A 54,607-nucleotide genomic window follows, 5' to 3' on the forward strand; every position below is an offset into this window, starting at 1 on the left:
ATAAAACTAATAAATATGAAAAAAGAGATCTTATATTAGAACCAAAACCAACTCAAAAATTGGGTCATATATTAAGGACCAGAGGAGTAGTTCTTTTTGGCCAAATTTTAGAAAATATTAGTAACATTAATATTAATATTAAGTTAATATAATTTTTAATCTCTTAAATTTGTTCTCATTTTATTTTTTATCCTTCAAATTTCAAATTATAAGTTTTAGTTTTTTTAAAGTGTAAAATAATTAAGTTTTTATTAAATTATAATTACTAATGTTTTAAATAAAAAGAAATTTTAGGGATTAAAACTTCTGACTTAAAATTTGAGAAACTAAAATTAAAATGAGAACAAATTTATATCATCAAAAATTATATTAACTTTTAATATTATTCCAGAGATCTATGAAGCAAGCAGTAAGTTTTTTCCCCGAAAAAAAAAAAAAGTAACTCCAAAGTAAGTATTCCATCAATGCCACTTGAATTTGATAAATAGGGGGAGAATTGATGCACCAAACCCACTTGATGCCCTTGTCAGACAGGCGTCCTAAACGGCTAAACCACCTTAGCCAACCACGCCTCCATCCTTCAGGGCCTCAACCATGAGGCGGTTGTGGCCGCGGAGTCCTCTGTCCTGGGCCCCGCTCTTCCGCCTCCTCAAAGCATTATAAATACCCTGCTTTTTCGCATATCTACTTTTTCTTCTATGCCTTCCAATTTCAAATATTTTTGCCTTCTTTGTATCTGTGGCAGTTCCTCCACGCAATCTTTGCGGAGACCAACCCCAGAGGGGAAAAAACTCTCAAACCCTCTTCGTAAATACCCGCCTTTAATTCTACTAAATGTTTTTGTTTTGTTTGTCGTTTGCAATATATGCTATCGGATCCTGATTATGCTTGATCGGGCTCTCAATTGGTGTTTCTGATTTTTTTTCCCTTGCCGTGCTGTTTTCTTTTCGATTTTCATATTATTTGGACTTTTAAGGGTTTGGGTAGGGTTTCTTTCATTGTTTTTGGCGATCGGGTGTTGATCTGGAGTTGGGAACCTCGTGTGCCAATTCCTAGGATCTTGATGAGTTTTAGAACTCTCCTTATCATCTGTCTCTGGTGGCTTCGTCTACGCTTCATCATCGTCTCTGAATTGTTTCACACCTTGGTTAATGTTTTTCGATCGGACGGTGAACAGTTGCTAATTTCTTTATGTCCTGCTTTTGTTGTTGAAAGGTGCTATGTTCTCGGTGCTTAGTCTTATTCAGCTCCTGCGATTAAGCACATCGATATGAATGTATCAGTTGATGATGTATCCATATAAATTTGACATTGGCATGACGTCTTGCTTGCTTTCTCTAGCTAAAGTTGTTGTCTTCCTTATGATCGACTTGGTCTTGGACACAGTGTTCTGCTTTGTATTCTGTATTTGGCCAATCAGGGAAAAAAATGAAAACCTTATGTATTGTTGTTCAACATTTTGCTTTATATAACTCAAATAGTCACAACAGATAATACTTCATATTAAGAGAATTTCAAAGGCTCGCTGAGACTGGTTTTTTTAATTTGCAAAGCAAAAATCTTGCTAGATGTTAGAGTTCTGTAAGAGGACACTTGATTAGACAAGATACGAAGAGGTCCTGCAACTTTTACTAACCCTACCTGCTGTGGTCATTGCCCATTCCTGTAATCTTGTTCGGGGCCACTTGAAACTATTCGTAATTATTTTCTTGATTATGCCAATCTAGTTTGCAAACAGTATAATAACTTAGGCGCCATGCCAAATAAGCTAATGAGATTATTTGGTGACCCTATATACTACAACATCTATGAGATCTGCAGAGCAAAATAGCGACTCAGCTTGCAAGTTTCATTGATCTAATGATAATATACATATAGGTGAGTCTAGGGTTAAATTGTTGTAATCAAATCTGATCTTCTATTCTAATGTAATCTTAAAATTAAATAGGATCAGATCCTTATCTCCAAATGTGAATAATAATCAAATATAATACAATCAGAAATCAGAAACTAACAAAATAAAACATGCTAAACTAGTTTATTTGCCGGGCCGATTAAGCTGACGCCTTCTAACAATCTATTTATGCTTTGATTTTTCAAGGGTAGGAGGAGGTTTATCTCATTTGATTTTTTAAAAATAGCAAAGTATTCTACAGGCACAGTCGAAGAGAAATGTTAAGGAAAACAGTTTAATTGTGCCCTCATATTTGATTATTCTTTTTTCTTATATTGCTTCCTTGAGATTTGTTAGATTGATATCTTGTTTTGCTAAAACTTTTTTTCTTCCTTTTTGGTGTCAAACCTGCAGATTTTGGGGCTAGTTGGTGATTCTGTTGTGCAGAAGTGTTCGTTAATTATATATTTGCCAAAGATTTTAGCATAGATTACTGCATTATTAGTTTACCTGCATTGGAGCATTGCATAAGTGTAGATTCTTTTGTGTGAAGTCAAGTAAGATACTGAAAATACAATTTGAGACTCGGAAGCCTTCAGTAGGGAATAACTAAAGCTTGTTCTCTTGGTAAGTTATGTACATAGTTTAATTTTACTAATTGTCATTTGTGTTGGAACTTGGAAGCAGTGAATTTTATGAATTAAATATTATCCTGCATTTGTTTATTTACTCCCTTCATTCTTTAGCACTAAAAAGGACGTCTATATTGATGTTCTCGGTTCCGTTATTCCGATTGAACATGGGGTTTGATATGGTTTTGAATCTAAGTAGGCCAATTATTCTTGTCTGTTATAATTTACAAGGAATAAATACAGTTCCTTCTCCTTCTTTGTCAAGTTATAGTTTTGAACCCTGTATTTGCTCATTGCAGATAATAGCTTTTATTTTTTTCCCCATTATCTAAGGTTTGGTTACTAGATTGGTTTTTTGGGGGGGGGGGATTCGTCAGCTTAGTTGGCTAGTGTAGTTTTTATTTATTTATTTATTTATTTCCTGTTAAATGAAGATTAATGGTGGATTTTGTGTTAAGATGTCCGGGGAGTGGAAAAGGTAAGTTAATATACTTTGCGTTTTGACTGATAATTGAATTAATAGAGTTGAAAACATTGGCACTGCAAGATTAACATGTAAGAACCTTATATCATTGCTTACCTCAAGTGTGATGATATTGGCTCTACAAGGCCAACATATGAAAATCATAGATGAGTTGTATTGGTTGGTGAAGGTGGCCCCTAATATCTGGGTTGATGCATTCACTTACCCACACATTCAACCCCAAAATATCCTTAGGACCAACATGTGTGATGAAATTGAACCGGTTATTTCCAGTTTTGTTTTGTTGCTCTCCTAACCATACTTCTTTTGCCTGTTTGTGTAACTATATGTTTTTTTAAATGCTTATCTCCTGTTTTATATTAATTTTATTTATTATAATTATTAATTTGTATGTCAGAATGTGTCATATTTTACTGGCATGTTATCACGTTCTGAAAAATGGAAGTAATTTTTGGTGGGTTACATGCATCATCTGTTATTCTGATTAGTTTAATATTGCTAGTAGTTATTACTGTGCGTGGAAGATGACTGCTGTTAAGCGAAGATTGTATAGTGATTCAGATATCCATGCTCTTCACAAAGAATTGGATGAAGTTTCATGTCCTATTTGCATGGATCATCCACATAATGCTGTTCTCCTTCACTGCAGCTCTTACGAAAAGGGCTGCAGATCTTACATCTGTGATACAAGTTATAGGCATTCAAATTGCTTGGACCGGTTTAAAAAAATGCAGGCCAATTCTAAGGACAGTTCAAATTTATCCAGTTCTTTAGTAAACACAAACAACTCTGGTAATAGTTCTGATATTAATCTCAATATGCAACCTGACTTGAATGATGGTAATGAAAATCACCAAAATGAAATCAATACTGTATTATCTGTTGGATTGCTTCAAGGATCAAGACAGGGTGATGTTCAAGATCCAACTAGACATTTCAACTCGCCTAATGAAGGCATTTTAGAAACTCTTGATTCTGAGACCTTGCAGGACAGGGCTGAGCTTGAGGAGTTAGATGTGGATAATTCATCCGAGTCAAAATTGAGTTTGAAATGTCCCTTATGTCGAGGAACAGTGCTGGGTTGGGGGTGGTGGTTGAAGAGGCTAGAAATTATCTCAATTTGAAGAAGAGAAGCTGCTCTAGGGAGTCTTGCTCATTTGTTGGTAATTATCTTGAATTGCGTCGACATGCTAGGAGGGTTCACCCGACCACCCGTCCCTCTGATGTTGATCCCTCAAGGGTAAGAGCCTGGCGACATCTTGAACGACAGAGAGAATATGGTGATATTGTCAGTGCTGTTCGGTCAGCCATGCCTGGTGCTGTGGTTGTGGGTGATTATGTCGTTGAAAATGGAGATGGTAGGTTCTCAGATGATAGGGAAGGTAGCATGGGCGATTCGAACGGGGGCCATGGTGGACAACCCTCTTCTTGTTTCAGATGATTGGTTCAATTGAAAATGCACGGGAGCCAAGGCCTCGTTCTAGAGCATGGACAAGGCATCGTCGACCAGCAGGAGGTTCATCTGACAGACGCTATCTGTGGGGTGAGAATTTGTTGGGTCTTCGTGACAACCATGATGCTGATGAAGATATGCGCATATTTAGTGATGCAGGTGAAGATGCATCTCCTGTACCAAGAAGAAGGCGACGCTTGACCCGGACAAGGTCCAATGGGGATCGTTTATGAGGTTTGCTGATGGCCATCATTGTTTCTGGTAAATTAACGATTCAATTTCTCAGGAGAAGCATTTATTAGCAGAATATGTTTCCAACTTTCCGTTAGCTTACCCAGTTGGCTTTTTCTCTGTAAATTGTTTAAATAGCATGCAGGACATTATTCAAGCGTTGGCTTTGATCTCACGGAGCGTGATGATGATGCTTTATGGAATGAAAACTAGGGAGATCGATGAGCCAGTTTCTCGTAGTCCTGGTATCTACGATTTTCATAAAGGTCCCTTCTGCCATCCAAGCACTTAGCTTAAGGGATATCAAAGTTATTGGTAAATCGTGTGTTTGTTAAGTAGGCATAGTTGGATTGGCCCCGGGGGGAAAGAAAAGGTAGTCATATTGGCATAATCTATCAATTAACTTAATACTTTAGATGTATATTTGTCAATCTTTCTATTGATTGAACCATTGTTTCCAAGCATGTGAATAGTGTTGATCCCGTTTTTGAGTTATTTGTGATTTGTGATTTGTGATGCTACAATTATAGAATCATGTCACTTTGAATTTATGGATGTGTGAGTATGACTCTTTGGGTCAGATGTGTGAGTTGACTCTTTGGGTCAGATGTGTGAGTTTGACTCTTTGGGTCAGGTGACCTGAAACAATTGAGATTTATGCTTGAGACGCATGGAATCTTATTTTATTTTGATATGCATTTTGATTGATATGAAATATCTTTAGTGAAAAAGTCTAAACTGAATAAAAAGTGAGACTGAAAAGAAGACTCTAGATTTAAAAAGAATATTTCTGTAGTTTCATAAAACAAAATAGAGTCAATGTATTTTTCCTTATAAATGGATGACTTCAAAATCAGCAATTCTAAAGTTAATACATTTTGGATTGTAAAGAAATAAAATTAAGTAGGCTGGGGTAAGAATTAACTCCCTCTGTTTTAAATAACTGTCATTTTAAATTTTGCACAAGGATTAAAGAATTTTTTTTTTTTTGGTATACAGGATTAAAGAAGTTAATAAATAGCCTGAATTTCGATTTTTGACAAATATGTAATGGTATTTCACTAAAAAATTTATTTACTAAAAACACTTCATCATTAACAAGCATTTTTAATTTGTTGTAAGGTAAAATTAAAGCTCTTTTGTTTTGGCCATCGGAAAATGAAGTTATATGAAGTAAATGAATAGGTGGAGAAATGTTTTGAAAAAGTAAAATAAATTACATATTGTGACTTTTCATACTCCGGCTTTGGATATTAGTGTTATTCAAAAAATATCTTAAATTGTTGAATACGCAAAAAAAAAAATAGTTTTGGGGTATTGTTTTTAATTCTTATAGATGAGGCAAAATTGTTTTTTTGTTGATTTATATATGAAGGAAAGTTAATTCAAGAGTTTGACTTCTTCCCTCCCCTATCTAAAAGAAGTTAATTATCATTGTTAGCAAAGAATATTCATAATTCATAAATTCAACCTAAAGAGTTGTAGCATTAATTAATGAAACATAATTTTATTATAAAACGTGTATGCAAAAAAAGATAATTACTACTAGCTTGTGATCTTTAATATAAGAGTTAATTAATTTATTTGAGTAAATTAAGAAAACTAGTTAAGTTAATTGTTTATAATAAATATATTGTGTTTTAAAATATACTTGCTAATCAAGTATATTATTGGTTAAAATTACTATTATTATAAGGATTATCTTAAAAAATAGATAAATATGAGAAATAAACTATATTAGAATTTTATATTTAAAACTAAAATAATAATCAAACGAGTTTTTATATTAAAGATTAGATGTAATATTAAATAATACTCCTCCGGTCCTTATTATAAGATCCAATTTGACTTTTTATTTGGTCCTAATTATAAGACCCAATCCATTTTGTTTCTTATATTTATGCATTTTTTTCCAAGATAATCCTTCTAATAATGATAGTTTTAGCCAATATACTTAATTAGTAAGGATATTTTAAGAATGACAATACTTATTTATTATAAATAACCAACTTAACTTACTTCTTTAATCTCCTCAAATAAGTCAATTGGGTCTTATAATTAGGACCGGAGGAGTAATAAAGATAATTTTGTCAACATTTCGCCGCAGGCATACCAAACGCCCCAACGGTTCTCTGTTGGTTGTCGCCTTGTGGGGATGAAAAGCAAAAGGTTGGAAAAATTTTAGAATCATAAATTTTATGGTTGGTATAAAAATACAAATTTCCCGACTATTATAGAATTTTTTTTTGGCTAACAAATATTAAAGAATTAAATATAGTTCCTTCCAGAATATGATACCCAACAAAAAAGAAATATTTTTGAATGATAAAACAGGCATTCCTTCTTTCTTTCTTTTTTTCTTTTCTTGTCTTGTTATGTATCTTCTATGGGAAAGAATCTTATTTAAAATACCATTGGACCCTAAATGTAAATCCTTTTTTTAACGGGATTTGAATTTTTCATTTTCTACATTGTTAAGGATTAATCCTTCTACTAAACTTAGCCGTTAATTTTTTTCCATGAATCCGCATATACCCTAATATAATCCGCTAGATTTTTGAAGAAAAAGACTGGGCAGTCTGTGAAGAAGCCACATCACGATCCGAACAAAGCAGTGATGCACAAAGTGACACATCAGAGGCTTCCTATCCATCATACTCAATCGAAGAAGAAGCCAAGAGAATATTACGAGGGAACCTCAAAAGCACGAAAGTGAATGTGTGTGTATTCTCAATCGCCATTTTTAAGTGCTTGTGCGTCACTCAGCCCCATGTGACAGCGACGCCTCCCTAATTTGTATCCACAGTACCTCATTTGCTTCCTGAAATATCTTCTGCGGCGTCCCCCACATGCTCAACTGCTACATTCCATTAATTAACATCTGCATGTATTATAGCATGACACTTGTGCCTGCCATCCTCCTCCTCCAAATGCATCTTTCAGACAAATTTAATTTCCCTTCTCTCTTGCTTCTTAATCAGCAAGATTGAGCTTCATGGTCCATGCATGTGCTTGCACTTTCTGTTCGAAGTTTTCCATGGCACTTGTGCCATTATCATGTATATAGTATTAGAATACATATGAATGCTTAACTGTGGCCGAATGAGCTTCAGCTTGAATTTCAAGTTGTGGCCTCTGAATCTATATATATTTTAGTCTCTAGTTCAAAGTTTGACCTAACCTGACTCACAAATATGTATAATTTGGATCACACCAGTAGCGTATTATTAAGACATTTTTCTGTCAACTAAATGACACTGTGTAATTATGAAATACTAAACCAGTTAGCATTGGCAATCATAAAATGTTTGTTTGTTTCATCAACTTAGGATAGTACTTAATTGAACTATCTAATTATAAGACTTTGTTTGTAATCTTCAAACGATGTCTTATAAATAAGACTCAGGGTAGTATTTCATTAAATTATATATGAAGATGCCTTTGCTTAAACTAAATGAATACTCTCCCAATGGAATCACCGGCTAAAAGTTTGAGAAACAGTTTTTCTCAGGGTAATGTGCATCAAATTTTGAAACCCCTAGCATAACCTGGGTGATGTAGATCTCCATTTGATGGGCTGGGGTCCAAACACACCACAGGCATACAAGTTTATGGCAAGGAACAAGGCCACGAAGGCTAAACACATGCGTTTCTTAAGTAAATCAAAGTCTTCCCATCTGAACAGTTCCCATTGGGCTCTCCTATATAATATATTCCTCCCATGTTACTTCCGAATCATAAGCCAACCAATTCCCCGCTCACTGCCTGGTTGTCTCCCATTCTTCCTTAGACTCATCGCACTTTTATTTTGTCTTATTCTCGCCAAAGTCCTCACAGACTAGACAGGAATCCTAGGCTTCCAGACAGCACACACATAGATCTGTAGTGCTGTTCATTTGACTGATAAAGTCATCACACAGACCCACTTCCCCAAAATACTATATAAGTGAACATGCAGGTATTGCTCTTGTCATGTGAAGATAAGATAGTAGGATCTGTAGAAACTAGAAAGAAAAGCATTATTGTCATCAAACCTGATAGAGATAGTTCCTTTTTGGTGCTGAATGGCAGATCCTTCAACGGCTCTTCAAATTGGCACATGAGAAAGAAAGAGAGATCATCTTTAGTCCTGCAGCCTCCAAAAGGGAAACCGTCGGAGGTAAAGGTATATTCTTACTGTCGTAGAGTTAAAATTCTTAGGAGGTGCTTGGTGTTGGTTGCACTTTTATCTGACATTCCACTATCATGGTATTACATATTGAACATGCCTTATTAAATCTAGTATCGTTCTGTCAAAAAGAGAATACAAATGGTAATTTATCGAAGTCAACCAGGTTAAAGAGGCGTAATAGCGTACGTGCTAAACAAAGACGTTTTGGACGTGAAATGACATCTAAACTATGGTTTTCTAAATACTGAGCCTGCTTTTATTTCCGCATTTTCGATCTGAACTTAACATATGGTGTTCTTTCAGATCTGAACGCTCGATGGAAAAATATACTTCTACAGAAGCATCGAAGGGCATACAGACGAACAAGTGGTAGAGGAAGAAAGCATGGCTGGAACAAGAATGTAAGGATATTTGCATTCATATGTACGAAGGACATGCTAACTCTTGCCTCTGCAGCACTATTAAGTCAAAGAGAGTAGGAGACTATAACAGAAGACAACATTTTTTGCATTCTACGAAGATGAAGAGAGAAGAAATAGAAAGAGGAATAGAAAACAGTAACAAGGTAGATTCAGTTGCTCACGTGGGAAACAAGGTTTTGCCTATAGCTGAAGAAAGAAGTGAAGGCACCTCAGAAAATCCGGATCAGAACAGAGGCGATAGGAAGAAGACCATTTCAAGGATGAAAGAGCTACTTAGATGGGCTGCGGCTGTAAAAACAGAGAAAGGACGAAAACTTAGTGGAAGGAAGGTAAGTGTTTTAACTTCTGCAATGATCCATTACTATATATTTAACAGTGGACTTGAGAGTTGCTCTAGATCGCATTCTCAATGACACAAAATGATCACGGGTGAGAAGAAATTTCATACATGTGCACTTCATTGTTGCAACCTTTTCATTTATGATGTCCTTGATGCATACGGGGTAGAATAATGATGTTTCAACTACCAAATTAATGAAACAAAATAAAGGAAAGAGAGAAAGCCACGATGGTGCATGAGACTGTTGAATTGCAATAAGAGACTGACCAAGGGAACAAAATGGCCATTGAATTCTTATCAGGCACTGAGGTTCAGAAGAGGAGGAACCCTTAAAGCAGTTCAGGACGATGGAGAAGTAAGCAATGAGTCACCCAAGATCAGTTTCGGATGGGAATTGGAAAGCTGCTCCACCACTTCCTCTGCCTTCTCAGCTATCTCAGTAGCTTCCACGTCAAAAACTGAGCAATCCATACCTTCATCGATTTCTAACCCGCATGAAGAAGTTGATTCTATCATTTATAGAAGGAAAGGCAACTGGATCACAACAGATTCTGAATGTAAGCCTAGCTTGTGCCCCTCTATATGGTTTCATCTCAGAAAACATTTTTTTGAGTATTTACTGAAATCAATTTTCAATCTTGAAAACCACAAAATACCTCTCGAGTATTAAAGATGTCATGAAAAGTAATCAACCTGGGGAGTTTTTTTTTTTGGGGGGGGGGGGGTGTGGTTTTCCAATTTATAAGTGGAAAGGTACATTGGTAAATAGTTAACGGGCTAGTTTATACTTTTTCTTAATTTTGTTTTCTAATCTTGATATATATTTTAGTATCTGAAACTCAAACTGGCCACGCGTTTCAACAAACACCTTGCTGAAACTATTCACTCTGTATTTTTCGAGCAGTTGTGGTGCTTGAACTATGAAGAAGAAGCGGGGAAGGAAGGTGTTCCATGCAAGGCTAGCGGTGAAAGTGCTAAAGAGAGATCAACTTCATCTAATTAATTACGTTGAATAGAGATCACCAAAAAGAAAAAGGTCAATGGGTTTTGTTCGTTTCCAGTTTCCCTGATCAGAAAGAGATTAAGGGAGATTCTTGCAACCGCTAGAAAATAGAGAGAAGACGAGAGATGTAGTATCATTGCCTCTTATGGTCCAAATACAGTAGGCATGGGGTCAAATGTATCTTCCCATGTGCAGGAAATGGCAAAGCTCATTAGGAGTTCGATCAAGCACATTAATAAATTGTTGACTGATCTAGAAGAAGCCACGTGCATATGTTGTCCTTTTTGGTGAAACTGGAACATAATGCTTTTGTTATGTTGAATAACTAAATGATATAATTTGATTTAATAACTTTTTTAAAAAAATAATGGCATGAAGTAGTCAAAATACATGTATATATAATAGTTTGGGAAAATTGCATTAAGATCCCACCACAGAGAAATAAATACAAAAAAGCCTTTTAAAATCATTAAATTAATCTGAAGTTTTAAGAAATTCATTGTAATCTGTAAGAGATTTCACTTGTTTAATTACTAAACTGCCCTTGTCTTTTTTTTTCAAATTATCATTTTTTTAGCAGTATGCGTTGATAACTGAAAAGGCAGTTGTTAATAACTTATTGTGCAACAATTAACAACTATTACAGTAAATATTAATAACATATTTTCTCAACACACCACAGGATTTCAAATTAAATATGCTTATGTGATATACTGACAAAATGTGTTATTAATACCTATCACGGTATATCGCGATAGTTATTAATTATTATACATTAAGTTGTTAACAATTATCCTTTTAATTATCAATGCATGTTTGAAAAGAAAGATGAAGGTGGTTGAATAAGTGGAATTTCTTATAATAAAGTCCATTAAAATTTCAGATTAATTTAATAATTTTAAGAGTATTTTATTTTTATTGAGTGAAACCTTAATGTAATTTTTCCTAATAGTTTTGGTTGTGATTTAAGAAAGGGATACAAGACATGCCAAGGGCAGCATGCCATAACCACTTAATGCTACTTATAGATATATAATTGCTAATATATGAGGGATGTAAAAAGCCCTCATTCGATACCAAAATTAATAGATATGGATTTTTATTTGGATTACTATTATTCTTAAGGATTAATATAATTTTTGGTTTCTTAAATTTGTTATTATTTTTATTTTAGTCTATCAAATTTTAAATTATAGGTTTTGATCCCTTTAAAAGATAAAATAGGCTAAGTATTTATTGAATTATAGAGGTTAATGTTTTAAATTTAAAAAAAATCTCAAGGTACCAAACCTATGATTTTTAATTCAAGAAACCAAAACTAAAATGAAAACAAACTTGAGAGACCAAAAATTAGGGAAAAAAAATTGGTCAAATTGCTTATATCTATTATGTCAAGTTCTCTAATTACATGTGGACATGTATTCTTTTCTGTTTCATATAAATTTATAATTAAATGTTATTAAATTAAATGCTAATATTTCAAAAATAAAACATATGATTATATATGATTGGAGAATTTGACATAACAAATATAAATAATTTGATGTAAGTATTGTCTCAAAACTTATATTAACCCTATTCTTAATAACTATTGTCGTCAATGGTTAGCTCATTTTCAATTATTATCGAAACTAAATAAAGATAGCTCTTTTAAAATATTTTTTATGCACAAAGTTCAAGTAATTTCTCCTAGTGAACTAAGTCAATATTAGTTAATTTGTTGTCAATTTTTTTCTGAAGTTAGAGATTAATTGGGGGAAAAAAATACGCCTACCTGTTCTCTCTCTTCATATATGACTTTAATGAGATGAGATGAGATGGGAAGTAAGTATGAAAAGAAATGCTTTGGCCAAAGATGAAGAAAAATGATGTTTGGAGTACATGTCAAATGAAGGAAAAAAATATTGTGCGATGTTTGGTACCACAAAAGGAATGAAAACAATTTAAAAGCGGACATGGAAATTTTATCTTATAAAAAAATGGGAGAATAAAAAAAATTAAAACTATTAAATGACAATTCTGGTATGGTAACAAACAATGCTTTAATAGGCGACAACACTAGACTTACAAATAACAACACATTTTGTAGAAATTCTTTATTTGAGATTTAGTGATTTCAAATTTTTTATATGATTCTCCCAAGAAATGCATGTTTAAATATTTAAAAAAAATATAATTTTCTTAACATTAATTTTTTATGGGTCAGTATAATGCTTAGTTTTTAAATTTGTTCTCATTTTGATTTTGGTCTCCCAAATTTCAAACAATAGCTTTTGGTTTCTCAAGGGATAAAATAGTTCAGGTTTTTGTTGAATTATAAAAACCATTATTTTAAATAAAATAAAAATTAAGGGATCAAAATCTATAATTTAAAATTTAAATAACCAAAACTAAAATGAGAGTAAATTTGAGGCACTTAAAAATTGTATTAACCCTTAACATAGGTTTGTCATTTTACATTGATTGCATTTTTAACCAACATAAAAAAATGTCAAATTTATTATGCAAATATATAAATAATTTTTTTAGTAGTGTTGGAAAAAAAATTAATACTCCTCTGATTTTATTTATAAGGTAAAGAGAGAAAATTTTTTTTCGTCCTATTTATAAGTTATTTTATTAAATTTTGGATATGAATATACTATTTTGTCATTCCTTTATTATAATGTAGTTAATTATTTTTTGAATGGTATATATATCAAATAAAGGTAAAGTTGAAAAGTAATTATATTTTAATGAAGGGTTAATGTAATTCAAGATTTTTCTTAATCTATATAAAATATACCGAAAATGTCTTATAAATAAGACCAAAAAATATTGTATATTTCCTCTCATCTTTATTATAAAAGACTGTTAACTAATTCATACGCACTAATAAAAAACAGTTAAATGCATTAAACTTATTTTAAAATTTAAGCAAGTTTTAATATTACCCTAATTAACTACATAAAATTCTAGCATCATATTGATATTTACTCTCTCACTGCCATTATTAAATATGAGCATATATGAAAAAAAAAACATATATATATAATGCTCATTAAAACTATTAAAACTATCACGGTATCTTATAAAAAGAATTAATTTTTTTTTCCAAAAGGGATCTTATAATAAGAATAAAAGGGTTTTTTTTTTTGGGGGGGTTAGCAGGAGGAAGTAGGTAGACTGTGTGATGTATGGATGAATATTCCACTTACTTGAATAAGGCGTATTTGACGTTGGCAACTGCCTGTCCCTGCCATAACATCTATTTAACGGACGTCCGTTTCTTTTTTCCACTTTGTAAATGTTACAAACTATGTTATTTAATGATTGTGATCTTTTATCCAAAAAAAAACTAATTTGAATAGATTAAAAAATAGTTAGATTATTTATTTATAAAAAATATGTGTTATTTTTGCTAAAATACCTATTTGAATTATTTTGATTGAAACTACCATTTGATACAAACTTTTTTAATATATGCAATCAGTAAGGTTAGTTTTGAAAAATAAAAGAGACAAAATACACTGATATTTTATATTTAAGTCTAAATTTAACTCATACTAACTCGTACATTAAGAATACATATGCATGTTTTTATGTCTAATTAAATATATTATGTTTGTCAGGCTCAATTTGATCACAATTAAATTATTAACTCTTAAATTAATGTCTAAAATAGTTTAATGATTGATTTGATTTTCAATAGAAAAAAATTATTAAAAAATACCTGTTGAATTTTAAAATGACACAAAGGTAATTGTCAAAATATCATAAAAATAGTCAAAATAATTATAAGAATATTCAATATTATTCCTCTTTTTTTAAATTTAACCGATTTTTTTTTTGTTATTCTTCCTCTTTGATACAATAAAAAATGAAAAGGTTTGAATTTTAGATTGAGAAAATAACGCACGGATGCCTTGTGAAAAAATTATTCATAAAAAAGGTCTTTTTTTGACCAGCAATATTCATAAAAAAAAGGTTCTAATAATACGAGGGATGTCAAAAAATCCTTACCCTGATAGTTCCCAAGAATAAAAGAGGATGGAAATAGAAAAACATTTTCCATTATTTGTTTGGTATCACTTTTGGTTCCAAAATCATTTTTCTTTGAAACAAAACTGAAAATTGCTAGCTCATAAAAAAAAATTGAAAATTGTCATACCACTTAATTTATGAGAGAGTTGTAATTAAGTCTCCAAGAGGGATTTAATTACATTAAGGTTGGTTGATAACTAAAGAGTATATAATGACAAGTTCTAGTGTAAGAAATGATATATGTTTTCCCTCTTTACTTGTTATTTAGATTTTAGGGTAATTACATTTTTTTTTGGGATCTAATTACAATTCTCTCTTAATTTATCCTCATAAAAACATGTAGATCCAAAATTGCCCTTGCTCCGAACCAAATGCAAATTCACTGTGCTTGTTTGGATCAATTATTGAGGCTCTAAAAGCTCTTTATTTTTTTGATAAGCCTGTTTGGAAAATTAGAAGGTGTTTGGCAAAGCTTATAAGTCATCTAATTTAAGTCCAAAAAACTGGATTGAAACAGACTTTTACGTAAGCTGATATTTGTAGCTCATAGGAGTCAAATCGGGCTTACTGTTGGAATTGTATATGTACGTGGGGTCCACCATCCAGTTCTGACCTTTCCCCTTCGTTCATTTCCCCCACCAGCCAATTGTTATTTGGGTACCATTAGGATAACTGTTGTTCTTTTTCTTCTTTTTTTAATTTGATTTTGTTTAATTAATTAAAAATTTAAAATTAAGCAGTAAATTAAAATATAAACTGTTTAAATATAATAATCCAAAGAGTTCAGGTTATGAAAAATAGTAGTGAGAAGTTACTCTTCTTCGATATGAATAAATTTTTTTCATTTTTTTATTTTATTTGTTGAAAATTAAAATGCTTTAAATTATGAAAAATGTATGATATTCGTATTCTATAATAAGTAAAATTCTTATAAGTTCATTTACAAATTTTATTTAACAAAATTTTATTTTAAAAAAATTTCCTTTTTGAGGTACCTCACATATAAAAGTTGTCTCAAGTTAAAAAAAATTATATAAAATTTCTCTTGGTAAAAAAAAATTTTATTTTAAAAAATATATATTACTTGGTTGATGCGAGATATTCAACACCAAATGGATATGTAGGTCCAATACCAAATTAATTTTAATTCATTATATTATGTCAAATTATTTTTTAATCATGTTTCATTACTTATTAAAACGCATACCCATTTTAATAATTTTACAAAGAATTTATTTTTACTCAATTATAATTCAAATAATTTTTTACAATCTCACTTTTATAAACTAATTTTTCTGAATTTCAATCTAAATACAGTTTAATTTATCTAATTTGTTTTTATCTAACTTCACTTTTCTATAATTAGGGGTGGAAACAGGCCAGGCCAGGCCAGGCTTTACCCTTAACAGGCCAGGCCTGTATTGAAGCCTGTTGGCCTGAGCCTGGCCTGTGGCCTGTGACAGGCCTTATATTCAGCCTAAGCCTGGCCTGTGTAAAAGCCTGGCCTGGCCTGAAGCCTATTAAGAAGCCTGTATTTTTTTTAAAATATTTTAAACATATTTAAATCAACTCAACATTATAATAACTCAATCCAAATTATATAAAATACAAACATAAAATTATCTAAAATATTTAAGTGAAAATATTTAATATTCAAATGGTAGTATATTATTTTGTTGTTCATCTTTCAAATTATATTATTTAAGTGAAAAATATTTAATAACTTGAGGAGAAGATGTAGTTAAAATGGTCACAATACAAGGAATAAACAGAAATCAAATTCATAGAGGGGTTATTTCTATTGTCAACTGTTGGTGATGTACGTTAGAAAAACTAAGTAGTTTTGTATAGGTAAATAAAAGTCAAAAATGGCAAACACGAAATCATCATCGGGCAGTAGGATTTGAATGAATAACAAAGTGTATATTATAGAAATCATCATCCAAGGTATATTGAAGAGTAATCCAAACATGGTTTTATTCAGGATAAAAATGTGGTATTAGGCATATTAAAATATTAATCAAAACATGGTATTATTTAAAAAAATTTAATTATAAATTTATAATTATAATATTTTAAAAAATATATAACAGGCCCAGGCCGCCTAACAGGCTTATTAAAGAGCCTGAGCCTGGCCTTTTAAGAGAAACAGGCCTTTAAAAAGGCCTAAGCCTGTTTTAATTTGAAAATAGGCCAGGCCAGGCCAGGCCACTTATAGGCCAGACCACAGGCCCCTGACAGGCCGCCTGGCCTATTTCCACCCTTGTCTATAATCCAAATGACCCACTATCAAACCCGATCCGCCCGAGCCATCCGGGTCAGCTTCTGTGAGAGAACGTCAGCTCGACCTGCGCTAGACGGAGCGAATTAGTGAAGGGAGCGACAGAGCAACATCCATAGGCGGCTACACCGTCCCGACGACAAAGCGGCAAACGTTCACGGCAAGGTGAATTCTTCGCGTCCCTTTTTGTTCTGCGCCCTGAACTACTCGGCCTTTTCACTGTTTGTATTGAGGTTTTCTTTCCTCAAAGCGAACCTGGGCTGAGATTGCTAGTGAAATGAGGAAAAATTAATTTTTGGTTTGTAAAGGCTTAGTTTCCCGAATCACAAATTACAGTCACCCCTTTCAACTTTTACAAACCTTCTTGATCGTCCCCTTAGATTTTATTCCAAAATCTCGACTTTATGATTGTGCCTCTTGATCATCTACTCACATTCACCCCTTTCATGTCGTCCTCATTCCAAAATCTCTACTTACGTGCCTTGTTTTCAATTTCGTCAACTTTTACATGACTATCCTTCTGAAATTTAAATCACTTCTCATTTTTATTGTGCTGATGGTATTATAATTATGGAATACATTATTAAGCTTACAGATTATAACAAGTCAGAATATTCAGTACTTGCCTTTTTTCCCCCCTTTATTTGCCTGAATTAATTCGACAGGTCTTCTTTGAAATTATTGTGAAGATAAAATTGCCGTTTTTTTTTTTTTTTTTAGCCTTTCTCCCTTGTTCTTTCGCCACCACTGGTGTCTGCGCTGATCCCAGCTATCGGACTACTAGTGGCGGCACTGGGGCCGACCGCCAAATCGCCATCTGCGAAGCTAAAGCTTTCATCGGAGCTTCCATAAGATGTTCCAACTCTTGCTTGATTTTATCATCTAGGAAGTATGCTGGGGGCCGTTTTTCTTCTTCTTTTTTTTTTGGCCCCGCCCCCCGGGGGGGGGGGATTGAGGAGTTGTAATTTACAACTCTTCCCGCAGTTTTTGGTTATCTTACAAGTTTCTTTTTTTTTTTTGGGGGGGGGGGGTCACAGCAAGAGTTGCAAGTTCTGGAGGGGAAGTTGAGTTATACAACCTGTGCTTTCGTTTTTTCCCCTTTGGTTCATGATTCATTTTCTCTTGACTGCTATTTATTTTATTCATTTGCTTGGCGATTGCTTTGCTGTTTTGGGGTGCATCTCTGAGTTTGTTCATTGCTTTGAAAGTCTAAAATAAAAATACTTCTCACACTTCCAATGGTTGAGTATGGACATAAGGACTTCAAGAGATGGGTTATTGTTAGTGGTTCTAGAGGCGGTAGCTCTCACAGGCAAAGAGAATGCATGTTTTTGAAACAATGCTTTCGGAAGAAAGTGACAGCAAAATATTTAGGAAGCGCATTATCTTGGGAATTTTTGATAAGTATTTACATATCTGGGGCTGGTAAATATGTGATTCTACCTCCTAAAGTTCATTGTTTTATGGAGTAGTGAATTTGTCATGCGTTAGAGAAGAAATGTAATTTATTGGTGATGCTGTATTGCCAAGTGTATGCCATGTTTTTATGATTTTGTTATGATTTACAAGTTCCCCAATTTAACATCTCAGCCTATTACACAACCTGGCAGAGAAGTGCACCTGAAAGTGACAAGAAAATGGCATTTATGAAGGGAGAGCCATTGGTTAGAAAACTTGCAGTGCTGTCCAAGTACGCAGTGCTACCAGGAGCCATGATAGCTGCACTGATATACTCTCCTCCTGATTATGCATCTTCCTCCGAGAAACATGCATCTGCTACAACCAAATAGTAAAACTCATTTTACCCATAATCCTGTTTGATTTCAACTTCTTTGCACATTGGCATTTGTTAACTTTTTTTTTTGGGGCATGTTTTCTGCGTAATTAATTTCAGTACATTGCAATTTACGTCCTGATTTATTTTTCCATTTTAATTGTAATTGACAATAATTTTTGGGATGCGGATTGAGAGGGACAAAAATAAATGTCATGTGAAGCTCTGAGTTCACTCTACAAGGTATATGGTGGCACTACCGACATGGAGTTAGATGTTGTTTTATGTTAAACTTTGTGCTTCCTTATGCCTTCATTATCTCATAGTATTCTTCTTCATGAAATTGCCGTCCAACGTAATGGATTAATTTCATAAACTCTTTTTCTCCATATGGATGTACTTCCGACATATGGATGAACCAGACTGCAATGGTTGCCAATGGTAGTAAATATGCTGCAGGAGTTAATCTCTATATTTATATCTCAATCAAGAGTAGGTCTTTAGGCAACGTGTGTCATAACCTTGGGCAATGATTTATGGTTGGGTCACGTTAGTCAATCTGATCTCATTGTAGTTGGTTTATGCTTTTGAGAGTGTGCGCGCCTTCCTTACCATCAAGTGAGCTTTCTTCCTCAGTCCTCAATTTGTCTGATTGTTATTTACTTTATCACTTTATAGTTGCCCTTATTCTGTTTGCTCCTCACTCACGTCATGAGAAATTTGTTGGGATTAATCGATGAAGTCTCAATTTCCTTGTGCCCTCACATGCATACTTGGATTGTTATTGAGGTTATGATTAAGTTTAGCTCCCCCTTTCCTCCGTCTTGAAAATTCTCCCCCATTCTCTCTTTCATCCCAAGCCCTTGCTTTATGTGATCATGCTATATCAGTGCTTTTTGAAAGTTAAGAATTAGGATGAGTTGTTGTATTTTATTGTCAAGAAATATGTGAATTCAGCATTATATAACAAGACTTTCCCACGGCAATTCCTATAGTGATGCAGGACCTCTGAGGGGAATGGAAGAAAGCTACAAAAAGATAATGGGAGTTTTTTTTGGGGGGGGGGGTGAGGATTTTTAGAGATCCTGAGGTGAGAGTGGAGGGAAATGATAAAGTTATAGGGCTAGTCACCTGGTAAGCCTAGATTTTTAAGGTATGAATGTTATGCCCACTGAATTCCACTTGGATATTAAAGTTCTGTGCTTTTGGAAGTTTATCGGCATTTGACTATTGTGAACTACCAACAGATTCGTAGGCTCTGTAATATATTTTAAGCGGGGGATTGATGGGATTTGAGAAGAAATAATTATGGTTTTATTATATTTCTAGAATATTTGAATTATCTGGATTTATTATCATTTTAGGATATATTTAGATTTATTGATATTTTAGTATTTTATTATTACGATTAGTTGTTGTTATTTTCATTTTCATGATTCTTTTAGTAGTAGATCTAGTTTTCATTCTACAGAAGACTAGACTTGGATATTGAATTTAGAAACGGTTATTTCCCTTCTTAGTTTCCCTCTTCTCTGCTCTCCCTTCTCTCTGACCTCATCCCTTCCCATTTCTCTCGTTCGTTTTACACCGGGGGTCGATACTGATGCTACCTCTAGTTCTAATTATAAGAGTTAGTTGACTAATTTAAGGAGATTAAGGAAGTAAGTTGAGTTAGTTATTTGTCCTAAATAGATGTTGCTTTCAACTTTCAAATTCAACAAGTATATACTTCATGTATCTCTCTGTTTGTGGGAGGATTTTAATGTAAGAGCTTTTGCACTTTTATTTTTCTAACAATTTATATGTTCATGATAATGGCACAGGGCTATCATGGTTGCCTGGTTATGCATGTTCGCGGGATCTTTTCCATTGAATGAATAAATATGTTATGTAATAATGGCGGTGGCTAAATATTTACAAGTCTTTCCATTGTAATAGGTTTGCGGAGAGAATTTGTTTCATCTGAGTTTGACCCATCAAACGTTTTATATATTGGGCTTCATGGAAAGTACAAGAAATGCAAGTGCTCCCGTCTATCAATTGTCGAGGGCCATATTGAATTGCTTATGACGTTGAATGGGCTGTCTTCCCGTTGGAAACAATTTATTTGAATTGGTTTGAGTGCTTTAATCTTCATGAATTTTGGATGCGGTAAGCCGGTGGGTCCAACTTCTATGTGTTGGGATAGGAATTAGGATGCGGCTACCTCCTTAACCTTTCTAGTTGGCATCACGTACCACTGAAAAATGCTATGTGGTTCTAAAATTTTAGTTTTATCAACTAATTAAATAACTTTCATGTATCAGTTATTATTATTGTACTGAAATTCCAATTGGTCACATAATTGGACGATGGACATCAATTAGTAAGCACTGTGCATTAAGTTTTAGTGTTAGAGGATTATATGAAAGTAACTAAAACGATTTATATTTGAGTAATCGAAATCATATTAACGAATATCTAAATCTCTATTGCCAGTAATACTACTGTGGATGTGGAATGCAGCAGATATGCAGAATTGAATAAACTTACAATCCATATGCGAAAAATTCTGACATTGCACTTTCCAAGGGATTTATGGTTTTTGTCTCGTGTATAATTTTTGACGCTCTTTGGCATTCCGCTCACAAATTTATCGCGTGTAAATTTTCACGAGTAAATGCTGGATCTCAACAAAAGTATGTAAACGACAACGACGACCTTCTGGAAGCAAAACTTCTTCGATTCTAGTTTTTTTTGTTTTAACCAGAAAATCAAGATTTTATTATCACGAAAAAAATCGGAAAAGTGATACATCACAACTTATTCAGAGTTAAACTGAAACAGTGCAAAACGAAGCAAAAAAAAAAGAAGAAATTGTTTAAAACACAAAGGCACAAATCAGTCGATGCGCATTCAGTTTCTATTTTTTTTGAACAAAAAGGAAAAATTAGTTTGGAGGTCTTTATAACTGGCATTAGTTTTGAATCAGGTCTTCAAACTTTTTTTTTTCCTTTCCCTTTTTGTTGGATTTTTTAACTTTCTCCTGTTTATACAATTAGTCCTTAACATTATTAAATATGAATAAACACTGTCAAGAATTTCTGTCACTTCTTCTCCGTCCTCACCGGGTTCCACTGACCTCACTGTCCCTTCTCACCTTTTCGGCCATGTCCTGTCTCCTAAGAAGCAAAGAGGCTCATGATTCTGACGATGTGAGTCCAAGCAGGAGCTCATTCATCAAACCCCTGAAAACCTCCCATTCCAGCTGCATCCCCACTTGTTCATTTGATATATTGGTCTTGCCCATGATATTCTCATTACTCCGCTGAATAAGAACCCCCGGCTTCTCTCATTACTCCGCTGCTCTGACCGTGTAGTCTTGCTTCTCCAGATCATCACTTTGCCATGATATTCTAGTCCTCCACGCTACAGCTAAATGGCTTTTAAAAGGGTCATGGCACAGCTCTCACTCTTTTATCCAGGCTTCTCAGCAGCCATCTCTCCATCGTCTTGTCTTCTCGACTCTGTTTCTCGCTCCTTCCATCACTCCCTTTGATTCTGTTCCCGGCTGTTTCTCGGGTACTGTTATCATACTCCTTCACTCTATTACTAAATGAAGACTGATTCTGTTTTCTCTGACATTTTTTCTTGATTCAAGAATTTTATTCTGCCAAAGGAGATGAGATTTTGTTCTAGTTCATGAAAAATCTTGTGAACTTTTTTTTGTTCTATGGTACGGTTTTAATTGGCAGATGCATTCGACTTTTATTTGCTCCACCGAGGAATTTGTCGCACACTGGATCAATTCATTGACAATCCAGTTGTCGGGACACCTTGCCGCATTAGAGCAGGTTCAAGGGGAGGATGGGATGTGAAGGACGATGAGGATAGGTGGATGGTAGGGAAGAAGATGATGTAACAAAAATTTTAACGGTGTATATTTTCACTTAATGGTAAGCACGGTTAAATGATCCAATGAAAAGGAGAAAAAACTTAAGAGCTTAATTTAAGATTGATGCAAATTATAAGAACTTGTAAATTAGTTTTTTGGGAAAAAAAAAATCTTAGTTACAAGTTACTATCTCTAGTTCTTAATATAAGACTTTATTTAATTTTTATTTTGGTCCTAAATATAAGACTTTAATCCACTTTATCTCTCATATTTATACAATTTTTTTGCAAAATAGTTCTTCTAACAATATTAATTCTAGCCAATATACTTGATTAGCAAGGATATTTTAGGAAAGACAATACCTATTTATTATAAATAACTAACTTAACTTCTTTATTTAATCTCTTTAAATTAGTTAACTAGCTTTTATAATTAGGACCAGAGATAATATTTTTTTAGACCAAGCATCAATCATTTAAGCAAATGTATCTTTTAATTAAAGGCAATTTGTATTAGGCATTATATTTGAATATTTCTCCTAGCAGGAATTTGAATTTTAGTTCATTGTTTTGAAAACTAACTTTTAAGAAAACTAATAATTTTTTCTTAAATATTAGTGTTAACTTAATAATAAGTAGTAGGATCAATATTGGCATTTGGAGATTTCCCAATAACAGTCCGGCCAATGAAGGATCAGTGACCTGTGCGATAGCTGAAAGGTGAAAGGGCCAATCGGGGCTAATTTATCTTTTCACGCATTTTTTAAATCATACTTAAATCTCTTGGCCGGTTCGCCCGTTTGGTCTGTTAATTAAAAAATTATATAATATGTCTTCGATAAAACATCTCATACTGTGTACTAAAAAAAAAAAATCTTATATTGTGCAATAGAGAATGTTGGAAGCTTTTATCATAAGATCTTGAGTGAGCAATTAACTTTCTTATGTATAACCTATTCACCACTTTGATTCTCAATATTTGTTTACACAAAAAAGTTTATCCTTGCTTTTAGCGTGTGTCGATATGCCTCTGCAATTGACTATTTAGCCCTTGAATCGAATTTCTGCATATGGTCAATCTGTCTATTTACTGTTGTCATCCTCCTTGGTGAAAACAAAATAATGAAGCAAAGTAACAAGGTGGGTTCACTCGTAAACTGTTATTTCTAAATTCTGAGTTGCTTTTCCAAGTTTAAAGCATTGCACCCCTGCTATTTGCTACTCTGTGTGAAGTCCATGAAATGAGGAAATCTCATTAAATTTGCTCATTTCTATAAATAAAAAAGCATGACTTGGGATTTGGGAACAAGTTGAACTGTTGAAGGGAGGAGGCTGAGATGGGATGTGGAGTCCTGATCCTGCCAGCTACTAATGTCAACGATGATGCCTCTTAAATAAATGAAGCCAGTGCGGCGATTCTCTCTCTCCCTCCCTTCCCCCCCCCCCCCTCCCTGCCTTGTATCGACTATCGACCCAATCTTCCATTTCCACCTAACCGTCATCTTCTCCATCAACAAAATCTGTATCTCTCTCCTTCCCTCACTCGGATGACAGAGATCACTCACCTGAGCTCACACCTCATCGAGCTCATCCTCTCCTTTCTTCCTATCCCCTCTCTCATTCGCGCATCCACTGTCTGCAAGCTCTGGTACTCCATTATCTCCTCCCCCACCTTCTCTTCCATTACCCACCCTCGCTCCCCCCATAACCAACCCTGGTTCTTCCTCTACGGCTTCCACAACATCTCCTCTAAGAACAATCAGTCCTTTGCCTTCGACCCCGTCTCCTATCGTTGGCTCCGCCTTCCCACCTTCTCCGCCCTCCAGCCCCAACAGCAATCCATCACTTCCTTCATCGGAACTAATGGCTTTTTCTTCACTACTGCTCCCAAATTCTGTTACGCTCGAACCCTTAATCCTCTCTGGCGTGCCACTCCTCCGCTCCATTTTCCCCGGACTAACCCTCTTTTGGGTGTTTTCACTGATGGCAGTGATTCCTCCCCTAAGTTTATTGTTGTCGGTGGCGTGAAGTTTATCGGGAATTTGGTTGACATTGAGGAGCGATTAGATTTGGAAATTTACGATCCTCGTTCCGACTCTTGGGAGCTTGGTCCTCCTTTGCCGGCGGATTTTAGATCTGGCAATTCGTCGTCGTCGTTGTCGTCGGCGTTGTTTGGAGGGAGATTTTACGTGCTTGGGATATCTTCGTGCTTTATTTCCTCATTTGATTTGCGTGAACGTGTTTGGAGTCAGGTTCAGACGCTTAGGCCTCCTGAGGTTGTTTTCTCGTTCTTAATTGCGTGCAGGGAAGTGCTTGTTTTGGCTGGTATTCGTAACGCACCTCTTGGACCGTCCTTTAATTTGTGGAAGGTCGATACAAAGACGATGGAGTTAAGTGAGATTTCAGTGATGCCCCATAGTTTACTTTACAGCTTGTTTGATAGTGATGAGGACGACAACTTTGCAAGCCTGAAATGCGTGGGGTTGGGGGATTTTATATATGTTTTCAATGAAGATTATCACAGGGTATATCCAGCTTGTCTTTGTGAGATTGATAGCAAGTCTGGCAGGTGCAATTGGAGAGGAGTGCCCCCTTTGCCATTACCTGTGAACAAGTTTCACAAGGTCACTAGCTTTTGTTCAACTGTTTCACTGCATAGTATTCTGGGTGAACGAGGACATCCTGCCCTTCTGCAGTCGGCCTGACTGTTCATTCCTCTACCGCGGATCCATCGTATGTTAACCATCCTTCCTATAGTATTACTATCATTATGTTTTTGGGGCAGATTATTTCCTCCCGCTTATTTATCTGAATTAGCTGTTTAATTTGAATCTATTTTTGTTTAAAGTACAAGCTTCGTGTTTGCTGTGATCATGAATAACTTCGCACTTCTAATCATGCTATCTTAAGTGATAAGAACCTCATGGTCCTGTGCGTATCATATTTTATATTTATATCACATACTGCAACTTAGAGATAAAGTCAAGTGTTTCGGCTAGTCAAATAGATGCGAGCCACTTATCTGGCGTCCTCTTTAAATAGAGGTTGATGCGTCATAGAGAGAGTGAAAAAATCTTATCACAAGTCAGAGAAGATATTTTGCTCAGTAGGATAAGGCTTGTTTAAGGCTTGTTGTCGTTGTTGTAAGTCATAGAAGATATTGTCAAGTTTATGTTTTCTTGAGGAACTGGTAGTGTTTTAGAAGGATGTTATTGGTTGGGTCCAAGACAACCAGAAGGAGGATATTTGAAGGTATTGTTTTCTTGGCTAAACTTCATCTAGGGACAGTACATTGCTTAATGGACTTGTTTCTTTTGTGGAATGAGATTTAGGGTCCTTTTCAAATTGAATTTGTTGTGAAGTATTATATCTTGTCAGTCTTATATTGGTAATTGAATAATCTATGTACTTCCTGCCCTTCTGGAGTCGGCCTGACTGTTCATTCCTCTACCACGGATCCACTTATGTTAAACATCCTTCCTATAGTATTACTATCATTATGTTTTTGGGGCAGAATATTTCATCTCGCTTATTTATCTGAATTAGCTGTTTAATTTGAATCTATTTTTGTTTAAAGTACAAGCTTCGTGTTTGTTGTGATCATGAATAACTTCGCACTTCTAATCGTGCTATCTTAAGTGATAAGTACCTCATGGGTCCTGTGCGTATCATATTTTATATTTATATCACATACTGCAACTTAGAGATAAAGTCAAGTGTTTCGGCTAATCAAATAGATGCGAGCCACTTATCTGGCGTCCTCTTTAAACAGAGGTTGATGCGTCATAGAGAGAGTGAAAAAATCTTATCACAAGTCAGAGAAGATATTTTGCTCAGTAGGATAAGGCTTGTTTAAGGCTTGTTGTCGTTGTTGTAAGTCATAGAAGATATTGTCATGGTTATGTTTTCTTGAGGAACTGGTAGTGTTTTAGAAGGATGTTATTGGTTGGGTCCAAGACAACCAGAAGGAGGGTATTTGAAGGTATTGTTTTCTTGGCTAAACTTCATCTAGAGACAGTACATTGCTTAATGGACTTGTTTCTTTTGTGGAATGAGATTTAGGGTCCTTTTCAAAGTGAATTTGTTGTGAAGTATTATATCTTGTCAGTCTTATATTGGTAATTGAATAATCTATGTACTTCCATGAGTGCTTTTGGAGGAAAAACATGTTCTCAGGTCCATGTTGACATTAGTAGCAATTTGAGATTTAAGCAGTTATTAATGGCCCACAGCCACGTTTTCTATGTGTGTATATTTTCTTCATTTTACACGGAATATGTCTATGCGTTGTCCCCACGGGAAAAGAATGCTCATAAAACATGAGGCAGTATTGGGACGAAATAGTTTTCATCTTGAGAAACATGTTATCTATTTCATCTTTCATCATTTTTTGCTGGTTGTGGGTCAACAATATTGGTGCCACTAAATCCATGGCAGGCATATTCGGCAGCATACCTTTGATAAAATATTTAAAAAAGTGCATGTTTATGTTATGATTGCAATGTATTAACAGAGTAGTCAGAAGTTTATAATTAAGTAAAAGGTTTTATAGTTTTGTCTGTATTTGACTTCGTCCTTTCTCTTCCCTAACTAAACAATCATCTGCAAAATCTTGGTATCTCCTTGATACCGAAAGTCATGGGAATTACTTGCGTTAATAGAGAGCCTGAGGAGTCAGAGACATGATTCATGTTTTCATACTAGTTCCAATGTGGTCGCTATTGAATCTTTGTTCTTCTACTAGAAGGCAAGAGGCATGAAGTGCATTTTCCCTATCTTCTTTTTTTCACTTTTCTGTGTATTGTATAATTTATTGAGGAGACCTACCTCTCTGTTATTGATTCACTGATGGCGTCTGATTCCGTGCTTTCAACAGAAAAAATTATGAAGCAATTCCTTGGGCAAACACCCAAGCATGGGTTGGGATAGCCATATGCTCAAGAATATATAGATGCCTGCTACTCCAACCTTGTTCACTGTTCATTCTCATCTCACGAGTCCGGAAGCTCTCTTTCAACAATATATACAGTGGATGAAACCAGAGTTGCGTTTGTATATGCCTTGTCTGTCTGGGAAATAAATGGCTATTATTAGTGTTCTTAACTGGTATGTAAATGTAATTTAGCAAGTGAATTATATTAGTTGTAAATTACGATGTTGGGCTATTATGTTTACAGTATTAGCAGTGTTTTTATTTCTTTCTTTCCAAGCAACTTGGCAAGCTTAGCTAGGTGAAGGTTCTGCCTATGGTAAACTTCTGTAATGTTTTGAATTACTTAATTGCATGTAGAAACATTGTGTATCCATGTGTTTTTCGTAGCAAGCAAATTGATGTATGACCGGTCAGCTGAGGTCTTTTGCACGATAAAGTTAGTCGTCCTGCGTGTGGATTCTTCGGTTTATAAATTGAAGATGCAAATGAACGCATGGCCTGGTGAATTGAAGCACACATGGGTTCAGGGAGATTAATGGAACATTTTGTCCGAGTGACCTTGTTTGGATAATGGCGAGTTAAAAACATCCTTGCCAATCACCAAGGAAGAGGTGGTTGCGTTGTGCAGGATGAGAGCACTCATTTGTTTTCTGTTATTACTACTTGCAGTTTTTAATATAAAAGTTTTTTATATTTATTTTAATCTTAAATATAAGATTTAAATTTATTTTGTCTATCATATTTATCTATTTTTTTAAGGTAGTTTTTATAATAGTTATAGTTTTAACCAATATACTTAATTAATAAAGACATTTTAGAAAAAATAATACTTATTTACTACAAATAACTAACTTAATTAATTTTTTTAATCTAATTAAATTAGTCAATTAGTTCTTATATTAAGAATTGAAAGTAATATAAAAATTAGTTTAACATTTGATCTGGTTTTAAATATAAAATTCTAATTTATTTTATTTTTTATATTTATTTATTTATTTTTTCAAAGTAATTATTATAATAGTTGCATGCGGCTGATATATATAATTAGTAAGAGTGTTTAAGAAAATAAAGAGTGTTTAAGGAAATAACTAACCAAATTAATTTTCTTAATTTACTTTAATTAATTAGCTTTTATATTAATGATTGGGGGTGGTATTACGTGCAGTTCTAAATACAATGGTTAATTGACTAATTTAAATAGATTAAAAAAATAAGTTAAGTTAGTTATTTGTAATAAATAGGTGTTATTTTTTCTAAAATATCCTTACTAATCAAGTGGATTGGTTAAAATTATAATTATTAGAATGACTATCGTGAAAAAAAATCCATAAATATGAGAGATAAAGTGGATTAGGATCTTATATTTAGTATTAAAATAAAAATTAAATGAGATATTATATTAATGATAGATGGTAGTGTATTTGTGCCGCTAGTGTTGCATCTGTATCTGCAACGATGAGGTCCTGCTTAGCAAAATGTAACGGCCAATCCCCTTTACGTCATGAACTGTAGTAGTCTTTAAGTGTACATGCGGTGTGGTAAATCCAATCTCTTCAGCGCCACGAGAGAGGAAGAAACCTTCCGAAAGCACCTGCAAGTTTCAAGAACAAGACCAAGCACAAAGAATCGAACCAATTATTGTGAATTTGCGGTCATTAACAATTATAACCATATCTGGCATCCGCCTCTGCAAAGCATCCACGTAGATGGACACTTTTGCTTGCTTGCAGCTTCGAAAGCAACAAATGAATATGGTTTCATGATGGGACCCTCTCAGGCCTTTTCTCTCCGTTTTCGGCGTCCCACCTCAGCCAAGCTCTCATGCTCTTTACAACACTTGCCGTTCATAGATCCGTCACACACATGAAACACTGCGGCCAGGTCCAACGCTGCCGTTTTGGGCGCAAAATGAGGGGAGTTGATTTTTGTTTTTTGTTTTTGTTTTGAAGTATTTTTTTTTCAATAGGATGGATTGTTTTAAAATAATTTTTAGTACACTTACCACACTAAAAGATTTTTAAGAAACATCTTGCATCCTAAAATAATTTTTTTATACTTAACATACTAGAATATTTTTCAATAGCATTCAGTATCCAATATTTACCTTAAAATATTTTTTTAGTAACATCAGTATCCTAAAATATATTTCTTAGTAGAAAAGCACCCTAAATCCAGGACACTATTTGCTACTTCAAAAATACTTTTTAGGTAAAAACTAATTTATGATATTGGATGTAACTAAAAATATTTTATGATGTTCAGTGTAACAAAAATTATCTTAGGGCATTAGATGCTCTTAAAAAAATATTTTAGTGTGTTGAGTACACCACTAAACGTATTGGATGCTTTTGAAAAAAATATTTTAGGGTGTTTAGTATCTCAAAAATTATTGTAGGATATTGTATACTTCTGAAAAAATATTCTAGGATGCTGAGTTTTTTTTTTTGGCCATTCAAGAGGCTCCTGAGAGAAATGTTCTAGCTTGCTAAGAGTATCAAAAATTATTTTTGGTTGCTAAGTGTACTAAAAATTATTATAACATCCTAGATGGTATTAAAAAAAATTTTAGGATGCTGAATATAAAAAAATTAGTTTAAAATGCAAAGTGCTTCTAAAAAATCTTTTTATGTGTTAACTATACTAAAAATTATTTTGGAATATCAAATGTTACTAAAAAAAACCTTCAAAATAAAAGATAAAAAAAAAAAAAGCAGCATTCGGCCCCTCGTTTTGCGTTTTGGGCAGAGGAGGAGATCTGGTGGCGGAGAGAAGCCAGGTTCGGAGAGACGCGTTGTACCGTCCCCACTCGGCAAGTTTCAATACCCTCGTAGTGGTGGACAGAAACAGCATGCGATTGGATTTTAACAAGGCTTGGCTGTGTGGCTTTTTTGGGAATTCCAATCCTATTCCGTCGTGAATCATGGTGCGCGTTGAGGCTCTTGGCAGTTGGCATTCGCGCCAAAGATGACCAAGTAAAAGGCAAGAAATTTTGATGCCATTCTTCAAATTTGCTCTAGTTTTTGTTTGGAAATCCACCTTAAAAGGTGTTTGGATAAGATCAAAATCATAGTTGTAGAAATGGTTTTACGGTATACGAAGTAAATATATGGAGGAATTTACTTCGATTTACAGAAAAGTACTTTTGAAAAGTAATTATTGGGTATCCAAACATAGTTTTAGGATACTAAAATTTCAAATTGATCAACTAAATATTCTTAAGTCAATTTAAGAAATGTTTGAATACCAACAAAACCATAGTTTTAAAAATAATGTTAAAATATAGAAAGCAAGTACTCATCTGGTCCTATTTATAAGGTACTTCTAACATATTTTACACAGATCAAGAAAAATCTTAAACTACATTAACTCTTCATTAAAATATAATAACTTTTCAACTTTACCCCTATTTAATATATACTTCTTTCAAAAAAAAATAGCTACCTACACTATAATATATAAAGAATAATATGGTACATTCATGGTAAAAATTTAATGAAGTGACTTATAAATATGACTAAAAAAACCTTCTCTATCTACTCTATAAATAGGACCAGAGGAGTACATAATAAGAGTTTTATCTCGATTTGCATAAAAAGTAGGGAAGTCCAACACCCCCAGGTAATTAATTTGGGATTTTGTGAATGTTTTATGTTTACAACGTTGCCCCCCAATTTGTTTTTTTTTTTTCAAAGCCACCTCTTTTTTCACCGTCCCTTGATGCCATCTCAGCTGGCAACTTGTGGATCTTTAATACTAGCGCCCATGGCAATTTTATTACAAAACTTTTGTTGTAAATAACTAATAGGGATTTGTGAATAGTTAAATTTAACTTGTTAATGTCTAAATTTACCTTGTAATTACAGGTTTGAAGAATACCAATTTTGCATAAAAATTTTGTTGGGAATAATTAATGAGAACTTGTGAATTATTGAAGGGAAAAAGATTAAAAAAAACCCTTAAATATATAAAATTTCATATCAAGATTAGTGAAAAGCAGGATCTCATATCAAAGCAGGGGTATTGATTTGCTCTTTTCAAATGTTGGCAAAAGAAAAGCATGCCCTTGATAAATCGACAAAAGGAAAGATAATACAGAAAATAAGTTAGAATAGTCTATTTGTATAAATGTATTGTCAATTGATATGAAAAAGTTGCCAACACACTTAATAAAGGGACAACATGTGATTTGTCAAAGTTTCTCAATTGGTTTAACCTGTAATGAATTTTGTTGATTACTTGTTGTCAATATATTTAAAAGAGTTGTCAATGGTTCTAACTAGTTGGCAGCAATTAATTTGCCCAAGTTTGCCAATTAGTTTGCCCTGTAATAAAATTTCTTAATTACTTGTTGTTGATATATATAAAAGTATTGTCAATCTATTTCGAAAAGTTGGCAATGCACCCAACAAAGTTGTACTGATTTTTTCTAATTATTTGTTTTTATACATAAAAAAAGTGTTGTTAATTTATTTGAAAAAGTCGTCAACTAGCCTAACAAAGTTGTTAATCTATTTATGTGATGGCAATTGGCGCGCTTCGTTACAAATTTTCCACATTACTTGTAGTGAATACGTATAAAAGTGTTGTTAACCAATAAACATTACACAATTCAAGTGGTGTTTTTCAAATATAAGTAAGCACCAGATACATAGTTGTCAAAAAGTTTAATAAAGTAGTAAACACCTAATTCATATATTATCATCACATAATCCAACCAACAACAATCTTGCTCACTGCTTGGACTAGTGCTACCACTTTGTTGCTTTTTTCTTTGTTCAAGCAACTTCAAAGCTTTAACCCTATTTTTTTTTGTCACAAAAGAATGAGTCAAAGTTTCCGTCAATTAGACCACACCATCTTCAACAAGGCGTTTAGATTTGCAAACTCACTTCGTTATATATTTATACATATATATATATATATATATCTCTTCATCATCTTAATGATTCCTTAGAGCATAGCTTAGGCCAACCCAAAAACAATAAAGACCAGCTAATCTTTATGGAGATTAGGCGCTCCTTCCTATTTCTTAATCATCAAGATGATTATTCATTCTTCTACAACTTGTATTCTGAGATAAATTCTGGTTCCAGCATGAACAACAAAAGGAAGATTTCCAGTTTGTTGATTCTATCCTACGACAAAATCGATTGGTGACTCTTAGAAGCTACCTTAGAGTCTTTTCTGCATCAGAGAGGATGACGAAGATGACAAGAAGCAGCTAGAGAAAAAGGAAGCCATGGATTTTGATTGAAACAAATCCATGTTTGAGGGTAACTATAAGCAGCAAGCTCAAACTATGATTAACTATTACGTGCAGCTTTAGGACCCTTACGCCGATATGAATGAGTTCCACTATTTGGGAACCAAAAGAGCTCATTATCATTCGACCTTTGCCTTTGTTTTTGACAATGTGTGCTTTGAAGTTCTGGCACCGATGAGGTTTGGATCGTCTTCTTTGGATATGTGCCATTGCTAGCTATGGGGAAGGAACAACGAAAGGAAGGTGGGAGAGGGAGAGAGAAATAGTAAGGAGGGGAGAGAGTTAATCTGGCAGGTTGATGGTGAGGTTGTTGTGGGAGAGAAAGAGAGAAAGAGTGAGGATGGGAGAGAGAAATCAGAAAAAGAATAGGAGGGGAAAGAATTAACTAGAGGGCACAGTGGTCAATTAACATCATTCCAAAATCCCAATTTAACACCTATAGCTTGACTTGGGATTGGTATTATTGAGGTAACTAATTTGGGTTTTACAAATGTTGAGGGCATTTTATGGGATTTTTCCATTGCTAAATTAAACTTGTCAATTGCTAATTATGTCTTGTGATTGAATTAAATCATGAACTCATTGTAGAACGCAACTTTATTGCAAAAGTTTTGTTGTGAATAAATAGTGAGAACCTGAGAATTGTTAAATTGAATATGATAATTTCTTAGCATGTATTGTGATTGAATAACAACAAAGGTTTACTAAACAATGCAATTTTAAAGCCACATTTTTTTAAATTCACAACGAAACTCTTGTAATAAAGTTGCACTATTCAATAACGCTTTTGTTATTGTTCAAGATATACTTAAAAAATTAACAAATTCAATTTAATAATTCACAAATTCTTATTAATTTTCACAATAAACCTTATGTAAACAATCTATTTTGTAGAAAAATTAATGAATATTAATTTATCGTAATTCAATTGTCACTCTATAGCCCCACCCTCTCTCTCTGTATATACAATGGATAAAAAAAAAAATCTATTCATGAATTGTTTATAAACCGTGAGCATTGTATATTGAGTTTTATATATTTCTAAATTCCGAGTTTAATATTTAACGTGCACAAAATAAAATTGCATCTGTCTCAAACATTATCTTATATTTGTCTAATATGGGGTCTGAAGTTCGGAAAAGTAAATGCAAATATTTATAATTGATAAATAGTTTAATTTATTTGAATTTTGGGTGAAGAGGCAATTTTACTTATTGTATTATGACTTCAAGCTATTTAATAAAATAAAAAATCAAATGTATATGATTTCTGATCATAAGATAGAAAATCAAAAGTGTATGGCTTCTAACTGTAATATAGAAAATCAATGCTATATGACTTGTAACTATTTAATCTGAAAAGAATGAGAAGTCAGAGTTATATGGCTTTTGGCCATTTAATTTCAAGGAGATAGAAAATCAAAATCATAAAAAGATTGCAAGTATCGATTGAAACTTCAAGTCCTATCAAAATAGTGACGTCAGATTACAAAGGAACAAAGAAAAAAAAAATTTCTCCCATCACAAGTAGTTTGAAAGGTATAATATCCCCGTCAAAATTAAATTATAGCTCTAAAATGTAAAGTGAAATCTTCAATCTTAGCTATGAAATCTGATATATAAAACATCAATACAAGATCTTTTCAATTCTATGTAATGGCTCGATTATCCTAAAAAGGCGATTACAAATATGAATACTTCAAAACACCATATATATGATGTTTGAGATATTTTCATTTGAATAGAGCAAATGATACTCTAGAACAAAAACTTATAGAGGTGATGTTCTGAAGTTATACTGAGGATGAAAGATATATCATATATACCTTGGTTACAGTAGTTTCGTGCTGATAATGTGTTATAAAACTAGGGAGAATAAAAGACATGAGTATTTCTCATTTCATTCAAGGATGGTGAATACATGATACATAGCCTCTATTTATATGTATAACTTTATATTTTTGATAGAATCTGCATATTACATAATAATAAGAGATAATTATAAGATATAGAAATAATATGAGATATTGGAGATGATAAGAGATATAGAAGATAATATAAGATATATCGATATCCATAAAGATATTATTATATTCATAACACATAACACATTAGGATTTTTCTGGTCCAAAAATAATATAAGGATTTAAGGCTTAAAAAAAAGAATATGAGAATGTACCAAAATAAAAATTAAATTTATCTCAGTTAATATTTTTAATTAGACAGTACCTATATACATATATATATATATATATATGTATGTATGTATGTATATATATAGATAAGATTGAGTCATGCAGGCAGTCAGATCCGAGCGGTTGGTGGATTGCACGCGCTGCAACGAGGAATTCCGATTCCCAGATTCAGAGGTGCCATTTTAAAAGTTGGTTCCTACTGAGGCTCTTGAGAAACTATAGAAAGCACGCTGAGGTTTTAGAGCCCTTTACTTTGCTATCAACTAGGGTTTTAAGGTTAGGGTTTTCACCTCTTCCCCCCTCTCTCTCTTCCGATTCCGGAAGCCATGGATAGGTACCAGAAGGTTGAGAAGCCAAAACCCGAATCGCCGATAAACGAGAACGAGATCCGAATCACCACCCAAGGCGCTATCAGAAACTACATCAGCTATGCCACCTCTCTTCTCCAGGTATCCTTTATTTGTTCCCTTTTCTTTTGCTTTAGGTTAATCTCCTTTGCTTTTCCCCGTGTTTTTGGGTTTCATTTCCTTCCCTTTTGGATTGTATGTTGATTCAATTTATCTGCATTCCGGTGGATTTCTTGATCAGTGATTAATGTACGCTGCTAGTCCTACTTTAGTTGTGATTACCTGCTGTGATTTCTTTTGTTTTTGAGTAGTACCTCTATTCATCTGTGTTTAAGATTTTTTTTTTTTGGTTACATGGCTAGCAGAATTGTCTATTGGTTTTGAACAATGGACTGATATAGTTCCTATGTGCGTGAATTCCTCCCCTCTTCTTGTTCTACTAGATATATTCGTTTCGATTTATTGATTGTGACATGTCAATCTGCGTTCCTTAGGTTCATTGAATGAGGAATAGTTGTTCGTTATTGATGCCATTTTAGCCGTTAGGGCTATTTGTAACGCCTTTTGTTTTTTTGTTTTCCCCTTCAAACCCTATTTCGATTTGGTCTATAGATTGATACAGTCCATCTACATTCCCATCTGTTCACTGAATAATGAAGGCCGTTGGTTAACAATCCGATTTTCACCGTTAAGACTATTGGTAACACCTCTTTTCTTTTTTGGTAGTAACTGTCTCTCCTTCTGGTGGGTAAGGGTCGTTTGTTTCCTTTTTACGTTGCTTGCGTAGTGCTGTTTTAATTTTAATCAATGGACTGATCGAATCTCTACAGGAGTGACGTCCTTACGTTTTCCCCTCAATTATTACTATAAGCCCTCAAAACTGGTACCTGAGATTTGTGGATAGGTAGATGCATTTTTATTCCCATTTAACTAATTGTTTGTGTATTTCTCTACCGTTTGTGTCTCATTTTTTAAAATTTAGTCAACCTTTTGCAGCAAAAACTAGATTCACTGGGGCCATCCTACTTCTTACCTTCATGATTTCTATTTAAGAGTTGAAGCAATCCCATCCAAATCCGCGATGAGATATTTCACTGGCTGTTGTTCTTTCATGAACATGTCTTGCACTATGTCAAACTGCAGAGTGTTTTTAAGACAAGTTGAGTGGGCAGCATGGTTAAGAGGGTGCCTAAGATGCAAGTTGCAGTGACTTGCATCTGAACTGTATCTGGCAATATTGATAGTCTGCACTTCTTACACTTATGTGCTCCTTGTGGCGTAGGAGGAGCTAGATTTTCCATTATATTGCCCTATGTTACTGAGTGAACTGTGAATCTAGATGAAGCAGCTTTATTTAAGAGGGACAACCGTTTTGTTTTTTGGGTTCGTTTTCATGTGTGCATTTACCTTTGAAAATTTTTTTCTCCCTAAGTTGCCATTTTGCATGATAACATTCATATTTCATAATATACTGGGGACATTTCTTTGTTGGGAAGTAGCTTGGTGTTGATTGATTTTAATTGATGGAAGTTTTCTTTGATCTGATTTATAAATAACCTTGTCACATATGATAACATTTTTTCTGTTGTTTTTTTCTGAGTGATATAATATCATAGTCTCTCCTGTTAGTAATTGCCTACTTTGTTATTAATGAATTTTTCACTTCAGGAAAAACATGTAAGAGAGATTGTCTTGAAGGCAATGGGACAGGCAATCAGCAAGACAGTTGCCATTGCCGAGATTTTAAAGGTTTGTCTTCTTCTGAAGACCCACCCCCCAGCACCCACACAATGTTATTTTGATGCAACAGAGAAAAGCATTTGTGGCCAAGGAAAAGAGTAGACCATGTAAAAGCATGCAAAAATTAGATGGCAAGGCAAAAATTATGTTGGGAGTGCTATCCTAGGAGTCCAAAATTCTTAAATTTGACTTGATAGAACTAGGTATCAGAGATTGTATTAAAAAAATAAAAATACATGGAATGGCATGGGTGTCTATATCCTGTGGCAAGAGGTCTAGAAAATATAGCATGCAGTCATGATGGGGAAACATATGGGAAGTCGCCTGGCCAGTCACCCAAATTGTTCTCAGAAAGTAAAACATGTCAAACTCCTCAAAATACTGGATATCTTGGGATTCATATTGTTCTCATTCTGGCTGTATTTCTGTCCTAAACAGAAGAGGATTCCCCGGCTGCATCAAGATACTGCAATCAGCTCAGTAAGCATAACGGATGTGTGGGAACCCATTGAAGAGGGTCTTGTACCGTAAGATATAATTATTGACTCTTGAGTTTAAAGATTCAGACTTCAGAGTGCATGCACTCTGTTTTTCTCTTAATTTTATATCAGAAGTCGTTGAACATTAGTGTTTGATGCAGCGTGGAGATGACTCGCCATGTCTCTATGATCTCAATCACCTTATCAACTAGAGAGTTAGACAAAAACTCTCCAGGGTAGGTAGTTCAAGGACTTGTAGTCTCATATACCCAATTATGCTCCTTTTCACTCAAAATTTGCTGCTATAGTATATCGCAAAAAAGAATATACATATTTCCTGCTATAATGGCCTGTTGGATCTAATTTTCAAGCATAGCTTGTAAGCTTCTGGATATATGGATTTGACATCTTTAGGATGCTGTCTCTGGCTTTCTCCACAGGTACCAAGCTCCGTATAATGTGGAGCAATCAAAGCCGCAATTCAATTATCAGCAACAACAGCCAAAACCATTACGTGGTCCATATAATGCTGTAAATGAAGGTGACCTATTAGAATTGCAAGAACGTAGTTGAGCGTTAAAGTTTCTTGTATACATATCATAAACACATTATCCTTTTCTTCAGACTCATATGGTCGAGGCCGGGGTCGAGGAAGAGGGAGAGGAAGAGGATGGGGAAGGGGTGGATATGGCTATCAAGGTGGAAATTATCAAGGTAGTTATGGAAATTATCAAGGCGGGTATGGGTATTACCAGGGTGGATATGGAAATTACCAAGGTATGGATTTTGACATGAAATTTTGTTCCTTATTTGCTATTATTTGTTTCATAGCCTGGTATATATCTTGGTTTTCATGTGTCATTTCTTGGCAGATAATGGTGGATATTCAAATCGGGGCCGTGGTGGTGGGAGAGGAAGAGGTTGGGGTTATCGTGGTAAGCTTATCTTGATTGTACATCCTATATCTCTGAATTCAAAATTATGACATTCAGTGGGCAAAAAAACTGCTCTCTTAGGCTGGATTTTCCACTTTATATGTGTGTGTGTGTGTGTGTGTGTAAAATTTTTCTAGATAGAATTGTTTCACCAGAAGCCACCCCTCTAAATATGAGAAAACTGCATTTGTGGGATCTATATGTATACATGTTTGTTCAGTCTCGCAGTAGTGATGATCCGTATGCGATTCACAGGTACTGGTTATGAAAGAGGTACTGGTTATGAAAGAGGAAGAGGTGGAGGCAGGGGTTATAGCCGTGGTCGGGGACGAATGGGAGGACGTTCTTCAAGGGGTGGTGGCAACATGGCATGATGTTAGTTGATTTTCTTTCCGTTCCTTCTAAATGCTTGCCCGGTGCGTGAATTGTTATCAGAATACCATGTTGATAGTGTGATTTGGCTCATGATCCTGCATTATTAAGCAGTAGTTTATGTTGTCTAGTGATTAAGTTGATATGGGCAAGGTTTTGCGCATCTTTTTTTTAGCTGGAAAGCGTCTAGTTCTGATGTTTGCTGCAATTCATTTCAACTAAATGGTTTCCTACACCATATTTGTATTTATCTTCAGTTTCTATATATGATCCTTTCCTGAATGTCCAATCTTTCATGACGGATGCCTGAGCCGTAAGTGCCCCACCTGTCTGGGGTGCAATTTATGTTGATGCCATGTGAAGAAAGAGCAAATGCAAAGACTGCAGTGGTGTAACGCCTTGGTAGTTTAACCGTTATATTAAATTTGGATTTTTTGGGACTCTATTAAATTTGGATTTGAATACTACGAAAACTTGAACCTAGGACGAAACTTGTGGTGAATGCAACGCCAAAGCTATTGTTTCCAAGGGCAAATCTTCCTTGTAGAATTCCGCACCTTCTCCATCATGAATCATCTAAAAAACATCACTTGTGCTTATGAAGGTTTCTTTTAACCAACCATATGTGCACACGAACTTTGGGCCAAATCACACCCACACCCACACTAACTGAGCTAACAAAGATAACTCAAGGGATATAAATACAGAGATTGAAAATAGGTAAGAAACAAAAAACCAAACCGGATATTACTCTCTCTGTTTCTTATTATAAGAGACGAATAACTGAATTACGTTGATAAAAAAAAGCAGTTAAAATTAGTTAAGAACAATCAATGTGCAAGAAATATAATTTTTTTTTCAAAAATGCCCTTATTAATAAGGAGAGAAAGCATGAGAGAGAATAATTAAATTATTGAAAGAAAGAGAAGTGAGAGGGAGGGAGAGTGTGAGTTGGAGACAATAAATATGGGTAAAATAGGAAATCAACATAAAAAAAGTAGAGACAACTTTTAAATGTCTCTTATATATAGAAATATGCCATAATCATCAAATGTCTCTTATAATAAGGAACGGAGGGAGTAAATCAGTTGAGGAAATAGTTTAAGGGTTAGTGGTTAGACCGAGGTTAGACCGGAGTTAGACCGGTTATATTAAAATAATATAATTTAATTGATAATAATAAAACATAGCAACATTAATAATTATTTATAACAAAATATGAGAAAATATAACAATTTAATTACAGCAAACAACAAAATACAACAATATTAAAAATATTTATCTTTGCAATTTTTAATCACTAAAATTCAAAATATTATATTTGATGTAAAAGTTTTTATTTGGTTATATAAATTTTTTAATGAAAGTAATATAAAAAACATCCTTTACCTCTTCCAGACGTTCTTTTTATTTTTTTTGGGCATATCATGAGAGATAAACAATCAAATCAAATCAAACATGAGGCTTTGAAAAACCAAAAAAATAGGGAAAAAAAAATTACATTGAGCCTGCAAAATAGAGTCTAATAGGGAATTCAGACCAGTTTTTTATTTTGTTCTTTCAAGGCAGTACGTTTCGTCTCTTTCTCCTCTTTTTCCTTTTTCAATTTTTCCATTTCATTTGTTTCTTCTTCCACCGGCTCTCTTCAAGTTCAAACTCTGCACTTTTCCTTCTTCTTTGATGGACGATGGGGTTCAGAAAGCAAAACCAACAAGGACGTGGCTCTTTACCTCCAAGAAATGATCGGCAAGCTCCTCTTTTTTTTTTTCCTCTCCGTCTCGTCCTTCTTAACTTCTTTCTCCTCCTCAATTTTGGACGTCCTTCTTCCTTCGGATCTGATATGTTTTTTTTGTAGTTCTTATTTCACCTCTTCTTCCTCTGTTGGGACTTGGGAGGCAACCCAAAAAAAAACCAATAACACAATCTAGCCGCCGGTTACCCGGTTTAAAACCGGTTTTTACTGGTTTAATCAGATTGTTATTGATTCATTCCATACCCGGTTTAGTAAGCAAATCATATCAGATTTCAGTCCGATTCACTGATTTTCAGGTTAAACCGGCTGGTTCGGTCTGGTTTTTTTTATTTTGAAAATAAGTCATTAGGAATGAGAACACAATATTGAAGGAAAAATCCGATAATAATAATGATATCATGGTAATTTGGCTGTGTACTAAAACCGTGACTAGTTTACCAAAAATGGTGTACATTAACTTATTGATAAAAGGAACTGGTTTGTCCGTAATCATCATTAATTATGGTTATATTTCTTCAGTTATAAATATAAAATCTATTTTATGGTATGATTTTACATTACAAAATGGGTTGAGGAGTAATTTAAACACTAAATTAGAGTTGAGTCCATAGCACTAGCAGTAAGCACTAATCAGATATTCTTGAATACATGAGGGCACCTGGTACAATAAACACAATAAGTTAATTGAAAAATTAAAGCCGATCGAATTTCAATTTCCGGTTTCCATATTTGTAAATATATTTATAATGTGATTGAAAATAAGAAATAATCCCATTATCTTCAAACATGGTACATAATTTATTTTAAGCTTTTGTCCTCTTTATAATGCTTCATTTAGAATTTTAGAATTTTTTATAATATATTTTTACATATATTCGTATTTAATGATTTTTTTTCTCCGACCCATATTAAATGATTACACAACGAACTTTATTGGCCTCTGTGAATTTGGCGAGTAGATATTACATTTAGTACGGCATTTTGGCACTAGGCTATTTATTTTTAGACCTATTAATTCTTTTAATTTTATAAAAAGGAAAATTTAAAAGGAAAGACTGAAGTGCCGCCACTTTGATTAGCGCAGTCAAGGCATCCTAGCGAATCCAACCCGGATTCCTGACCAGGTTCGCTTATGAATATTCCCAACCCACGTCGCTTTCATTCACCTTGCCTCTCTTCTTTCTAAATTCAGTTTCCTTGTACGGATCCTTGATCAGGATCAATATAGTGCTCATTTAATTGTAGTCTATAATTAAAATATTTAAATATGCTAATAAAATATAAAATTTTTATGAAAACAATGAAAAACTAATGTCCTCAATTATTAGCTGGAATATCAGTTGCAGAATTTTCACATTCTAATACCAAATTCTAAAAGAGTGACGTTCAATACATATAATTGCAGAAATTGATTTAACACTGATCTTTCACAGTTTACTGCTGATTATACAATGTTATTTGCAGCTGATTGTTTTCAAGCACAAGAAATATTTTATGAGAAATGGCAGTTAAGCAACTTCATTTGGTTTATTTAATTATTAAGAGGCCTTGCTTCTTGGGTAAAATTTTAAAATGTTCTGGTTTGAAATCATAATTAAGTTGATACGTTGAACTCAAGAGTGTCATTAATTCCATCATGTTTCTCCTCAACAGGGTGATGATGACGCTTTTATGGAGCCATATTCCGTAAACACAAGGGGGTTAATTGTAATAGCAGTGAAACACACGTGGCATGAGTGGAGAAGGCAGAGGAATGTGGGCGGAGTTTGCATCCACATTCATTCAGATGTCGGGGTATAAATGCTTTTGCCCTTGCCAATGTAATCTGTGTCGGACGCTCTCAATGAGAGAACGCGGGAAGAAGGGCAGGAGCCCCAAACACGACCTTTTCCATGTTATTCACAAGCTTCCTTATGGAGATACTCCTTATGTCAGGGCCAAGCATGCTCAGGTATTTATCTCCATGCTTTCTTTAATTAGGGTTTAATTAGCCACAAACAACAATAAATTTGACTTTTCAGCGCAATCTGATCTCCGCTTATTTGCTTCTCAACGAAACATATATAGTACTCCATCATCCACTCACCCTGCCTTGACTATTACTTTAGCGTTTCTTCATATATACATATATATGCCTTGATAATCAGTACATGTGAAGAAGCTAAAGAGGCATAACATGCATGGGTGTGAATGAAGCTGGTGGAGAAGGACGCAGAAGGGGCCATAGCATGGTTCAGGGAGGCAATAAGAGCGGGGGACAGAGTGGGGAGTGCTCTCAAGGACATGGCGGTGGTGATGAAGCAGTTAGACAGAGCCCAGGAAGCCATTGACGCCATCCAATCCTTCAGATCCCTTTGTTCTCCCCGTTCCCAGCACTCACTCGACAATCTCCTCATCGACCTCTACAAGGTATGTATCGATATCTCTCCATCCCTCTCACGCCAATCCCTTCCCTTATTCATCAATCCGTGCATGCCAGAAATGCGGAAGAACAGAGGAGCAGATACAACTGCTCAAGAGAAAATTGAGATTAATATACCAAGGCCAGGCCTTCGACGGCAAGCCCACAAAAACTGCTCGCTCTCACGGCAAGAAATTCCGAGTTTCCATCAAGCAAGAAACTGCCCGATTACTGGTACGGTGGCCCTCCCTTAATGAATTAGTACTTTCCATGCATATGTCATATGTTCATCACAGTGAAGCTAATTTACTGGCTGACTGGGAGCAGGGAAACTTGGGGTGGGCCTACATGCAGAAGGGGAACTACGTGATGGCGGAGGCCGTGTTTAAGAAGGCGCAGATGATAGAGGCAGACGGGAACAGGGCCTGCAATTTGGGGCAGTGCCTCATGAGGCAGGGCCGATACGAGGAGGCCCAATGTGTTCTTGAGGAAGTCGTCACCGCCGCAGCCGACGACAAGTCCAGGCAAAGAGCCCACCAACTGATGACGGAAATGAAATCCACAATATCTGCTGATGCCTTTGTCCAAGGAATTGACCAATTACTTCCTCTTTGGCGCTCCCACACGTGCACATCCAGAAGGCTTCCCATCTTTGAACAGATCACTCCTCTCACTCTCACGGATCAACTATCCTGCTCATGATACATAAAAATGGTGGCCAATGAGAATAACATATTATTTGTCTTACAGCGTACGTGTACCGTTTTCTGCACCTATGCTGCATGTTTATACATTTATACTCCCCGTAAATACCACTCTCTCGCAATAATCAATACATCTCAGTTAAGAATGAATATATTTGATTTCCGTTGGGTTTCATACCTTTTTACCCTTTTCTAATAATTCTTTTTCTTTGCATAACTCATTCACGATGTACCGTTAGTTCTTCCAGTCACTTTTATCTTCTCAACCCAAACTTGTCAAACTCAGAAGTTCAATAAATGAACGAAGAAAGGGTGAACTTGTAACAAAATCTTAAAAGAATTTATGTTTTATTAAATGATCAATAACAAGTATCTGATATTGTAGAATTAACTAAGAAAATATGAAAGGCCTCGAGCAATTCGATAGTGATAGAATTTGTGAATGTGACTGATGAGCTGGAGAGAGCATAGATGGAAGAGCGGGCCACTTCAATTCATTAACTCGTCTTCTACCTCAGCTAGTAAAAGCTCTCTACTTCCCTCAAAGGGTCGGTCTAGTGAGAGGAATTAATTTCTCATAACGTGACGAATCAATGTTAGAATTCTTATTCAGAGAAGTACTCACATTTAATACCCGACAATGTTTCGAATACGACTGCTTCCAATAAAAAAATACCTATACATTAACCAAAAAAAAAAAGCTCTCTACTGCCTTTGCCTTGCTTTCTCTTCCTCCACCCGCCATCCTGTGGTGGGAGAGCAAATGGAAGAGAGTCAAGACAATTTGATTTACTTCTAAATTAATCCTTAAATTTTAACTAATTGCAATATGCTGCCTTTGCCTTGCTTTCTCTTTCTCCACCCACCACCCTATGGTGGGAGAGCAAATGGAAGAGTCAAGACAATTTGATTCCCTTCTAAATTAATCCTTAAATTTTAACTAATTGCAACTTAGTCTTTAAATTTTAACTTGTTCTAGCTTAGTTCATAAATATTAATTCGATTAGACCTAGTAATATGAATTGAACCCGTAGGTCCAACCGTCAGTAAATGATTCTTTTTAACCCTTACCTTCAGGCCTGCAACCTGTAGCCTGCATTTATTTTTTTCAATTTTTTAATCATTATAATTATATTATTATATATCACATACTATCTAAAAAATTAAAAATATACCTATATAATTTATTTGATGTTTCAATCACATGTTTCAAGAAAAATAAAATCTCATCATATTTTTTTAGGATATTGTATAAGAAAAAATATTAAAAAATTAAAAAAATTTAAAAAAAAAGTAAATAAGTATTGGCTAGTTGGTGGCCCAACCTACCAACTCACCTTGACTAGTTAGGGTTGGCTTTCTCCTTCAAACAAGCATTTTCAACTCAACGCATATGGGTTCAACCCGCCACAAGCCAACCCGCAGGTATTACTAACCCTAAATTCGACGTAAGTTAATTCCTATAATTTTAAGAGTTAAGGAATATCTAACATTCTGAAGTATTTTTTCTAATACATTCAGTACTCTAAAATATTTTGTAATGCACATAGTATCTTGAAGTATTTTCTCGGGTACATTTAGTACCCTAAAATATTTTGTGGTACATTAGCACTTTAAAGTATTTTTTAGGTCCAGCATCATGAAGTATGTTTTAGTGTATCCAGTATCTCGAAATATTTTTTTTACATGCATCCAGTATCCAAAAATATTTTTTGGTGCATCAACACTAAGTCAAAAAAATATATTTTAGGATGCTAGATATACTTAAAAAATATTTTACAGTACTTGATGTACCTCAAAGTACTTTAAAATACTAGATACACATGAGAAAATATTTTGAGACGTTACTTAACTCTAATTTTAATCATTTAAAATATAGGAACCAAAACTTTAAATAGTTAAAGTGATAGGGATTAATTCATAACCAAGTCAACATCACAAAAACTAATTGGCTAAAATATATATTTGGCCCTTTAACTTTGTACAATGTTTCGATTTGATCCTTAACTTTAAAAGGTATACTTTTAGTCCTTTAACCCTAAATTTGTTTTTAAAAAATGATAACATTAAGATATTAAATGTTGATAAAATATTCTCAAATACTAACATATTAAACTTAATTTTCAAAAAATCCATGATTATTACAAAAAATTATCATTGAAACCTAATAATTTTAGGGTTAAATAACTAAATACATACTTTTTAAAGTTAAGAGATCAAATTGAAACCTTAAACAAAATTAAAAGACCAAATATATATTTTAGCCAAACTAATTTTTATGAATTTAAGGGTATTTTAGTGAGAGCATGTAAGGGAAGGCCCTGCCCCCTAAATCCCTCGCGCCAAACGGATCCTGGAGGAAGGCGTTGGCCCTGCTTCCAGCGTTCCGATGAGTCGGACGGGCCAGACGGTGTAACTTACTCGCGCGCTTGACCAACGCGCCAGCAATTGTGGGGAGGGTAATTCGATAATTTGGCTCAAAAGGCCCCTGTTCTGTGAGAGGGTGCAATCAAAGCTGGACACGTGTCCCCCTAAGGAAAATAGATACTGGGACAGGAGCCGTTGATTGGTTGTTGATCTGTGGGAATGAAGGGGGACGCCAAGAAGGCCAGGTTCAGAGTTTACGGGATCCCCAAAATCCCATGACATCATTTCTCTTTCCCTGCTCTGTACTCTCCCTTCCTTTTCTCATCTTCAGCGATCACCGTCACCGCTAAGACTTGAACTCGAATTGTTCTATTTTGCATCTCCTCCTCCTCCTGTTTCAGAGAGATTGAGCCACCGGGCGGAGCGAATGGAAGAAAGTGTGTGCGATACCAAGAGCATGGTCTCGAAAGGGAAGAAGGACCATCTTTACCACGTTCTTCATAAGGTTCCTTATGGAGATAGCCCTTATGTCAGAGCCAAGCATGCTCAGGTTCCTTCCCTTTTTAATTCTTCAACATTCTCCTACCACTCTTTCTTCCATAGATCTTCCCCCTCATAATCTTCCTTTACTCCATGCCTTTCCTTCTTCTTCTTCTTCTTCTTCTTCGATGATTGAGTTGTCAGTTGCACTGTACATCCATGGATGAATTAGTATTCAATGATCTGAGATTGTAGTTCGCTCTCTATATGATTTATCCATGGTTAATCCTGCCACCATAAATAAACTTCTTTGTTTATCATGAATTATATGACAATTTAGTTGAATATTATTGACTTTCCTCCTTCCTTCTTTCCTTTTTTACTTCTTCGAAATAAGTGAACTTTTAGCTGAAACTGGTTCCCGTTTTATTCTACTTCTACTTCTTTTCTATTTTAAGGAGGAAGAAACAAACAAACAAAAATGTCATCAACTGGTGGTTAATAAATTCTTCCACCCGATCATTCCCCCTCTCAATTTATACTTCATGTGTTTAAAAAAGGCGAGAAGTTTGAGTTGAATTTTGTCACATTACTTTTACTTTCTGCTTTGCCGTTTCACAATTGATTAGAAACTAACAAGAAATAAATCACCGAGTGGTTCTTGAATTCTTCCATCCTTATATGTTGAGGCTCATCAATCTAAGTAATGCGCTATTTAGTACTCCTAAGATTTGGTATTGCTGTGAAAAGCAATGGTGTTTTCACTGGATTTTGTTTTCATGAACAACAGAGTTAGTATTATTTAATTTGAGATATCGTAATAACTTGTATAAACAATAATTAACATGACGATATGCGCAGTTGGTGGATAAGGATCCGGAAGGGGCAATAGTATTGTTCTGGGGGGCAATAAATGCCGGAGACAAAGTGGACAGTGCATTGAAGGACATGGCTGTAGTGATGAAACAACTGAATAGAGCCGACGAAGCCATCGAAGCCATCAAGTCTTTTAGAAGCCTTTGTTCCAAACAATCCCAAGAGTCACTTGATAATGTACTCATCGATCTGTACAAGGTACTATACTTCTACTGCTTCAATTTCATTCTATTCTTCTCCCTTTTCGATCATTTTTGTCCTTTTCCAGCGACTGCCACGAGTCGAAGAAAATTTCTGAAAGTGAATTTGGTGTCCAAACAAATTGGCTGATTCAATTAATTATGAGTAGACACCCCCCCAACAGTGATTTAAAAAAAAAAAAGAAGCAGTCCATGCATGTATAGTTAGTGTAAGAAATGGTTCGATGAAAACTCGTTAATATAATGCATCTGTGGGCTTCTCAATTTGAAGCCAGTAGGTATGGAAAGAAATAGGAGGAATTATAATCAAGTCCCGAGAAATAATTACTAAAAAGTCTTAATAACAATCTCAACAGTCTATAATAATAAATCCTATAGTAAGAATGACAACTTTTGATATTTGTTTTTCAATTGTTTTCTTTGTTTGGGATCTCATTGTAATTCTCCCAAAGAAATATAAGCGTTCCTTCCTAACATCTAGTTTTATATTTTATGGACTCCTGGGAAGGTTGGCGTCGCATATAGTATAATTCATGTCTGGATGGCTTATATTTTAGAGGTAGAGTGATTAAGAATTTCTGAAAGGAGGCAGAATTCCTGAAGTATATATCATTGTATTTCATTGTGAGATTGTTGTTTAATGGTAGAAATGTGGAAAAGTTGACGAGCAAATAGAGTTGTTAAAGAGGAAGCTGAAAATGATATACCAAGGCGAGGCTTTCAATGGTAAACCCACAAAGACAGCACGATCTCATGGCAAGAAGTTCCAAGTTTCCATCAAGCAAGAAACTTCCAGATTACTGGTATTCATTCTTCAATTCCTGCCCTATAGTCTTCGCCTTTTTTTTTTTTTTGGGTAAAAGAAAAGTTGATTCATCCTAATTTTTAGGTCCCTCGAGCGTGTTGACATTTTTTTAGTTGGTATCAATGTTACGTATCCAATCAGATTATCAATGTTTAATATAATCTGAGTCCCAGCTCACAAAAATCATCAATCATCGGTACTCCGTCGGTCATTTTTGTAGGAAACAACTACTATTTTCATCTTGTCCTTATTTATAGGAAATATTTACAAGATGTTTCAAATTTTTTTGGCCAATTTTCTATTTTTTCTCATTAATTAATTATTTTAATATTTAATGTATCTATTTATTTATTATCTCATTTGTCCAAACATCATTCATTCATTTCCCTTTTCTCTCTCCTAGACTCTCCCCCATAATAAATATAGGGGAAAAAACTTATAATTTTTGCATGTTTATTGATCTCCATGATTTAGTTAAATACTATCTCCACTCCTAATTATAAGACTTTGTTTGTTGTCTATAATTACTTATTTTTCTAATTAGAACCGGAGGTAGTATTTCTTACAAGGAGGAACGGAAGGGAGTATTAATATAAAATTTATAGGTCAAAACCTGAAATAGTACGGTGGATTTCAAATTTTGTGCAATCACGGATCGATAGTCTAGTTCATGATTAGAAACACATTAATTCATCATGCATGATAGATAAGTTGTAAAAGTTGACACAAATGACGTGGCATGACACAGGGAAATTTGGGCTGGGCCTACATGCAAAAAAAGAACTACATGATGGCGGAGGTTGTATACAGGAAAGCCCAAATGATTGATCCAGATTGCAACAAGGCTTGTAACCTGGGCCTGTGTCTCATGAGACAGGCTCGATACGAAGAAGCTCAAGTGATTCTCGGAGAAGTAATTCTAGGCAATGTTCCCGGGTCAGAAGATGGTAAGTCGAGGAAACGGGCCGAAGATCTATTAGTAGAGTTGAGGTCCAAGCTTCCGGGCCCACAGTTGCCAGATCTTTTGGGCCTGGATGATGACTTTATCAAAGGACTGGAGCGGCTTATGAGTGAATGGGGCCCAATTAGATCCAAGCGACTCCCAATTTTTGAGGAGATTTCTTCTTTTAGAGATCAGCTTGCGTGCTGATAATGTCATACTGATACGTTGTGTATAATAGAATGATGACGATGATCTAATGATCAAAAGGCGGAACATAGAATACACCATCTTAGCAAGGGAGCTTAATATAGTTGTTTAGAGCCTTGCCCATAGATCGATTCGTATATTTAATTTGAGGACGAAAAATTGAGTGGCGAATTAATTAAGCTTTAGTGTGGAGTTGAAGCTAAAATTGAAACCCTGGAACTAATAATTAATAAGTTAGCTCTAATTCGTGCTTCGAGCTTTGCCTACCAGACAGAGAAAAATTCTAACCGCCTGCATTTAGTATTTTGAACATAAAAGTGCACTGATTTTTACTGCAAACTATACAAGCAATGTCTTACAATAATAGAAATCACCATACCAGACGAGTTAGAGGAAAGTATTTGAAAAACTGAAATTTAAAAATAAGGAAGAGGAAAAAAACAGTATGTAGGAAGAAAAAAGACTCATTTCCTACACTTGAAGCCACCGCATACAGAAAAGACGATAACGAAAATCAGGAGAACTATGATGGCAAGAACTATTAATTTTACCTTCATATTCTGGAACCACATCTTTCTCCTAATCTTGGTTCCCTGCTGCCTAAAATCTTGAGCCTGCAAAACCATAGATATTCATTAGCCAATCACAAAATAGATAAAGATTTTAAGGGGGGAAAAAACGAGTAAACAACAAATCGAGATTAAACCAAGCAACCGCATGATTTATATGAATCACATATAATTTCTTTCAAGGACAAAACATGTGGGGCTGGGTAGCAAATTCATAAAGGAGAAACTTGATTTAGGATTCGGCAATTTGAGCTGCATCGCTACTCCGAGCCAAGTTGCAGATATTTTAACTAAAGCCCTACCAAGGGTGAAGTTTGAAGACTTACTGAGAAGCAAGATGGGAATGCCAAACATCCATTCACCAACTTGATGGGGAGGGTCACGGACTAGGCCTCATATCACATAATTCTGTTATTGTTTCAGATTAGTTAATTATTTTTCCTGGTTTAGTGGGATTGGATTATCAAATAAGGCTTGCTATATAAGTCTATAACTATATATTCTGTAACCTAGATTTCTACTTTGAATAACATAACCAAGGGAAGCTTCGCTGCGCAGCTCACTGGTTTTCTGGCTCATATGCATCTTCATTTGCATTTAAACATCCCTGTGACAACCATCATTGAACTGATAACTGATAAAGCATATAAGCACAAAGGCACAGTGAAAAATCTTGCACACATTTTCATTGTTCTACAGTTCAACATACTTTGGTTTATATTTTCCCTTTATTTAATCTCATTATTAATATATATAATAATGATAAATTTTTTACAACTAAGAATTAGCAACACCAATAGAAATTCAATAATAAATGTAAATAAGAAATCTATTTCTTAATAGATTATCCTCTAGTTCAGAGTTTCACAAAATTGCCGAGTTACTCAATAAGTAACAATAACATACCTGAGAACGAAGGTTTTCAGTTCTGTCTACCAAAAGTTCAATCTTCTCCCCACGGTCGAGAACCTGAACACACAGAATTATAAATGTTACAGCTAACCATAAATTTAATTGAAGGGATTTGATTACAACACTTTCAGCTCGCTAAACATCCACAAAAAGACAATTCTAACTTTTGAGCAAGTTGCCCTTGAAGTTGTAAAGATTATAGGTGCTTTTACCTTCTCAATATTTTCCATCATAACTCCCTTCACTTCAGAAACCTGAGCTTTCACTTTGGCAAGCTTGTCGATCTCCTCCGGATGATCAATGCAGTACTGCATCTGCTCCTTCAACTTGAATCTAAACCCATAAACAAAAAAAAAATTAATAACTATGGATTTCATGAAAGAAATTTACATTTCTATACATTATACGTGAATACCCAAACTCTTTGTTGAGGCTACGAGCAGCAGCTGTTGCAGCTTTTCCTCCAGCATATTTCTTGGAGAATTCCTCCTTGATACGTTCAAGGAAAGCAATCGGAATCTGTCTGCCAACAGACTCAACCGCAACCGCACAGTAAGCTACATCAAGCAGTGCCACAGATTAAATTAGTTCCTACAAATTATGAGTGTAATTTCAGTAGAAAAAGTAAAGAACTACCTAAACAATCAAAAGCACCACAATTTTAGTACACGTCAAATTATCAACAAGCAAACAAGAATAGCTTGTTTCAGACTTTCACTGAGATAATTGGATTGAGTAACCAAAAGGCAATAAACGAATTTAAATTAGCCCTTAATCATTCTTTTCATAATTAATGAAGTGAATTGACACAAGTGCACAACAATGTATAGCAGAGTCCTCATGTATGAAAAGGGAATATAAAATGCCGAATCATTGCACACCTTAGACAGATAAGACTTAGTAGACATTTTCGTTTTGTTTGAGAATACTTGACAGCAAACAAGGCCTCTTGAACAGTAAGCATTACAACTCAAAAAACCATTTAACAAAATGACAGTTGGACCAAGCTTAGAGCTCAAACGCATAAAAAACTTCAATGGCAAGAGGAAAAGATTTCCCAATTTCCTGTTTGATAATCATTACACTTGATTTGAAACATTCCAATTCGAATTGGAAGTTTCAACTAAGCATCCGTCAAGGGCATATCTTATTTATTTTCCCATACAACAACTAGGAGTGGTACGATCACATAGAAGACCAAGAAAGTTCACATCCTGAAGAAGACACAAAGTTTAAGACATAAAGTTTTCTAGCCAACAATGTGAATCTTTTGGCATCCCACTGCACAGAACGTAGCCACATAGAATTTTGCATCACAAAGGTTGGCTGACATTGTGATGTTAATATCTATGATGATAAAGAAATAGGGAGGGAAAAAAAAATCTACCAAGGAGGGAAAACCCCCCATAAGATTAGGTCGCAGTTTTCAAATTTGATTTTTAAAATTTTGGAAGATGATTATCAGTATTATAGCGTTACTCTTTAATGTAAACATATGCATCAGATTAGGAGTTTTTTTTTTTTTCCTGGTTAATACAAGCTTTAGTCTTTCAAATTTGTTCTTATTTTGGTTTTGGTCTCTCAAATTTTAAACCATAGGTTTTGGTTCCTTAAATTTCTTTTTATTTAAAGCGTTGGTCTCTATAATAAATAAAAATTGGGACCATTTTGCATTTTGAGGGATCAAAACCTATGGTTTAAAACTTGAGGAATGAAAACCAAAATGAGAGCAAACTTCAGTGACAAAGATTATATTAACCCCCTTTTTTTTTGAGAAAATACTGCAATACGTATATGCATAAATATGGTTACCATATCTGTGATTGGTTTCACATCTCGTAAGTATCCTGATTTAGAGTAATGCCAGGTGATCAGGTAAAATGGTTATATATGGGAGAAATTGATGATTTAATCAAATTGCACTATGATACAGCAAATTATCCAATGGATCTCATTACCTTTATGGTTCGATAATGAGTTGTAGTATCTTCAAAATTGTTTTAAGTCTTAGAAAAGGCATCCATATTCAGATACTCATGCACATTATCCCACACGCTTCAAGGGTAAAAACATTTTAAACACGATGTCAAGAACAAACGTACAAGAGGCTCATCACCAATGTATATAAACCAACAATTTAAATCATGTAATTTGTGATTTTAATTTTATATTGATAAGAAAATAGAACAAAGCAATACAATACAAATCTTCACTTTCGACAAATGCCAATTTTGAATCAGTTATCACATGCAGCATTATCAGAAGAAGAAGTATAAACGTAATGATTTAATGCCACACATAAAATATAACGATCAGAAGTATAATAATTCGCAAACCAGAATTCAGTTACAGATCATATCTGAGAAACATCAACTTTGAACTTGGACTCCGCTATGTAACACAGCATCACATAAAATTATACCTCTTCCATACAAGAGAAAATTGAATAAACATGGAACCTGAAGTAATTAAGATGATTATACGATTACGCCAAGCTCATAAAAACCTTTACACTTTCAGGCCACTGAGATTTTCAACTTGAGAAATTCGTGATTGAAGCGCATGTATAGGTTGAATTACCTCCTTATAATTCCATCAACCAAACTAACAACTCAATGCTCAGTTGAATTTATTGCTTCTTCGCCTTTTATACATGCTGGCGGTGAAAACAAAGAAGTGCATACAACTCCAGACAACATCAACAATGGGAGACCAATGATCACTAACGAAATTCAATGGCATCAACTGGATCATTGAAACATCTAAACCCAATTAAAATCAGAACCAATGTCGCGCATGTAATAAATTATATTCCCATCAAGAAATGAACAGAAGAAAAAAAAACGAATTTTATAAACACCGTAATGGGAAATAAAAAAGGAAAAAGAAAAGCTGAAGATCAGCAAAAGACAGAGAAAAGAAGACAAAGTGAGAATTACTGAATCCATTATCGACAAGGTAGTTGAATGTGTGCCCGTCGCAGTTGTAGGTGAATTTGTTGCTGGACGGGGGGAGTTTCTGCAGGCACTGAGACGCAATGCCGGTGAAGTTACCGGAGAACTCAGTGTACTCGGCGAGGATCACGGTGCCGCGCGCCACGAAGCTGTAGATCAACGATTGCTGTCCCATTGGAACCACAATCGTAAGCCAAACTCAGCGAAATTTGTTGAAGAAAGAAGGAAATGAATTGAAACTTAAAGAGGAATGCTTTCTTGTTTTAGAGAAAGAAAGTGAGGAGGAAAGAGAACAGAACAAGGGGAGGGAAGAAAGGAGGTCGTTTTCGCCATGGCGTACAAAGAAAAGCGAGAATTTAATTTGAGTTTATAAAATCAACGGAAATACTCCGCCGTGCCGTACTATTAGCTTTTATTTATTTTTTTTAATTCAATAATTTGATCTTGGGAAGAGTAACGGCGTTGCCCAGATTTTTTCCCACGCCACCGGCCAGAATATTTATATTTGTCGGAATTGTTGTTCGTTCTGTCTTTTAAATTAAGAAGTAAATTTAATATGGCCAAATATCTTTAATAAGAATGCAGTCTGATA

At 34.5% G+C, this 54,607-nt stretch overlaps 6 protein-coding genes and 1 pseudogene across 8 annotated transcripts; 6 read left to right on the forward strand and 1 right to left on the reverse strand.

The window, feature by feature from the left end:
• The first annotated feature begins 2,442 nt into the window (after positions 1–2,442).
• LOC114730222 (uncharacterized) lies at positions 2,443–5,245 on the forward strand (annotated as a pseudogene).
• Positions 5,246–9,310: 4,065 nt separating this feature from the next.
• Positions 9,311–10,945, forward strand: LOC114730227 (uncharacterized). Its single transcript, XM_028917274.1, has 3 exons — positions 9,311–9,616; positions 9,929–10,184; positions 10,532–10,945. The coding sequence occupies exons 1-3, from the start codon at positions 9,386–9,388 to the stop codon at positions 10,549–10,551; spliced, it is 507 nt and encodes a 168-aa protein (XP_028773107.1). The 5' UTR covers positions 9,311–9,385; the 3' UTR covers positions 10,552–10,945.
• A 13,002-nt stretch (positions 10,946–23,947) lies between these two features.
• LOC114730218 (F-box/kelch-repeat protein At3g24760) lies at positions 23,948–27,927 on the forward strand. The gene is made up of 2 exons (XM_028917260.1): positions 23,948–25,314; positions 27,458–27,927. Exon 1 carries the CDS (start codon positions 24,129–24,131, stop codon positions 25,284–25,286), a length of 1,158 nt encoding a protein of 385 aa, XP_028773093.1. The 5' UTR covers positions 23,948–24,128; the 3' UTR covers positions 25,287–25,314; positions 27,458–27,927.
• A 7,282-nt stretch (positions 27,928–35,209) lies between these two features.
• On the forward strand, positions 35,210–39,126 carry LOC114730219 (ribonuclease P protein subunit p25-like protein). Of its 2 annotated transcripts, none has more exons than XM_028917263.1 (8): positions 35,210–35,420; positions 36,987–37,067; positions 37,497–37,585; positions 37,699–37,773; positions 37,978–38,078; positions 38,162–38,251; positions 38,410–38,472; positions 38,746–39,126. In XM_028917263.1, the coding sequence occupies exons 1-8, from the start codon at positions 35,298–35,300 to the stop codon at positions 38,844–38,846; spliced, it is 723 nt and encodes a 240-aa protein (XP_028773096.1). In that variant the 5' UTR covers positions 35,210–35,297; the 3' UTR covers positions 38,847–39,126. The 2 variants fall into 2 exon arrangements, with proteins under 2 accessions (XP_028773096.1, XP_028773095.1); XM_028917262.1 differs by having other exon boundaries at positions 35,212–35,420; positions 38,162–38,314.
• A 3,314-nt stretch (positions 39,127–42,440) lies between these two features.
• Positions 42,441–43,877, forward strand: LOC114730225 (protein SULFUR DEFICIENCY-INDUCED 1-like). Of its 2 annotated transcripts, none has more exons than XM_028917270.1 (4): positions 42,441–42,548; positions 42,794–43,006; positions 43,077–43,232; positions 43,326–43,877. In XM_028917270.1, the coding sequence occupies exons 1-4, from the start codon at positions 42,441–42,443 to the stop codon at positions 43,698–43,700; spliced, it is 852 nt and encodes a 283-aa protein (XP_028773103.1). In that variant the 3' UTR covers positions 43,701–43,877. The 2 variants fall into 2 exon arrangements, with proteins under 2 accessions (XP_028773103.1, XP_028773104.1); XM_028917271.1 differs by having other exon boundaries at positions 42,530–42,548; positions 42,745–43,006.
• Positions 43,878–46,295: 2,418 nt separating this feature from the next.
• Positions 46,296–49,705, forward strand: LOC114730215 (protein SULFUR DEFICIENCY-INDUCED 1-like). Its single transcript, XM_028917257.1, has 4 exons — positions 46,296–46,619; positions 47,411–47,623; positions 48,273–48,428; positions 49,179–49,705. The coding sequence occupies exons 1-4, from the start codon at positions 46,497–46,499 to the stop codon at positions 49,578–49,580; spliced, it is 894 nt and encodes a 297-aa protein (XP_028773090.1). The 5' UTR covers positions 46,296–46,496; the 3' UTR covers positions 49,581–49,705.
• A 326-nt stretch (positions 49,706–50,031) lies between these two features.
• Positions 50,032–54,304, reverse strand: LOC114730224 (vesicle-associated membrane protein 722-like). The gene is made up of 5 exons (XM_028917269.1): positions 54,001–54,304; positions 51,477–51,618; positions 51,274–51,394; positions 51,056–51,118; positions 50,032–50,194 (listed from the first exon to the last, which is right to left on the reverse strand). Exons 1-5 carry the CDS (start codon positions 54,188–54,190, stop codon positions 50,045–50,047), a joined length of 666 nt encoding a protein of 221 aa, XP_028773102.1. The 5' UTR covers positions 54,191–54,304; the 3' UTR covers positions 50,032–50,044.
• Positions 54,305–54,607: the final 303 nt, after the last annotated feature.

Source organism: Neltuma alba, unplaced genomic scaffold (genome assembly GCF_004799145.2).
Source record: "Neltuma alba isolate B1F8T4 unplaced genomic scaffold, ASM479914v2 tig00012718_pilon, whole genome shotgun sequence".
Lineage (NCBI taxonomy): Eukaryota > Viridiplantae > Streptophyta > Magnoliopsida > Fabales > Fabaceae > Neltuma > Neltuma alba.

Coding starts and splice junctions, on each gene's coding strand:
- LOC114730227 (XM_028917274.1), top strand. CDS start 9,386: ATGAAGAGAGAAGAAATAGAAAGAGGAATAGAAAACAGTAACAAGGTA. Junction 9,617..9,928: donor GAAAACTTAGTGGAAGGAAG/GTAAGTGTTTTA, acceptor AATTCTTATCAG/GCACTGAGGTTCAGAAGAGG. Junction 10,185..10,531: donor GATCACAACAGATTCTGAAT/GTAAGCCTAGCT, acceptor TTTTTCGAGCAG/TTGTGGTGCTTGAACTATGA.
- LOC114730218 (XM_028917260.1), top strand. CDS start 24,129: ATGACAGAGATCACTCACCTGAGCTCACACCTCATCGAGCTCATCCTC.
- LOC114730219 (XM_028917262.1), top strand. CDS start 35,298: ATGGATAGGTACCAGAAGGTTGAGAAGCCAAAACCCGAATCGCCGATA. Junction 38,079..38,161: donor ATATAATGCTGTAAATGAAG/GTGACCTATTAG, acceptor CCTTTTCTTCAG/ACTCATATGGTCGAGGCCGG. Junction 38,315..38,409: donor TGGATATGGAAATTACCAAG/GTATGGATTTTG, acceptor ATTTCTTGGCAG/ATAATGGTGGATATTCAAAT.
- LOC114730225 (XM_028917270.1), top strand. CDS start 42,441: ATGAGAGAACGCGGGAAGAAGGGCAGGAGCCCCAAACACGACCTTTTC. Junction 42,549..42,793: donor TCAGGGCCAAGCATGCTCAG/GTATTTATCTCC, acceptor GTGTGAATGAAG/CTGGTGGAGAAGGACGCAGA. Junction 43,233..43,325: donor AAGAAACTGCCCGATTACTG/GTACGGTGGCCC, acceptor GACTGGGAGCAG/GGAAACTTGGGGTGGGCCTA.
- LOC114730215 (XM_028917257.1), top strand. CDS start 46,497: ATGGAAGAAAGTGTGTGCGATACCAAGAGCATGGTCTCGAAAGGGAAG. Junction 46,620..47,410: donor TCAGAGCCAAGCATGCTCAG/GTTCCTTCCCTT, acceptor CGATATGCGCAG/TTGGTGGATAAGGATCCGGA. Junction 47,624..48,272: donor TACTCATCGATCTGTACAAG/GTACTATACTTC, acceptor GTTTAATGGTAG/AAATGTGGAAAAGTTGACGA.
- LOC114730224 (XM_028917269.1), bottom strand. CDS start 54,190: ATGGGACAGCAATCGTTGATCTACAGCTTCGTGGCGCGCGGCACCGTG. Junction 51,619..54,000: donor CCTTGTCGATAATGGATTCA/GTAATTCTCACT, acceptor TGCTTGATGTAG/CTTACTGTGCGGTTGCGGTT. Junction 51,395..51,476: donor AGCCTCAACAAAGAGTTTGG/GTATTCACGTAT, acceptor TTATGGGTTTAG/ATTCAAGTTGAAGGAGCAGA.